General features: G+C 37.4%; 1 protein-coding gene and 1 non-coding gene across 6 annotated transcripts; one reads left to right on the top strand and one right to left on the bottom strand.

Moving 5' to 3' along the window:
• Positions 1 to 26,663: 26,663 nt before the first annotated feature.
• Positions 26,664 to 26,767, top strand: LOC130953531 (small nucleolar RNA R71). Its single transcript, XR_009075700.1, has one exon. It is a non-coding gene; the product is annotated as a small nucleolar RNA R71 (small nucleolar RNA).
• Positions 26,768 to 43,142: 16,375 nt separating this feature from the next.
• LOC130951262 (uncharacterized) lies at positions 43,143 to 45,476 on the bottom strand. Of its 5 annotated transcripts, none has more exons than XM_057879910.1 (4): positions 45,381 to 45,469; positions 45,158 to 45,250; positions 44,999 to 45,077; positions 43,143 to 44,487 (listed from the first exon to the last, which is right to left on the bottom strand). In XM_057879910.1, exons 1-4 carry the CDS (start codon positions 45,449 to 45,451, stop codon positions 44,251 to 44,253), a joined length of 480 nt encoding a protein of 159 aa, XP_057735893.1. In that variant the 5' UTR covers positions 45,452 to 45,469; the 3' UTR covers positions 43,143 to 44,250. The 5 variants fall into 5 exon arrangements, 2 of the variants coding, with proteins under 2 accessions (XP_057735893.1, XP_057735894.1); XM_057879911.1 differs by having other exon boundaries at positions 45,026 to 45,077; XR_009073899.1 differs by lacking the exon at positions 45,158 to 45,250 and having other exon boundaries at positions 45,381 to 45,476.
• Positions 45,477 to 72,089: the final 26,613 nt, after the last annotated feature.

Raw genomic sequence — 72,089 nt, 5'->3', positions numbered from 1 at the left:
TCTTTATCTTTATGCTTTATTCGTTTATCACTATACCCATTTGAGTCTGCCTGACTGAGATTTACAAGGTGACCATAGCTTGCTTCATACCACCAATCTCCGTGGGATCGACCCTTACTCGCGTAAGGTTTATTACTTGGACGACCCAGTGCACTTGCTGGTTAGTTGTGCGAAGTTGTGTTTATGCCATGGTATTGAGCACCAAGTTTTTGGGATTCTTTACCGGGGATTGTTTTGTGTAAAAGTATTGATCACAATTTCGTGCACCAATGCTGTTGGATTCTGATCTCTCTGCACTCGAAGTGGATTTTCTGGAGCTATAGAAGCCCAATTGGAGCACATTTAATTGCGTTGAAAAGTAGACATCTTGGGCTTTTTAGAAATGTATAATAGTTCATAATTTGCCTGAGATTTGATGGCCCAATTTGGCGTCCAAAGGCCCACCAGAGACACTTTTCTGGCGTAAAATGCTACAACTGGCACCAAAGCTGGAGTTAAACGCCCAAACTGGCACCAAAACTGGTATTTAAACTCCAAGAAGAGCCTATACACGTGAAAACTTCAATGCTCAGTCCAAACACACACCAAGTGGGTCCCGGAAGTGGATTTCTGCACTATCTACACTTAGTTATTCATTTTTTGTAAACCTAGTTTACTAGTTTGGTATAAATAGCACTTTTTACTATTGTATTCATATCTTTAGATAATTTTTTGAGACTATCTTTGGATCACTTTTGATCTCTTGATCACGTTTTGGGGGGCTGGGCATTCGGCCATGCCTGGACCTCCATCACTTATGTATTTTCAACGGTGGAGTTTTTACACCTTATAGATTAAGGTGTGGAACTCTGCTATTTCTCATGAATTAATGCAAAGTACTATTGTTTTTCTATTCAATTCACGCTTATTCTTGTTTTAAGATATCCACTCGTACTTCAACCTGATGGATGTGATGATCCGTGACACTCATCATCATCCTCCCTTATGAACGCGTGCCTGACAACCACCCTCGTTCTATCTGCGAGAGCTTGAGTGTGTATATCTTGGCCTCCTGGTTCACGACGCATGGTTGCCTCTCCTGACAACAGATCCTTCCATTCCGTGAGATCAGAGTCTTCGTGGTATAAGCTAGAATCAATTGGCAACATTCTTGAGATCCGGAAAGTCTAAACCTTGTCTGTGATATTCCGAGTAGGATCTGGGATGGTATGACTGTGACGAGCTTCAAACTCGTGACTGTTGGGCGCAGTGACAGTGTGCAAAAGGATTGATGGATCTTATTCTGACACGATCGAGAACCGACAGCTGATTAGCCTTGCGGGAAACCGTAGTGGATATGTTTTTACTGAGAGGACGGATGGTAGCCATTGACAACGGTGATCCACCAACATACAGCTTGCCATGGAAGGGAGTACGCATGATTGGATAAGGACAATAGGAAATCAGAGGCTCAGAGGGAACAAAGCATCTCCATACGCTTATCTGAAATTCCCACAAATGAATTGCATAAGTATCTCTATCCTATTTTATGTTTTATTTCTTTTTTTAATCATCAAAACCTCATAACCATTTGAGTCCGCCTAACTGAGATTTACAAGATAAACATAGCTTGCTTCAAGCCAACAATCTCCGTGAGATCGACCCTTACTCACGTAAGGTATTACTTGGACGACCTAGTGCACTTGCTTGTCAGCTGCGCGGAGTTGTGAGAAAAGTGTGTATCACAATTTCGTGTACCAAGTTTTTGGCGCCGTTGCTGGGGATTGTTCGAGTTTGGACAACTGACGGTTCATCTTGTTGCTCAGATTAGGTAATTTTCTTTTTTTTTTTATTTTGTTCTTCAGAATTTTTAAGAATGGATTCTAGAGTTTCAAATGATGCTTTTATCATCACAGGAGCTAGTTGATTCCTATCAATTTGGCTGTTGTATGTAATATCCTGCTGAAGCTTGGCTAGCCATGTCTAATATTTTTAGACTGAAGCTTTAGACTAACATTGCATTATTCCTGGAATTCGTATTAAAAATTTTGAATTTCTTTATTTTCTTTTTCAAAAATAGTTTTCGAAAATAAAATTTAATAAAATCATAAAAACCAAAAAAATTTGTGTGTTTCTTGTTTGAGTCTAGAGTCAAATTTTAAGTTTGGTGTCAATTGCATGTTTTTATTTTTCTAGCATTTTTCGAAAACTCATGCATATGTTCTTCTTGATCTTCAAGTTGTTCTTGATGATTGTCTTTGTTTGATCTTGTGATTTTCTTGTTTTGTGTATTTTCTTGTTTTTCATATGCATTTTTGAATTTTTAGAGCCGAAAGTTAAAAAATTTCTAAGTTTGGTGTCGTGCATGTGTTTCTTTTCTTAAAAATTTTTCAAAAATAAGTTCTTGATGTTCATCATGATCTTCAAAGTATTCTTGGTGTTCATCTTGACATTCAAAGTGTTCTTGCATGCATTTTTTTGTTTTGATATTAAATTTTTATGTTTTGAGTCATCTTTGTGTTTTTCTCTCTCCTCATTAAAAATTTAAAAATAAAAAATATCTTTCCCTTATTTCTCATAAATTTCAAAATTTTAGATTGACTTAGTCAAAGATTTTTAAAATTTAGTTGTTTCTTGTTAGTCAAGTCAAATTTCAATTTAAAAATTCTATCTTTTCAAACCTTTTTCAAAAATCAAATCTTTTTCATTTTTCTTCTTAATATTTTCGAAAATTTTAAAATTGATTTTCAAAATCTTTTTCTTATTTTCATCTCATATTTTCAAAAACTTTACTAACAATTAATGTTTTGAATCAAAAATTTCAAGTTTGTTACTTTCTTGTTAAGAAAGGTTCAATCTTTGAATTCTAAAATCATATCTTTTAGGTTCTTGTTAGTCAAGTCATCAATTTTAAAAATCAAATCTTTTTCAATCATATCTTTTCAATTGTAACACCCTACCATACAGAGTCTTATGCTTAAGTCATAAGACAGAGATGGCAAGGTATTACGACCTCTAAAATAAAAATTTAGTACGTATAGTAGTATGAATGATTGATTATAACTAGGAGCCTTTGTAGAAAAAGGGATAAACAAAAACCTCGCAACTCAAAAGCGCAACACTCCGATCGATAACGTAACGAACAAGGATAACCAACGCGAGATTATATATATACAAAGGAGTGTCAAACACAGGAATATCAAAACTCAAAATCCGGCTGCGAAGATAACCGGTCCGAGCATAGCAATATATACATATGATAAAATAAGGAAAACCCCAAAGGAAACCCAAAGGGACACAAATACATATAACCTATTCTCCAAAATCTCCCATAAGAGGAGTCATCACAGTTTGTATTATTTAATGGAGATGAAAGTAGCTAAGCAAAATATATAAACAAAAACTTAGTCCCGAGAACAAGGATATTCACAAATCTAGAAGTCTCCAGCATGCCTCAGCGGGAAACCTCACGTCCTGCATCTGAAAACCACAAAATCCGCATGGGTGAGAACCAGAGGTCCCCAGCATGGTAACAACTTCCACATATATAATACATAATAAATAGAGGAAAGCCGAAGGCAATCCTAGAACTCCCTCCAGATAATATCAAAGCTTATAAACAAGCTAAACCATATAGGGCATCTGACCAAAGATTCTTCAGTCTAACTAATACTTCCCTTTCCAATTCCTTCAAACCTCCCAACCACCAGCAGGAGTATATTATAGCAAACACAGTTATATCAGACAAAGAATATACAAATAGGAGCAGTTAAGACATTTAGACAATTAGCAAGTAATATGCAGTCAAATAGGCAATCTCAAACAATTCACATAGTATGCATATGATGAATGCCTGTCCCTAGTGGCCGATGATATCATCTTGTCGGTTATAGAGCCAACCCGACAAGTCCTGGTCGCTAACCATTGGACTGTCCCTCTGTCGCGCATCCCCAACTCGAGTTATACTCGTTATAAACTTGATCATAAACATGATCCATATCCATCACCCTCACTGGTGAATATTTCGGGGGCGAGCTCATCCGGGTCTTTCACAGTGCCCGGCCACACTTACGACATAGGGTCACCAGAGTATCAAGTCTCAACCTGGAGCACGTGGTGGCTAGCCACTGCTACTACCCAGGGAAACTCGTATCTCAGATAGTGGAAGTGCAAATCACAATTATCAATAATTCAGCATAAACATGCATGAATCCTCATCCATGGATCAACATCCATATCAGCCATCCGGCTCACGGTTCAGTCCAGAACCAGCCAATATTCATAGCATACACAGCTATTCCGGCTCACGGTTAAATTCATAACCAGCCAATATTCATAGCATACACAGCTATTCCGGCTCACGGTTAAATCCATAACCAGCCACTTCATTAACAATTACAGCCTTTCGGCCCATGGCATAACAAGCACTTCCACCACCATCCTCCGCATCTCACATAATCATCTTGATCCTCATTGATCATTCATTTTTCCCTTGCTTCACTCGCAAGTTACCTTATTCACTAGCCCCTTTTTAATAGCTAGGCATGTCATAATGATTTAAGACATAAATGGTGAGATCGGAGGCTTAGAAGTATGAGATTTGGCTTTTAAAACTCAAAAATCAACTTTGGGATGAAAACAGGGCCACGCGTACGCGCACTCCACGCGCACGCGTGGATGGCCTCAAAAACTCATCGACGCGCAAGCGTCATGCACGCTAACGCGTGGATTCCAAAATTTGCCAATCGACGCGCACGCGTCAACCTTGCGTACGCGTGGGTGTTCTCGTGCCCCAGGCACAACACTGGCACAGTCCTGGCATAACTCTCTGGAAAATGGCTGGGCATTGGGTGTAGCACAATCGGCGCGCCCGCGCACATCACGCGTACGCGTGGATGGCACTTTTTCGGAAGATCGGCGCGTACGCGCCAGGTGCGCCCACGCGCAAGGGGTCATTCTGCTAAAAATTTTCTAAGTTAAAAGCTGCAGAATTCACAGATTTAAACCCCAATCTTCCAACGGACATAACTTCCTCATTTTAAATCGTTTTTCACTCGTTCTTCGAACGTCATGGACATCCCGGATCCAATTTCATTTTTAAACAGATTTGGTACAAAACAGAGATTCGTAGTCCAAGTTATGTCCCGTCAAAGTATGCCCAAAAACCATATTTTCATACAAAACCACAATATGCCATTTTCAAAACAAACCATTTTCAACTCTTTTCAAAATCAATCAAAACATGCCAATTTCATCCCTTTTCTTTGAAATCCATCAAAATGTATCAAATTCAACATCAAGCCTCCTCAACTCACACATTGACATATTACCACAATTTACCAAAATCACTATCTCATCATTTTACCCCACTTCACCCAAGTGGCTCAAACTCAAACACATTGACACATCATATACTATTCCTCATGCCAATTCTCAACAACACCAATTCCAATAAATCATTATTGTACACAATTAACATCATACTCACCCACAACATGGTTCAACCCACAATTCAACCATAACCAATCATCAAGCATATATCACAACATGCATATTTCTCATACATCATACCACCAAGGCATCAATAATCATCATCACATATATGACCACATCATATATCTCAATCATTCAACAACATCAACAATTCAATGCCTATCTTAGGGCCTCTAGCCTAAGTATTTCCTACCACATTACATATTAGATACGGGAAACCGAAACCATACCTTAGCCGACTTTCCCAAGCTCCACCGGAGCACTTCCAAACCACTTATCCACAAGCTCTCAAGGCCTCAACACCTCCAAGAACAGATTTTTCACCACCAAATCCCTATTTCAAGCTTTTCAAAATCACCAATCAAGCTCCAAAATCCACACATATACAACCTAAGCCACAATCATCATACCCATACACAACATCTCAATACCCAAACATCATAGAACAACAAAATACACTAGGGTTGAGAATCTTACCACACCCAAGGTCCAAGGAGACAAGATTAACCTTCTCCTTCAAGAGAGTTGGGTCCTATAACATCAAAGAACCAAAAATCTCAACATTTTACCCATGAAACTCGAAAATAAGGGCTGGAATTTCGAACAGAAACACGTGGCTTACCTCAAGATTAATTGTATGAGTTTTGTAGAGCTCTCCGCGGTGAACGCGTGGCCGCAAACGGAGCGGCAATCGGAGCTCTAGATCAAAAGTTATGGTGGTTTGAAGATCAAGTGAGAGGAAGAAGTTTGAGAGAGTGTTCTTCTCCCCCCTTCCCTCTAATTCAGCGTGTTTGTGTGTGTAATGAGGAGAGAGAGTGCTGAAAACTAGGGTTTTGGTTAAGTTATGTTGGGCCAAGGGCCCACTTTGGGTCCGGTTGGCCCGGTTTGGCCCGTTCGGTCCAATCTTGGTCCGAATTCTATAAAATTGGTACCGAAATTCTCGTCTCGGTCTCCTCTATCACATTTAGCCATAAAAATCACATTTTAGGCTTTCTAGAATAAATTCTCATTTATGGGTTAATTAGCCATTAATTAACCGGGTTTTACATCAATCATATCTTTTTAAATTTTGATTTCAAAATCTTTTCTCTAACTTCTTATCTTTTCAAAATTATTTTCAAATCTTTTTCAACTAATTACTATTTCTTATATTTTTCAAAACCACCTAACCACTTCTCAACTTCCAATTTTCGAAAATTACTAACCACTTTTTCAAAAATCTTTTTAATTAACTAATTGTTTTAAATTCTAATTTTATTTTATTTCTTTTCATAAATTTTGAATTCTAACTTATAATTAAAATAAAAACAAAAATATTTTTCTTTTCTCTTAATTAATATTCGAATACTCTCTCTCTCTCTCTCTCTCATCTCTTTCTATGTATTTTATTTATTCACTAACACTTCTCTTCTACTCATCTAATAATTCGAACCCTCTCTGTGTGTGTTCGAATTTCTTCTTCTTCCTTCTTCATTCTATTCTTTTTTTCCTTTGACACATAAAGAAATCTCTATACTATGACATAGAGGATTCCTCTTCTTTTATGTTCTCTTCTTTTTCATATGAACAGGAATAGGGATAAAGACAGTCTTGTTGAAGTTGATCTTAAACCTGAAAGGACTCTGAAGAGGAAGCTAAGAGAAGCTAAAGCACAATACTCCGGAGAGGACCTTACAGAAAATTTCAAAAAAGAAGTAGATATGGCAGTCAAACCCAACAACAATGGTGGAGATGCAAAGAAGATGCTTGGTGACTTTATTGCACCAACTTCCGACTTCTATGGAAGAAGCATCTCAATTCCTGCAATTGGAGAAAACAACTTTGAGCTTAAACCTCAATTAGTTTCTCTAATGCAGGAGAATTGCAAGTTTCATGGAGAAATCATCCTAATTTCTCATGGAAGGATCAGCAGAAGCCTAATCAAGGCTTCAATAATAATAATAATGGTAGGAGAAATAGGTTTGGCAATAGCAAGCCTTTTCTATCATCTTCTCAGCAATAGATAGAGAATTCTAAGCAGAGCCTCTCTGACTTAGCAACCATAGTCTCTGATCTATCTAAGACCACTCTCAGTTTCATGACTGAAACAAGGTCCTCCATCAGAAAGTTGGAGGCACAAGTGGGTCAGCTGAGTGAAAGAGTTACTGAAACTCCTCCTAGTACTCTCCCAAGCAATACCGAAGAAAATCCAAAGAGAGAGTGCAAGGCCATAAATATAACCAACATGGCCATAAATATAACCAACATGGCCAAACCTATAGAGGAGGAAGAGGCAGTGATTTCCAGTGAGGAAGACCTCAATGGACGTCCACTGACCGCTAAGGAGTTCCCTAATGAGGAACCAAAAGAATCTGAGGCTCATACAGAGACCTTAAAGATTTCACTGAATCTACTGTTGCCATTCATGAGCTCTGATGAGTATTCTTCCTCTGAAGAGGATGAAGATATTGTTGAAGAGCAAGTTGCTCAATATCTAGGAGCAATCATGAAGCTGAATGCCAAGTTATTTGGTAATGAGACTTGGGAGGATGAACTTCCATTGCTCATCAATGAACTGAATGCTTAAGTTTAACTAAAATTACCTCAGAAGAAACCGGATCCTGGAAAGTTCTTAATACCTTATACCATAAGCACCATGACCTTTGAGAAGGCTCTGTGTGACCTGGGTCAGGTATAAACCTCATGCCACTCTCTGTAATGGAGAAACTAGGGATCTTTGAGGTACAAGCTGAAAGAATCTCACTAGAAATGGCAGACAAATAAATAAAACGGGCTTATGGAGTTGCAGAGGATGTCTTAGTGAAGGTTGAAGGCCTGTACATCCCTGCTGACTTCATAATCCTAGACACTGGGAAGGATAAGAATGAATACATCATCCTTGGAAGACCCTTCCTAGCCACAGCAAGGACTGTGATTGATGTGGACAGAGGAGAGTTAGTCCTTCAATTGAATGAGGACTACCTTGTGTTTAAGGCTCAATGATCTTCTTCTGTACCCATGGAGAGGAAGCATGAAAAGCTTATCTCAATACAGAGTCAAGCAAAGCCCCCACACTCAACTCTAAGTTTGGTGTTGGGAGGCCACAATCATGCTCTGAGTATCTGTGAAGCTCTGTAAGAGCTTCCTGTCAAGCTATTGACATTAAAGAAGCTTTTATTGGGAGGCAATCCAATTTTATTTATCTATGTTAATTTCTATTTTCTATAGGTTGATGATCATGTGAAGTCATAAAAAAAACTGCAAAATTAAAGCAGAATAAAAAATAGCATAAAAAATAGCACACCCTGGAGGACAGGCTTACTGGCATTTAAACGCCAGTAAGGATAGCAGAATGGGTGTTTAACGCCCAGTCTAGCAGCATTTTGGGCGTTAAATGCCAGAATTGGCAGCCAGACTGGCATTAAACGATAGAAAGGGCTGTCTGGTGTCTGGCTGGCGTTAAATGTCAGAAAGGGATACCAGCCTGGCATTTAACGCTAGGAAAGGTAGCAGAACTGGTGTTTAACGCCAGATTTGGCACACAGTGGGCGTTTAAACGTCAGGAAGGTGCAGGGATGAGAATTCCTTGACACCTCCGGATCTGTGGATCCCACAGGATCCCCACTTACCCCACCTCACTCTCCTTCTTCTTCACACCTTTCCATAATACTATTCCCCAACACCCACATACCTCACCATTCAAATTCAAACCATTTCCCTCCCAAACCCACCAATTCTCCACACGGTTACCCTTTCTCCCTTACCTTATGAATAATCCTCCTTACCACCTTCCATTTCACACATCTCTAACACTTCACCCCCTTGGCCGAATTCCTACACACCTCCATCTCCTCTATCTCTTCTTCTTCTCTTCCTTTCTTTCTTCTTTTGCTCGAGGACGAGCAAACTTTTTAAGTTTGGTGTGGGAAAAAGCGTTACTTTTTGTTTTTTCATAACCATTAATGGCACCTAAGGTCGGAGAAACCTCTAGGAAGAGGAAAAGGGAAGGCAGTTGCTTCCAACTCCGAGTCATGAGAGATGGAGAGATTCATCTTAAAGCCCATCACTAGAAAGAAGATGGAGAAAACAAGAGAGCCCACACATGGACCTCAACAAGAGCATGAGGAATTTCCTCATCAAGAAATTCCTGAGATGCCTCAAGGGATACATTTTCCTCCACACAACTATTGGGAGCAACTAAGGATAGGAGCACCAAAAGCATTAAGGATGGAGCACCAAAAGCACTCCATTATCCTCCATGAAATAAGAGAGGACCAAAGAGCCATGAGGGAGGAGCAACAAAGGCAAGAAAGAGACATTGAAGAGCTTAAGCACTCCATAGGATCTTCAAGAAGGAGAACTAGCCGCCATCACTAAGGTAGACCCGTTCTTTAATTTCCTTGTTATTTGTTTTTCTGTTTTTCGATTTTTATGCTTTATATTTGACTATGTTTTAGCTTCATTACATGATCATTAGTGTCTAGTGTCTATGTCTTAAAGCTATGAATAATTCCATGAATCCTTCACCTTTCTTAAATGAAAAATGTTCCTAATCACAAAAGAACAAGAAGTACATGAATTTCAAATTTTATCTTGAAATTAGTTTAATTATTTTGATGTGGTGGCAATACTTTTTGTTTTCTGAATGAATGCTTGAACAGTGCATATTTTTTATAGTGAAGTTTATGAATGTTAAAATTGTTGGCTCTTAAAAGAATGATGAACAAAGAGAAATGTTATTGATAATATGAAAAATTATGAGATTGATTCTTGAAGCAAGAAAAAGCAGTGAAAAAGAAAAAGCTTGCGAAAAAAATGCAAAAAAGAAAGGAAAAAAAAGAAAAAGAAAAAGCAAGCAGAAAAAGCCAATAGCTCTTAAAACCAAAAGGCAAGGGTAAAAAGGATCCAAGGCTTTGAGCATTAATGGATAGGAGGGCCCAAAAGAATAAAATCATGGCCTAAGTGGCTAAATCAAGCTGTCCCTAACCATGTGCTTGTGTCATGAAGGTCAAAGTGAAAAGCTTGGGACTGAGTGGTTAAAGTCGTGATCCAAAGCAAAAGAGTGTGCTTAAGAACTCTGGACACCTCTAACTAGAGACTCTAGCAAAGCTGAGTCACAATCTGAAAAGGTTCACCCAGTTATGTGTCTGTGGCATTTATGTATTGGTGGTAATACTGGAAAACAAGATGCTTAGGGTCAAAGCCAAGACTCATAAGTAGCTGTGTTCAAGAATCAACATACTGAACTAGAAGAATCAAATTCTGAGTTCCTATAGATGCCAATCATTCTGAATTTCAAAGGATAAAGTCAGATGCCAAAACTATTCAGAAGCAAAAAGCAACAAGTCCCGCTCATCTAATTAGAACTAAGCTTCATTTATATTTTGGGATTTATTGTATATTCTCTTCTTTTTATCCTATTTTGTTTTTAGTTGCTTGGGGACAAGCAACAATTTAAGTCTGGTGTTGTGATGAGCGAATAATTTATACGCTTTTTGGCATTGTTTTTACATAGTTTTTAATATGTTTTAGTTACTTTTTAGTATATTTTTATTAGTTTTTATGAAAAAATCACATTTCTGGACTTTACTATGAGTTTGTGTGTTTTTCTGTGATTTCAGGTATTTTCTGGCTAAAATTGAGGGACCTGAGCAAAAATCTGATTCAGAGGCTGAGAAAGGACTAAAGATGCTGTTGGATTCTGACCTCCCTACACTCGAAGTGGATTTTCTGGAGCTACAGATACCCAATTGGCGCGCTCTCAATTGCGTTGAAACATAGACATCTTGGCCTTTCCAAAAATTTATAATAGTTCATACTTTGCCCGAGATTTGATGGCCCAAACTGGCATCCAAACGCCCACCAAAGACCCCTTTTTTGGCGTAAAACGCTAGAACTGGCACCAAAGCTGGAGTTAAACGCCCAAACTGGCACCAAAACTGGCGTTTAAACTCCAAGAAGAGCCTATGCACATGAAAGCTTCAATGCTCAGCCCAAACACAAACCAAGTGGGGCCCGGAGGTGGATTTCTACACTATCTACACTTAGTTACTCATTTCTGTAAATCTAGTTTACTAGTTTAGTATAAATAGCACTTTTTACTATTGTATTCATATCTTTAGATCATTTTTTGAGAATATATTTGGATCACTTTTGATCTCTTGATCACGTTTTGGGGGCTGGCCATTTGGCCATGCCTGGACCTTCATCACTTATGTATTTTCAACAGTGGAGTTTCTACACCTCATAGATTAAGGTGTGGAACTCTGCTATTTCTCATGAATTAATGCAAAGTACTATTATTTTTCTATTCAATTCACGCTTATTCTTGTTCTAAGATATCCACTCGTACTTCAACCTGATGGATGTGATGATCCGTGACACTCATCATCATCCTCCCTTATAAACGCGTGCCTGACAACCACCCCCATTCTATCTGCGAGAGCTTGAGTGTGTATCTCTTGGCCTCCTGGTTCATGACGCATGGTTGCCTCTCCTGACAACAGAGCCTTCTATTCCGTGAGATCAGATTCTTTGTGGTATAAGCTAGAATCAATTGGCAGCATTCTTAAGATCTGGAAAGTCTAAACCTTGTCTGTGGTATTTCGAGTAGGATCTGGGATGGGATGACTGTGAGGAGCTTCAAACTCGTGACAGTTGGGCATAGTGACAGTGTGCAAAAGGATCAATGGATCTTATTCTGACACGATCGAGAACCAACATCTGATTAGCCATGTGGGAAACTGTAGCGGATATGTTTTCACTGAGAGGACGGATGGTAGCCATTGACAACGGTGATCTACCAACATACAGCTTGCCATGGAAGGGAGTACGCATGATTGGATAAGGACAATAGGAAAGTAGAGGCTCAGAGGGAACAAAGCATCTCTATAAGCTTATATGAAATTTCCACCAATGAATTGCATAAGTATCTCTATCCTATTTTATGTTTTATTTTTTTTAATTATCAAAACCTCATAACCATTTGAATTCGCCTGACTGAGATTTACAAGAGGACCATAGCTTTCTTCAAGCCGACAATCTCTATAGGATCGACCATTACTCACGTAAGGTATTACTTGGACGACCCAATGCACTTGCTGGTCAGCTGCGCAGAGTTGTGAGAAAAGTGTGTATCATAATTTTGTGTACCATAGCTGTTGTCAAAGAAGAAGCGTTTAAAGGGAGCTGAGACAGTAGTCCTGACTAAAGAATGTAGTGTTGTAATTCAGAATAACTTGCCAAGGAAGATGCCAGATCCATGGAGCTTTCAAATTCCATGCACCATTGGGAGCACAACCTTTGAGAAAGTCCTATGTGATCTGGGGACAAGCATAAATCTAATTCCCTTATCTGTGATGAAGAAGCTGCAAATCCAAGAGGAACAACCCACAAAGATAGCATTACAGATGGAAGACAAATCTATGAAGCCTGCATATGGATTAGTGGAGAATATCTTGGTCAAAGTGGGTAAGTTCTTCCTCCCAGTAGACTTTGTGATTCTTGACATGGGAGAGGATGAGAATGCATCTATAATTCTAGGAAGACCATTCCTAGCCACTGGAAGAGCTCTGATTGATGTAGAAGTGGACGAATTAGTGCTTAGAGTGTATGATGAGCAACTAGTCTTCCATGTTTTCAAAGATGTACATTCAGCAGGTGAAGAGGAGAGGTGCATGCAAACTGAGCTTATTGATCCAACCCTTCAAAAATCCCCTGATGATACACAGCAAAATCTGCAGCTCAACCCTCCCTTGGCAACATTCAATAAAATTCCTCCTGACATCAAATCTAAGTTTGGTGTTGGAAATGCATCATCTACCAAGGAGGAGGTTCCCAAAAAAATGAAAGTACCCAAAGAATGGAGAAACAAAAAGATCCCCACTGAAGGTTTCTCCCCAGGAATGAAGGTGGTGTTGACCAGGAATCCAGCATGGGTTTATACAGTAATCAGAATCCTCTCTCTGGATCATATTGAGCTACGTTATGGAGACACAGGAAAGAAGTTCAAAGTAAGGGGTGAAGCGCTGAGCCCCTATGATCCTCCTCCTTAGAGGAGCTAACCGTCAAGCTAGTGATAGTAAAAGAGCGCTTGTCAGGAGGCAACCCAATAATTTTGTATCCTTAGTTATTTTTCGTAGTAGTAGTTTTCTTACTTATTTGATTTTTATTGAGTTTTTACTATTTTTCTGATCGTGCAGCTATCTTAGAACAGAGATCGAATATTAAAAAAAAAAGAGCACACGACATCGCTGACGCGTACGCGTCATATGTATGTGCGTGAAAAATAAAAAGTGAACAGAAAGTTGCACGGGAGGGGAGCAGGAAGTGTGCTTGGCGCACAAATTGGCTCACGCGTACGCGTCCATGACGCGTGCGCATCATTTGCGATTTTGGCACTTCACGTGTACGCGTCAAGCACGCGCATGCGTGGATGAGTAAAAATGGCGTTAAAGGTGTTTAGCTAGAGAGTTATGCTGGTGTGGGGCTGGAACTATGTTGGACGCACAAACCCCACCACGTGGATGCTTCCTTGACGCCTTCGCATCGTTTTCCTATCCTGGTCGTCCACGCGTACGCGTCACTTGAATTTCGCGCGATCCACGCATATGAGTGCCTCACGCGGACGCGTCGCATGCGACGCCCAATTGAACCACCTCAGCGCCTGATTTCAAATAATCCACCTCCCAAATCCTAATTCTCTCTTGTTTTTTTATATTTTTATTCTTCTTTCATTATATAAATTGCTTTTATGTCTCTCTCTATCTGCAGTTTTTCTTTGCTTGAGGACAAGCAAACCTTTAAGTTTGGTGTTGACGCTTTGCTTATGGCTTTTCTGTCTAGCACCAAAGGGAGAAGAATGTTCTTCATGAAGGAATGAGATGACCACCAGCATAACTGAGGTGGTTGAGTTCCTTTCATTCTATTTCTCCTCCGTTCTTATTGTGTTATCTTCTATTTTCTGTTGCTTTGATTGCTTGCATGATCTTTAGTACTTTTAACAAAAAAAAATTGTCTCATGTATTACTCACTAAAGCTTGAATTCAAAAGAAAAAAGAAGTGATGTATTGCATGAGAAATTGAGTTATATTTAAGAGTAGTCTTATTTACTTAAATATGGTGGTATTTTTTGTGATTCTGAATGCATGACATGAATAGTGCATATTTGAATTTGAATCAAGGAATGTTGATGTACAAGGAACAGGAATTTAGAGAATTATTATGACTTCTCTGAAACAAAAAAATTTAATCCTTGAAGTAAAAGAAACAGCAAAAGAAAAAGAAACTATAAAAGCAAGGTCCAAGGCTCTGAGCATCAATGACTAGGGAGGTCAGACATGATTAAAAGCTCAAAGAGTTGTTTCCCTAGTCATATGCTTATGGTTTGATTGTGTCAAGTAATCCTTGAGATAGAACACTTAGAGTCGAGACCAAGTGCGTTTAATAGAGTATGCCAAAGGCTTTGAGCACTACTGTCTGAGAGTAATTAAAAGAAAAAAATCAGAACTCAAAGAGAGTTCCCCAGTTAAGTGCTTGTGGTGTTTCTGGGTCAAGTAACCCTTGAGACAAAACATTTAAAGTCACGGCTAGGCTCAAGGTGAAAAGAACCAAAGAAAAATTAATTAAAGTAAATTTTGCTGTGTTCAAGGATTAAATTGAAATATAAAGATCAGAGAATTCATAATATTATCCGGATTCTAATTCCAAATGACAATGACATCTTTCTAATTCAAAGGAGAGTGAGATGCCAAACCTATTCAGGATTGCAGTTATAAACCCCACTATAAGAAGAGACATGAGCTTAATCGAACTCTCATTCTCATGCAAATTCACATCCTAAGCCTATATTAGTTGGTTGCTTGAAGACAAACAACAGTTCAAGTTTGGTGTTGTGATGCGTGAGCATCTTTCTTATCTTTTCCTAGTGAATTTGCACTTAAATTGTTGAGTTTAATCAAGAATTAATTATCTTTTCGCCACTATGGATGCTACTTTGAGTCTTGTGCATTTCTATTTATTTTAGGTAGCATTCAGCTGGATTTGATGGAGTTTTTGCAGCACAAGAATCAAAGGAGAAAACCAGCGAGGAGCGACGCGTACGCGTATCTGATGCGTCCGCGTGATTTGGAGCTTTCCATGGCAACGCGTGCACGTGGATGACGCATACGCGTGATTTGAAGATTTGCACAGCAACGCGTGCGCGTACTTGACGCGTACGCGTGACACGCGGAAAAGACTATCAACGCGTGCGCGTGACATGCGCCACGTGCAGAAAACGCTGGGGGCGATTTTTGGGCTGCTTTTGACCCAATTTTCAGTCTGAAAAGCACAGATCATAGGCTGCAGAGTGAAGGAATCAAGTGGTCCCCATCCATCAATTGAAGACTTGATGATTGTTATAATTAATTTTTATTTAAATTCAAATTTAATTTTTAAATTAGGAAAAGATATTACTTAATTTTAGAAAATAGATTTTTCTAAATTAATTAGAATTAGTTATAAAAAGGGATTCCATTAGTTAACTTTGGAGGCCATCATATTGGAACTCAGTACATTTTACCTGAATCCTTATTTTCTCTCTAAACCATGAGCAACTAAACCTCCACTGTTAAGGTTAGGAGCTTTGTCTATTTGTATGGATTGATTTTATTGCTTTTTCTATTTTAATTCATGTATGGATTTATAATTTAAGAATTGTTTTCGCTCTTCATCTTATGAATTTGGGTGGAACGGAAGTATGACCCTCTTTCTATTTGAGTTCTTGTATAATTTGGAAAAGCTCTTTACTTGAACAACAGCTTGAAAACATATTCTCCTAAATTTTAGTTATCTGGATTTAACAGGATACATGACATATAATCCTTTTATTTTTGGGTAATTAGAGTTTTTGTGGCATATAAACTGAAATTTGATCATCACCCTCTAATTGGAATTAATTGACCAAGGAATTGGCTGTTGATGAATTTTAGAGGAGACTAGAAAGGTCTAAGGAATTAGGGTCTAGTCACATATAGTTTGCCATAAATTAAATCCTACATGATTAAAATAGTTAGTAAGAAAAGTTAATCCGGAAAAATAGATAACTCTGAAACCTTAACTGTTTTCTCCATATTTTATTTCCAAACCATTTATTACTATTTTAGTTTCTACACGATTGTTCAATGCTTTTTGAACATCCAACACTCTTTTCTGTTTACCTGACTAAGCTCATCAATCAACCATTGTTGCTTGATCCATCAATCCTCATGGGATCGACCTTCACTCACCTGAGGTATTACTTGGTACGACCCGGTGCACTTGCCGGTTAGTCTGTGGTTGTTAAATCACCGCACCATTATCCACAAAGTGTAAAAATGATCATATTCCAACATCTTAAAGTTATCTAGAGCTTGACTACAAAGCCCCTTCTCCTCCCTAAAAGCTCTCTGATTTTCTCTATTTCTCATTTCCACAACTTAACATTTAAGCAGAAAAAGTAACACCCAACAGAATGAAAAACAGACAGGCTCTACAATAAATGAACATTTCAAGCATGTTAAAACTTTTATGTACATCATCCCAAAAAATGGACTTGCTGTCTCTAAATAAAAAATTGTTCTTTTCCAGAAAAAAAAATCTGTTTTCTTGGTCATATGATTTTCCAAGGAACAATAACTCCAATTGAAAGATCAATTTTATTTACAGAAAAGTTTGTAGATTATATCCTTGATAAACCTCAGCTCCAGAGGTTCCTAGGATGTCTCAATTATGTCTCGAATTTCATCCTAAATCTTAACAATCTCATTAAGCCTCTCCATGATAGGCTTAAGAAAAATCCTCCACCATGGACAGACAAACATTCTGATATTATCAGATTTCTTAAAACCAAAGTCCGCAATCTTCCTTGCCTTTACCTACCTGTCCCTCAAGCATTCAAGATAGAGGAAATAGATGCATCAGATTTAGGATATGGGGGTATCGTAAAACAAAAATTCCATGATAAAGAATGTATCATTGCATTTACATCCAAACATTGGAATAGTACTCAACAAAACTATTCCACAATCAAAAAAGAAAATTTAGCCATTGTTTTATGCATCACAAAATTTCAATCTGACTTACTCAACCAAAAATTTTTAGTCCGAGTAGATTACAAATCTGTTGAGTTAAGAAATTAACTAAATTAATTAGTGATGACAAACATTATTTTTGGCAAAATAAATAATTAGTGTTGATAAATTAATTAATGAGTATATGTTGCTAATTATTTATTATTATGTTGCAGGCCTTAATTAAGTTGCAGCAGCCCAACATCAAACAAAAGATATGAGCTAATGGGCTGAATAGTAAGTAAAAAATAAAGACAAGCCCAAGTCATTTATCTCAAGCAAAATTCATCAAAGAAGCAAAGCAAGGCACCAACGGGCTGTAGTAAAGAAGAACCCGATCCAAGCCCGAAATTGATTTTCAATTTCCCACCATTTTGCATTACCAGAAGCAACGTTCCTCTCCTCTCTAATCAAGTCACATCAAGGATTCAGAAAAGTAAGAAAGAGAAAGAGAAAAAGCTTCCTCCCTATGCTAGTAACCAAAGAAGCAAGAGAGAGAAAATTTAAGCTTGAAGCACAGAAAGCTAAAACAGAAAATCCAAACCAAATCAAGCTTTGGTTAAAGGTAATCCATCTCATCTTGCTTGCATCAAATCTTCTTCTCTTCTTTCCAACTCTCTGCTCTATCTGAAAATGGCATTCAAGGGAAAGTTATTCTCTGCCTTATTCTGCTTCACATCTACGGTTACAAGTGATACTTGGGGACCAAGTAGTTTTTCAATGGCTAAGATCAAGTTGACCATGAGAAGATTTCTATGGTTACTGCTTTGTGGCTTTCGGTTAAGATGAGGAAGTCAGAGGGAAAGTTTCTACTCTGAGGATTAAAGAAGAAAAGTGAACATGTGGGTTGGTGAAGCTCAAGGCTCAAGGTGTTGACCTTGGAAGAAGAACCAAGCAACATGCAAGGAGATAAAAAGAAGCTTGCTGTTCATTCAGAGGCAAGGAGAGAAAACCAGAGTTTGTGAGTTGTGTTCTGTAAAGTTCATCTACTTGGATAATGCTCTCTTTCAAAGAAGCATTCGGCCAACACTGAAGAACTGTATCTGAGGTTTGCAAATCTGGTTTTGCACATAGCAAAGAGGCTGCTGATGAAGTCAATCTCCTTCATGTTTTACTGATTGTAATGTACTTTTCCAAGTTTATCTTTCTGTAATTTCTTGTGAGAAAAGGCATTGTGAGAAAGCTCAAGTAAAAGCCATGAGTGAAAAAGGCTGAGTGATACACTTGAGAGAAAAGCCTAGAGTTATTTTTCTGATTTCTTTAGGTTGGCTAAGTGTCTTGTATCTTGTACCTGGTTGGTATCCCTTTCTTAGTTGGGTTAGCACTAAGAGTGAATAGTTAGGAGTTAGCATAGCCAATGTCAAGTTAAGATAGAACTTGAGTGTGAAATTGGTGTATGTAATACTGTTAACTATAGTGAAATTCTTCCATTATTGTGGAGAAGACTGGATGTAGGTTGCATAGCACATTGTGGATCCTTCTCATGAGTTAATTGCTGAAAATGAAAGATTAAATAATAAGATTAAAAGGCTGAATGGTGACTTAGCAAAATTTTCTCAAGGTTCCAAAAACTTGGACAAATTACTTGCAAGTCAAAGACCATTGTTTGAAAAATCTGGTTTAGGCTACATAGCCAAGGAAGATGCAGTTTCTAATACTTCTTCTATAAAATTTGTGGCTTCTTCATCAAATACCAAATCCATACCGAGCAAATCAGGTATCGGATATGTTTCAACTTGTGAAGAAAAATTTGATGAAGCAAACACAAGTGAAACTGAGCCTTCACCAAGAACTTGTCCGAGTCCAAACCGGCCAGGTTTGGGTTACATTTCAAAAAATGAGGATGCTTTCAAGAAACCAATATTTTACAACAAAACCTCATTTTTGAAAGGTAAAAATATTCAAAAAAGGCTGGTGAAAACATTTTTGCAAAGAGGAATAATTATAACAAAAATCAATTTGTCAAAAGAAATGCATCTCCTCCAAAAACCAGAAAATTCCAACCATTTAATCATTTCAAGCAATATAACTCACCTCAATTTCAGCAGCACACATTAGAAAATCATTGTGTTAATTGCAAGAAATTTGGTCACTCATATGCACAATGCTTCATTGAAAAAAGAGTTGTTGGAAACAAAGTTTACAATATTGTTTGTGATTTCAATGCACTTGGGCAACCAAGATGGATTAACTTCAAAGGATCCAAATTAATTTGGATACCTAAGGCTACTTGAAACTCATCATGCAGATTTGCCTAGCATCCAAGAACAAAAAGGACATGTGGTACATGGATAGTGGATGTTCAAGGCACATGACTAGAAGGTCAACCTACTTCATCAAACTAAATAAGTATGATGGAGGTTTTGTGACCTTTGGAGATGATGGTTGGTGGACGAAATTGTGATCACATGTTCTTTATACTTTGGTGAGTTTACTCTTAGGGCACTGTTTATTTTCACAACTCCGTTCAACTAACCAGCAAGTGTACTGGGTCGTCCAAGTAATAAACCTTACGTGAGTAAGGGTCGAATCCACAGAGATTGTTGGTATGAAGCAAGCTATGGTCACCTTGTAAATCTCAGTTAGGGAGATTAAAGGGTAATTGTGATTATTGGAATAAATTATAAAATAAAAAGAAAATACATAATAAAAGGGATAGAATACTTATGTAGATTCATTGGTAGGAATTTCAGATAAGCGGATGGAGATGCTGTAGAGCTCAAGGACGCCTGCTTTCCTACTGCTTCTACTCAATACTTCTTACTCCTTTCCATGGCAAGCTTTGTATAGGGGTTCACCATCAGCTGTGGCTACTTTCATCCTCTCGGGAAAATATCCTATGCGGCTGTCACTCGCACAGCTAATCATCTGGAGGCATCACCCATGGTTGATGGCTACATCCCATCCTCGCAGTGAAAAGTAATGCTCACGCACTCTGTCACAGTACGGCTAATCACCGGTTGGTTCCCGCTCCTACTGGAATAGAATCCCTTGATTCTTTTGTGTCTGTCACTAACGCCTAGCAGGTTACAAGTTTGAAGCACGTCACAGTCATTCATTACCGGAATCCTACTCGGAATACCACAGACAAGGTTAGACTTTCCGGATTCCCAGGATCCTACTCGGAATACCACAGACAAGGTGAGACTTTCCGGATCCTCATAAATGCCGCCATCTATCTAGCTTATACCACGAAGATTCTGTTGGGGAATCTAAGAGATACACATTCAAGCTCGGTTGCATGTAGAACGGAAGTGGTTGTCAATCACGCGCGTTCATCAGTGAGAATGATAATGAGGGTTATTTACTCATCACCTTCATCATGTTCTTGGGTACGAATGAATATCTTGGAATAAGAATAGAAGAGATTTGAATAAAAGAAAATAGAACTTCATTAATACTTGAGGTACAGCAGAGCTCCACACCCTTAATCTATGGTGTGCAGAAACTCCACCGTTGAAAATACATAAGTAAAAGAGGTTCAGGCATGGCCGAATGGCCAGCCCCCTAAAACGTGATCAATAGCCTCTTAGGATGAGGAATAAAGCAAAACTGAGACCAAAGATGTCTAATACAATAGATAAATGTCCTATATATACTAGACTAGCTACTAGGGTTTAGTAAGTAATTGATGCATAAATCCACTTCCGGGGCCCACTTGGTGTGTGTTTGGGCTGAGCTTGATTAATCCACGAGCTGAGGCTTCTCTTGGAGTTAAACTTTGAGTTATGATGTGTTTTGGGCGTTCAACTCTGGATCATGACGTTTTTTTGGCGTTTAACTCCAGACAGCAGCATGTACTTGGCGTTCAACGCCAAGTTACGTCGTTATTCTTCGAATAAAGTATGGACTATTATATATTGCTGGAAAGCCCTGGATGTCTACTTTCCAACGCCGTTGAGAGCGCGCCATTTGGAGTTCTGTAGCTCCAAACAATCCATTTCGAGTGCAGGGAGGTCAGAATCCAACAGCATCAGCAGTCTTTTTGTCAGCCTTTTTCAGAGTTTTGCTCAAATCCCTCAATTTCAGTCAGAATTTACCTGAAATCACAGAAAAACACACAAACTCATAGTAAAGTCCAGAAATGTGAATTTAACATAAAAACTAAGGAAAACATCCCTAAAAGTAGCTTGAACTTATTAAAAACTACCTAAAAACAATGCCAAAAAGCGTATAAATTATCCGCTCATCACAACACCAAACTTAAATTGTTGCTTGTCCCCAAGCAACTGAAAATCAAATAGGATAAAAAGAAGAGAATATACTATAAAGTCCAAAATATCACTGAATATTAATTTAATTACATGAGCGGGACTTGTAGCTTTTTGCTTCTGAACAGTTTTGGCATCTCACTTTTTCCCTTGAAGTTCAGAGTGATTGGCATCTCTAGGAACTTAGAATTTTGGATAGTGTTATTGACTTTCCTAGTTAAGCATGTTGATTCTTGAACACAGCTACTTATGAGTCTTGGCCGTGGCCCTAAGCACTTTGTTTTCCAGTATTACCACCGGATACATAAATGCCACAGACACATGACTGGGTGAACCTTTTCAGATTGTGACTTAGCTTTGCTAAAGTCCCCAGTTAGTGGTGTCCAGAGCTCTTAAGCACACTCTTTTGCCTTGGATCACGACTTTAACCACTTAGTCTCAAGCTTTTCACTTGGACCTTCATGACACAAGCACATGGTTAGGGACAGCTTGATTTAGCCGCTTAGGCCTGGATTTTATTTCCTTGGGCCCTCCTATCCATTGATGCTCAAAGCCTTGGATCCTTTTTACCCTTGCCTTTTGGTTTTAAGGGCTATTGGCTTTTTCTATTGCTCCTTCTTTTTCTATATACTCTTTTTAGCCATTTTTTTTTCACTGCTTTTTCTTGCTTCAAGAATCAATTTCATGAATTTTTCAGATCATCAATAACATTTCTCTTTGTTCATCATTCTTTCAAGAACCAACAATTTTAACACTCATAAACAACAATATCAAAAGACATATGCACTGTTCAATCATTCATTCAGAAAACAAAGAGCATTGTCACCACATCAATATAATTAAACTAAATTCAATAATAATTTTGAAAATTATGTACTTCTTGTTCTTTTGAATTAAAACATTTTTCTTTTAAGAGAGGTGAAGGATTAATGGAATTTATTCATTGCTTTAAGGCATGGTTACATACTAATGATCATGAAACAAAGACACAAAACATAGATAAACACAATAATTAAAAACCGAAAACAGAAAGAAATAAAGAACAAGGAATGAATCCACCTTTAGTGGCGTCTTCTTCTTGAAGGACCAATGATGTTTTTCAACTCTTCTATGTCCCTTCCTTGCCTTTGTTGCTCCTCCCTCATTACTCTTTGATCTTCTCTTATTTCTTGGAGAATGATGGAGTGCTCATGATGTTCCACCCTTAATTGTTCAACATTATGGCTCAAATCTTCCAAGGAGGTGTTGAGTTGCTCCCAATAGTTGTTGGGAGGAAAGTGCATTCCTTGAGGCATTTGTTGATGATGAACTTCCTCATGTTCTTCTTGAGGGCCGTGAGGAACTTCTCTTGTTTGCTCCATCCTTTTCTTGGTGATGGGCTTGTCTTCTTCAATGGAGACATCTCCATCTATGATAACTCCAGCTGAGTAACATAGATGACATATAAGGTGGGGGAAAGCTAGCCGTGCCATAGGTGAAGGCTTGTCAGCTATTTTGTAGAGTTCATTGGAGATGACTTCATGAACTTCCACTTCCTCTCCAATCATGATGCTATGAATCATGATGGCCCGATCCACAGTAACTTCAGATCGGTTGCTTGTAGGGATGATGGATCTTTGAATGAACTCCAACCATCCTCTAGCTACAGGCTTGAGGTCCAGTCTTCTTAGTTGGACTGGCTTGCCTTTGGAGTCTATTCTCCATTGGGCTCCTTCCACACATATGTCCATAAGGATTTGGTCCAACCTTTGATTAAAGTTGACCCTCCTTGTGTAAGGGCGTTCATCACCTTGCATCATGGGTAAATGAAACGCCAACCTCACATTTTCCGGACTGAAATCCAAGTATTTCCCCCTAACCATTGTGAGATAATTCTTTGGGCTTGGGTTCATACCTTGGTCATGGTTCCTAGTGATCCATGCATTGGCATAGAACTCTTGAACCATCAATATTCCGACTTGTTGCATGGGGTTGGTTATGACTTCCCACCCTCTTCTTTGGATCTCATGTCGGATTTCCGGATACTCATTCTTTTTGAGCTTGAAAGGGACCTCAGGGATCACTTTCTTCTTTGCCACAACATCATAGAAGTGGTCTTGATGGCTCTTGGAGATGAATCTTTCCATCTCCCATAACTCGGAGGTGGAAGCTTTTGCTTTTCCTTTCCCTTTTCTTGAGGAAACTCCGGCCTTAGGTGCCATTGGTAATGGAAAAACAAAAAAAGCTTATGCTTTTACCACACCAAACTTTAAATTTTGCTCGTCCTCGAGCAAGAAAGAAAAGAAAAGTAGAAGAGGAAGAAGAGAATATGGTAGAGAGGGGGAGAAGTAGGTTCGGCTATGTGGGAGAAGAAGGGGTTATTGTTGTGTGAAAATGAATAAGAATGGAAGTGTATTTATAGGGAGAGGGAGGGTGGGAGTTCGGCCATTTTGGGTGGGAATGGGTGGGAAATTGAATTTGAATTTTATGAGGGTAGGTGGGGTTTATGGGGAAGAGGAGGTTGATGTGAATGGTGAATGGGGTAATTGGGAAGAGGAGTTGAGGTGATTGGTGAAGGGTGTTGGGAAGTGTGACATTGAGAATGAGATTTAGGATTAGGAGAGTGTGATTAGGATTAAAAGGAAGGTGGGAATATGGTAGGTGGGGATCCTGTGGGGTCCACAGATCCTGAGGTGGGGATCCTGTGGGGTCCACAGATCCTGAGGTGAAAGAAACACCATTCCTTCACCATATAGGCATGTAAAATGCCTTCATGCATCATTCTGGCGTTCAAACGCCCATTGATGCACGTTCTGGGCGTTCAACGCCCATGTAATGCATGTTTCTGGCGTTGAACGCCAGTTTCATGCTTGTTTCTGGCGTTCAGCGCCAGATTGTCCTCTTCGTGCACCATCCTGGCGTTTAACGCCAGGTTGTTGCTTGTTTTGGGCGTTCAACGCCAGAATGGTGCTCTGTTCTGGCGTTGAACGCCAGACAGATGCATCTTACTGGCGTTGAACGCCAGTCTGCGCTACCTCCAGGGTGAAAAAATTTTTTCTTCTGTTTTTGACTCTGTTTTTACTTTTTTTGATTTTTTTCGTGACTCCTCATGATCATGTACCTAATAAAACACAAAAATAACAAAGAAACAAAATAAAATAAAATTAGATAAATAAAATTGGGTTGCCTCCCAACAAGCGCTTCTTTAATGTCAATAGCTTGACAGTGGCTCTCATGGAGCCACAAAGTGATCAGGTCAATGTTGTGGAGTCCCAACACCAAACTTAGAGTTTGGATATGGGGTTTGAACACCAAACTTAGAGTTTGGTTGTGGCCTCACAACACCAAACTTAGAGTTTGACTGTGTGGGTTCTTCTTGACTCTGAACTGAGAGAAGCTCTTCATGCTTACTCTCTTTTCTCACAGAGGGATGGCCATGTGCCTGAAACACAAGGTAGTCCCATTCAATTGAAGGACTAACTCACCTCTGTTGACATCTATCACAGCTCCTGCTGTGGCTAGGAAAGGTCTTCCTAGGATGATGCATTCATCATCTTCCTTCCTAGTGTCTAGGATTATGAAGTCAGTAGGGATGTAAAGGCCTTCAACCTTTACTAGCACGTCCTCCACTATTCCATAAGCTTGTCTTATGGACTTATCTGCCAATTGTAATGAGAACAAGGCAGGTTGTACCTCAATGATCCCCAGCTTCTCCATTACAGAGAGTGGCATAAGATTTATCCCTGACCCAAGATCACATAGAGCCTTTTCAAAGCTCATGGTGCCAATGGTGCAAGGTATTAAGAACTTGCCAGGATCTTGTTTCTTTTGAGGTAGAGTTCTCTGAATCCAAGTATCTAGTTCACTAATGAGCAAGGGAGGTTCACTTTCCCAAGTCTCATTACCAAACAGCTTGGCATTCAGTTTCATGATAGCTCCTAAGTATTGAGCAACTTGCTCTCCAGTCACATCTTCATTCTCTTCAGAGGATGAATATTCTTCAGAGCTCATGAATGGCAGAAGGAGATTTAAAGGGATCTCTATGGTCTCTAGATGAGCCTTAGATTCCTCTGGATCCTTAATAGGAAACTCCTTCTTGCTTGAGGGACATCCCAAGAGGTCTTCCTTACTAGGATTTTCGTCCCCCTCCTCCCTTGTGTATTCGGCCTCTTTGATCACATCAATGGCCTTGCACTCTCCTTTTGGATTCTCTTCTGTATTGCTTGGGAGAATACTGGGAGGAATTTCAATAACTTTCTTACTCAGCTGGCCCACTTGTGTCTCCAGATTTCTTATAGAGGATCTTGTTTCATTCATGAAACTAAAAGTGGCCTTTGACAGATCAGAGACTATATTGACTAAATTAGAATTGTTTTGTTCAGAATTCTCTGTCTGTTGCTGAGAAGATGATGGATATGGCTTGCTATTATTCAGCCTGTTGCGTCCACCATTGTTAAAGCCTTGTTGAGGCTTTTGCTGATCCTTCCAGGAGAAATTTGGATGATTTCTCCATGATGAGTTATAGGTGTTTCCATAAGGTTCACCTAAGTAATTAACCTCTGCCATGGCAGGGTTCTCAGGATCATAAGCTTCTTCAGAAGCTGCCTCTCTAGTACTGTTGGATGCATGTTGCAATCCATTCAGATTTTGAGAGATCATGTTGACCTGTTGAGTCAACACTTTGTTCTGAGCCAGTATGGCATTCAGAGCATCAATTTCAAGAACTCCTTTCTTCTGAGGTATCCCATTATTCACGGAATTCCTCTCAGAGGTATACATGAACTGGTTGTTTGCAACCATGTCAATGAGTTCTTGGGCCTCTCCAGGCGTTTTCTTCAGGTGAATAGATCCACCTGCAGAATGGTCCAATGACATTTTCGAAAATTCAGAGAGACCACAATAGAATATATCTAATATGGTCCATTCTGAAAACATGTCAGATGGACATCTTTTGGTCAGCTGCTTGTATCTTTCCCAAGCTTCATAGATGGATTCACCATCTTTTTGTTTGAAGGTTTGAACATCCACTCTCAGCTTGCGCAGCTTTTGAGGAGGAAAGAATTTATCCAAGAATGCAGTGACAAGCTTATCCCATGAGTCCATGCTATCCTTGGGTTGTGAATCCAACCATACTCTAGCTCTGTCTCTTACAGCAAAAGGGAAAAGCATGAGTCTATAGACTTCAGGATCAACCCCGTTCGTCTTTACAGTCTCACAGATCTGCAAGAATTCAGTTAAAAACTGATAAGGATCTTCAAATGGAAGTCCATAAAACTTGCAGTTTTGTTGCATTAATGCAACTAGTTGAGGCTTAAGCTCAAAGTTGTTGGCTCCAATGGCAGGAATGGAGATGCTTCTTCCATCAAACTTGGACGTTGGTTTTGTGAAGTCACCAAGCATTCTCCTTGCATTATTATTATTTTCGGCTGCCATCTCCTTCTCTTGTTCTAATGTTTCTGAAAGGTTACCTTTAGAATAATTTAATTTAGCTTCTCTTAATTTTCTCTTCAGAGTCCTTTCAGGTTCTGGATCAATTTCAACAAGAGTGCCTTTATCCTTGTTCCTGCTCATATGAAAGAGAAGAAAACAAGAAAAGAGAGAGGAATCCTCTATGTCACAGTATAGAGATTCCTTTATGTTAGTAGAAAAAGAAAGGGGTAGAAGAATGAAGAGGGAGATTCGGATTTTTGGATGAAGAGAGGTGAAGAGAAGTGTTAGTAATTAAATAATTAAATAGAAGAAGAAAAGAGAAGAGAAATTTTGAAAATAATTTTAAAAAGGGGTTAGTGATTTTCGAAAATTAGAGATAAGTTTGTAATTAAAATTAAAACATGAAACAATTAGTTAATTAAAAATAATTTTTGAAAAAGAGATGAGATATTTTCGAAAATTAGAGAGGGAAAAGTAGTTAGTTGGTTTTGAAAAAGATAAGAAACAAACAAGAAGTTAGTTAGTTGATTGAAAAAGATTTGAAATTAAATTTGAAAAAATATGAAGATAGTAAGTTAGATAAGATATTTTGAAATCAAATTTTGAAAAAGATAAAATTTTTGAAAAAGATCAAATAAAAGATAAAAAGATTTAATTCAAAAATTTTGAAATTACTTACTTCACTAACAAGAAACTACAAGATAAGATTCTAGAACTTAAAGATTGAACCTTTCTTAACAAGAAAGTAACAAACTTCAAATTTTTGAATCAATCACATTAATTATTAGTGAATTTTCGAAAATTACATATAAAGATAAGAAAAAGATTTTGAAAATAATTTGAAAAAGATTTTTGAAATTTTTGAAAAATAAGAAAAAAAAATGAAAAAGATATGATTTTTGAAAGAGATTTTGAAAAGATAAGATTTTTAAAATTTGAAATTTTGACTTGACTTGTAAGAAACAACTAATTTTGAAAATTTTTGACCAAGTCAATCCCAAAATTTCGAAATTTTGGAGGAAAATAAGGAAAAGATATTTTTTTGATTTTTGAATTTTTAATTATGAGAGAGAAAAACAACAAAAATACTCAATGCATGAAATTTTTAGATCAAAACAATGAATGCATGCAAGAATGCTATGAATGTCAAGATGAACACCAAGAACACTTTGAAGATCATGATGAACATCAAGAACATAATTTTGAAAAATTTTTAATGCAAAGAAAACATGCAAGACACCAAACTTAGAAATCTTTAATGCATGGAAAATATGAATGCAAAAATGCACATGAAAAACAAGAAACAACACAAAACAAGAAATCATCAAGATCAAACAAGAGGACTTATCAAGAACAACTTGAAGATCATGAAGAACACTATGAATGCATGGGATTTTCGAAAAATGCAAGAAAATTTTTAAAAGCATGCAATTGACACCAAACTTAAAAATTGACTCAAGACTCAAACAAGAAACACAAAATATTTTTTATTTTTATTGTTTTCTAATTTTTTTTTTTGGATTTTTATTAATTTTTTTCGAAAATAAAGTGAAGAAAAACGAAAATTAAAAGAAAAATTTTGAAAAAGATTTTTGAAAAGAAAATTACCTAATCTGAGCAACAAGATGAACCGTCAGTTGTCCATACTCGAACAATCCCCGGCAACGGCGCCAAAAACTTGGTGGACGAAATTGTGATCACATGTTCTTTATACTTTGGTGAGTTTACTCTTAGGGCACTGTTTATTTTCACAACTCCGTTCAACTAACCAGCAAGTGTACTGGGTCGTCCAAGTAATAAACCTTACGTGAGTAAGGGTCGAATCCACAGAGATTGTTGGTATGAAGCAAGCTATGGTCACCTTGTAAATCTCAGTTAGGGAGATTAAAGGGTAATTGTGATTATTGGAATAAATTATAAAATAAAAAGAAAATACATAATAAAAGGGATAGAATACTTATGTAGATTCATTGGTAGGAATTTCAGATAAGCGGATGGAGATGCTGTAGAGCTCAAGGACGCCTGCTTTCCTACTGCTTCTACTCAATACTTCTTACTCCTTTCCATGGCAAGCTTTGTATAGGGGTTCACCATCAGCTGTGGCTACTTTCATCCTCTCGGGAAAATATCCTATGCGGCTGTCACTCGCACAGCTAATCATCTGGAGGCATCACCCATGGTTGATGGCTACATCCCATCCTCGCAGTGAAAACTAATGCTCACGCACTCTGTCACAGTACGGCTAATCACCGGTTGGTTCCCGCTCCTACTGGAATAGAATCCCTTGATTCTTTTGCGTCTGTCACTAACGCCCAGCAGGTTACAAGTTTGAAGCACGTCACAGTCATTCATTACCGGAATCCTACTCGGAATACCACAGACAAGGTTAGACTTTCCGGATTCCCAGGATCCTACTCGGAATACCACAGACAAGGTGAGACTTTCCGGATCCTCATAAATGCCGCCATCTATCTAGCTTATACCACGAAGATTCTGTTGGGGAATCTAAGAGATACACATTCAAGCTCGGTTGCATGTAGAACGGAAGTGGTTGTCAATCACGCGCGTTCATCAGTGAGAATGATAATGAGGGTTATTTACTCATCACCTTCATCATGTTCTTGGGTACGAATGAATATCTTGGAATAAGAATAGAAGAGATTTGAATAAAAGAAAATAGAACTTCATTAATACTTGAGGTACAGCAGAGCTCCACACCCTTAATCTATGGTGTGCAGAAACTCCACCGTTGAAAATACATAAGTAAAAGAGGTTCAGGCATGGCCGAATGGCCAGCCCCCTAAAACGTGATCAATAGCCTCTTAGGATGAGGAATAAAGCAAAACTGAGACCAAAGATGTCTAATACAATAGATAAATGTCCTATATATACTAGACTAGCTACTAGGGTTTACATGAGTAAGTAATTGATGCATAAATCCACTTCCGGGGCCCACTTGGTGTGTGTTTGGGCTGAGCTTGATTAATCCACGAGCTGAGGCTTCTCTTGGAGTTGAACTTTGAGTTATGATGTGTTTTGGGCGTTCAACTCCGGATCATGACGTTTTTCTGGCGTTTAACTCCAGATAGCAACATGTACTTGGCGTTCAACGCCAAGTTACGTCGTCATTCTTCGAATAAAGTATGGATTATTATATATTGCTGGAAAGCCCTGGATGTCTACTTTCCAACGCCGTTGAGAGCGCGCCATTTGGAGTTCTGTAGCTCCAAAAAATCCATTTCGAGTGCAGGGAGGTCAAAATCCAACAGCATCAGCAGTCCTTTTGTCAGCCTTTTTCAGAGTTTTGCTCAAATCCCTCAATTTCAGTCAGAATTTACCTGAAATCACAGAAAAACACACAAACTCATAGTAAAGTCCAGAAATGTGAATTTAACATAAAAACTAAGGAAAACATCCCTAAAAGTAGCTTGAACTTATTAAAAACTACCTAAAAACAATGCCAAAAAGCGTATAAATTATCCGCTCATCAATGGTAAAGGTAAAATCATTGCTGTTGGAAAAGTAGGTAATGAGAAATCTACTTTCATTGATGATGTACTTTTGGTATGTGGTTTAAAGCATAATCTTTTAAGTATAAGTCAGCTGTGTGATTTAGGATATTTAGTTGTTTTCAAAAGGCTTGAATGCTGTGTTGTTAATGAAAAGACAAATGAAGTGATGTTTGTTGCCAAGCGTTTCAATAATATGTATGGACTTACTCTTGATGAACTAAAGGATCAAAATGTAGCTTGTCTTCACTCTAAAGAATCTGAAAAGTGGTTATGGCACAAGAGATTGGGCCATGCAAGTATGTTTCAAATAAACAAACTTGTAAAGAAAGAATTAGTAAGAGGTCTGCCTTTGATAAAGTTTGACAAAGACATCACTTGTGATGCTTGCCAAATGGAAAAACAAACAAAAATTTCTTTTAAACCAACGGAAGACATCTCTACTAAAAGACCACTTGAGTTGCTACACATTGATTTATTTGGTCCAACAAGAACTCAAAGCCTAGGTGGTAAACATTATGGTTTAGTAATTGTGGATGACTATACTAGGTTTGGTTGGGTTTTATTTCTTGCACACAAAAATGAAGCCTTTTCGGCCTTTGAACTTTTTTGCAAGAAAATTCAAAATGAAAAGGATTCGAAAATCTCTTCTATAAGAAGTGATCATGGAACTGAATTTGAAAATAATTTGTTTGAATCCTTCTATGAGGAATTTGGAATATCTCACAACTTCTCTTGTCCAAGAACACCACAACAAAATGGTGTTGTGGAAAGAAGAAATAGAAGCATACAAGAGATGACAAGAGCTATGCTTTGTGAGAGTAATGTTCCAAAATTTCTTTGGGCTGAAGCGGTTAACACAGCTTGCCATATTTTAAATAGACCAATCATAAGGAAATTTTTGAAGAAAACCCCTTATGAACTTTGGAAAGGCTACCCACCAAACTTAGATTACTTGCACATCTTTGGATGCAAATGTTTTGTTTTAAATAACAAAGAAAACTTGGAAAAATTTGATCCAAAGGCTTATGAGTGTTTGTTTGTAGGATATTCCACAACTAGTAAGGCATATAGGGTTTATCATCAAGATGCTAGAATTATTGAAGAGTCCATACATATTACATTTTGTGATACTAACTTGGTACAAAGCATTTTGGAAGATTGTGATGTAGGAAATCAAGCTCAAAAGGAGGATGAAACCGCTCAAAATCATGGAAAAGAAAATTCTGAACAAACTGAACCAGAAACTGCAAATGCTGAAAATTCAAGAGACAACTCCATTTTGTCCCATGAATCTGAAGGAAATCCTGCGGCCAGCAGCGCCCAGAATCCCTTGGTGACTAAATCTGCCTCCAAGTCCACCAGACCTCGTGAGTGGAGATTCTTAAAGAATTATCTTGAGGAATTTGTCATTGGGGACGTCTCTCATGGAGTGCAAACAAGGTCTTCCACTAGAAAGGCCAATGAAAGATCCAACATAGCCCTTCTATCACAAATAGAGCCTCAAAACGTCAAGGAAGTACTTAGTGACCCTTCTTGGGTTAAAGCTATGGAGGATGAGCTTCTTGAGTTTGAAAAGAACCAAGTATGGACTTTGGTTCCAAGGCCAAGTAGAAAGAAAGTGACCGGCACCAAGTGGATATTTCGGAACAAGTTGGGAGAAGATGGTAGCATTGCAAGAAACAAGGCAAGGCTAGTGGCTCAAGGATATGACCAAGAAGAAGGAATAGACTTTGACGAATCCTTCGCCCTTGTTGCCCAAATGGAAGCCATAAGACTTCTCTTAGCTTATGCTGCATTTTGTGGTTTTAAATTATATCAAATGGATGTGAAATGTGTATTTTTGAATGGTGTGATAGATAGAGAAGTGTATGTGGAGCAGCCTTCTGGTTTTGAAAATAAAGAACATTCTAATCATATTTTCAAATTGTCTAAAGCTCTCTATGGTTTAAGACAAGCTCCTAGAGCTTGGTATGAGAGACTTAGCTCTTTTCTTTTGAAAAATGGTTTTCAAAGAGGCACCACTGACACAACTCTATTCATCAAGAACTCTAATGATTCTTTTATTCTAGTCCAAATATATGTTGATGACATTATTTTTGGATCAGCAAATGAATCCCTTTGTTCTGAATTTGGAAAACTCATGACAAGTGAATTTGACATGAGTATGATGGGTGAACTTAATTTCTTCCTTGGGCTGCAAATTAAACAAATTGAAAAATGTATTTTCATTCATCAAGAAAAGTATGCCAAGGAATTAGTTAAGAAATTTGGTATAGAAAATGCCAAACCCATGAGAACACCCATGCATCCTAGTTCTAAATTAGATAAGGGAGAAATTGAGAAAGATGTTGATGAGACTAGGTATATAGGAATGATTGGTTCACTTATGTACTTAACTTCCTCTAGACCCGATATTGTGCAAAGTGTTGGATTGTGTTCTAGGCTCCAATCCAAACCTAAAGAGTCACATCTTTCTGTAGTTAAAAGGATCATTAGATACGTTCATGGCACATCTAATTTTGGTCTTTGGTATCCTAAGATTGATGATTTTTCTGCAGTTGGTTATTGTGATGCAAATTTTGCTGGTGATAGAGTTGATAGAAGGAGCACTTCTGGTTTATGTTGCTTCCTTGGAAAGTCCTTAAATGTTTGGTCAAGTAAGAAGCAACCAACAGTGGTCTTATCCACTGCAGAGGCTGAGTATATAGCTGCTTCTTCTTGTTGTTCTCAGCTTTTATGGTTAAAAACACAGCTTGCTGATTACAAATTAAAGGCTGAAAATATTCCCTTGATGTGTGATAATATGAGTGTCATTAATATTTCTAAAAATCCAGTTTTGCACTCAAGGACGAAGCATATTGAAGTGAAATTTCACTCAATAAGAGAACATGTCCAAAAAGGGGATATTAGTATTCAATTTGTTAAATCTAAGGAGCAATTAGCAGATATTTTTACAAAACCATTAGCTGAGGATAGATTCTGTATGCTTAGGACTTGTCTAGGAATTTTGAGTTATGATTCTTTATTTGAAAATTGCTGATGTATTTACTGGAGATTTTTGTCTCATAAACAGGTATGAGACAATTCTGGGCAGGTGATGAACGTCTCCATCAAGCCAGCGTGTTCTGGGTTTGTTTCAAATGAAAGACAATCTGGGCCAACCTCAAAATCAGATCTAGAGTGGTCCATTGTGTTTCCTTAAATCCAACTATCTCTGGGCCCATATGTGAATGTTACATTTTTTTTTGGTGATGGGCTGTGTGTTTATTTTTTTAATAATTTTTCATTTAATGTTTATAATCCAAAAAGATTTTCAGTTTATTTTTTTTTGGTTTTTCAAAATTTAAAATTCATTTCCTATTGTTATATTCAAATCAAATCAAATCTTAAATTTATGAGGTCAGGTCTTTTCATGTCATTTCAAAAAGTGATGCAGTTGCATGGTTTTGGAAAACCACTTTTGGGTACGGTTACCAACACTCCCTCTCTTCCCTCCATAACTTCTCCTCAACCCTTCGGTTTCTTCCCTCTCACTCCACTGTCTCTCTTCCATCAAAAGCCTAAATCTAACCAAAAATGGGGAAGAAAGTTATTGCCAAAAGAGCACCGCGTGAGAAAATCCATAAACTTCCAGGATATCCTAAAACATCAACTCGTTCTCAAGACACCACTTTTACTCCATCACCTTCTCCTCCTACCTCTCCTCCTCGCACTTCTCCCATGGCACGGACCAAGACTACACTGAGGTAACCTGCTCCTACCAAGCCGACACCACCACCAAAGGCCACAACTTCCAAGCCAGGCTCCTTAAAACCTGGTTCTGCGAAGCTTAGCTCCTCCAAAGGCAAATGTCCGGCGCCTGATGAACCTGTTCCCGAACCAACACAACCCAAATCCAGGTCGGTTCCTGTGCGTTCTCAACGAGGTAATCCTCATCTCCCTCTCAAGTTTGTTAGAGAACCCGACATTGACCCTTTTGCTCACAAATCACACTTCATGACATCTCACTCAGACTATAACCCCCATCGTTTCAAATCTGCCATGAACCATGACTTTTATGAGGGAGTTATTCAGTACCGTAATCTATGTCCTTCTTTTCTTGCTGATTTACCTGATTTGAAAAAGAAAGGTTTTCCTTTTGTTGAAAATCTGGAATTTTTAGACTGGAATCACCTTTTCAAAATCAAAAAACCTGTTTATCCTCAGTTAGTCAAAGAATTTTATGAAAACATGACTTACCATGAAGGAAGTGTGCATTCTTATGTTAAGGGCAGAGACATTATCTTGAATAATGAAACCATCAGTGCTTCCTTGAAGTACACTGATGTTGGGCCGTGTGCTTATACATCTGTGAAGTGGGATGAAGGTGTTGGTATCTCTTACCATGATGCTCTGACTCACACTTGTAAACATGTTTCTTTAATTGATGGCATCACACCCACTCACAAAGCCCTAGGATATGAACATGCTCAGTTGCATCGTATTATCAACCACATCTTAATTCCTCAAAGTGGTTCATATCAAAGGATTTCTTACATGAACACACTTATTTTGTATGCCCTAATCACTAAAACAAAAATCTCTTTTGCCTTTTTGATGGCTAGATACATGTTTGATTCTGTTAGAAGTGTGAAAGATAAAGCACTACCTTATGGCATGTTTTTAACTTGCATATTTGAAAATTTTGGTGTTGACCTGTCAAATGAGGATTATGAAAACAAACATTCATACCTAAAAGGGGGTGGTTCAGTGAAACAGCAAAAAGGGCCAACTAGATCTGAGAAAGTGGTTCTAGATGATGATGATGAAGAGTACATCCCAGATGACTCTCCTCCTCCTTCCACTGAGGGTACTTCCATTTCTACTGGGAAGAAATCCGCTTTGTTGAATGTGGTCAAGGATGTCGCTCAAGAGTTTGTATCACAATCAAATCACATGATTGCCATAAGCAAGGAACAAAGGAAGCTAGCAAGCAAGCATGAGAACTTCCTGAAGAAATCAAGGGATAGGGTGGCTGTGCTGATGACCTTCATCGATAATCTTCAACATGATGAAGACATTGCCACTGATGTTGAGGAGGAAGATGCTTCGGAGGGAAATGGTTCTGATGCCTAGGATTTGTCTCATAAAAATTGCTGCTGCTGCTCTCTTTTTGTCTCATAAATTCTGTTTCTTTAGCTACTTTTGAACTGTTTTATTTTGGATGACTGTAATGACTCTAGATATTGCTGCACCTTTGGTAGTTTAGTCAGTACTTTGCACTATAGACTAACTCTTTTCTGCAGGATGCAAGACTTTGTTTTTGTTGATCTTGCTTATTATCCACCCTTGATGACAAAAGGGGGAGTAATAGCAATAGGATAATAGATTCAAGTACTTCTTTTGGGATTTTTGTTGCATTAATACTTGATTTCACATGTTGAATCAGTTTGCTGAAGGTATTAGCTTGATGTTGGGCTGATTATGTGATGTTGCTTAACTGATATCCCTTAGCCAAGATAAATATATTTTAGCTCTTTATTGTGCTCTCTTTAAAATCAAAGAAAATTAGGAACAAAGAGGAAAGCACAAATTTAGGGGGAGCTAATCTTGAAAAGGAAAGGGGGAGCAACATAAGAGCAAATGACAAAAATCAAAGGGAGTTTCTAAACCTTACTCAAATATATTTCCTTTTGATTATTGCTTAAATTATGTTTGTCATCAAGGGGGAGATTGTTGAGTTAAGAAATTAACTAAATTAATTAGTGATGACAAACATTATTTTTGGCAAAATAAATAATTAGTGTTGATAAATTAATTAATGAGTATATGTTGCTAATTATTTATTATTATGTTGCAGGCCTTAATTAAGTTGCAGCAGCCCAACATCAAACAAAAGATATCAGCTAATGGGCTGAATAGTAAGTAAAAAATAAAGACAAGCCCAAGTCATTCATCTCAAGCAAAATTCATCAAAGAAGCAAAGCAAGGCACCAAGGGGCTGTAGTAAAGAAGATCCCGATCCAAGCCCGAAATTGATTTTCAATTTCCCACCATCTTGCATTACTAGAAGCAACGTTCCTCTCCTCTCTAATCAAGTCACATCAAGGATTCAGAAAAGTAAGAAAGAGAAAGAGAAAAAGCTTCCTCCCTAAGCTAGTAACCAAAGAAGCAAGAGAGAGAAAATTTAAGCTTGAAGCACAGAAAGCTAAAACAGAAAATCCAAACCAAATCAAGCTTTGGTTAAAGGTAATCCATCTCATCTTGCTTGCATCAAATCTTCTTCTCTTCTTTCCAACTCTCTGCTCTATCCGAAAATGGCATTCAAGGGAAAGTTGTTCTCTGCCCTATTTTGCTTCACATCTACGGACACAAGTGATACTTGGGGACCAAGTAGTTTTTCAATGGCTAAGATCAAGTTGACCATGAGAAGATTTCTATGGTTACTGCTTTGTGGCTTTCGGTCAAGATGAGGAAGTCAGAGGAAAAGTTTCTACTCTGAGGATTAGAGAAGAAAAGTGAACATGTGGGTTGGTGAAGCTCAAGGCTCAAGGTGTTGACCTTGGAAGAAGAACCAAGCAACATGCAAGGAGATAAAAAGAAGCTTGCTGTTCATTCAGAGGCAAGGAGAGAAAACCAGAGTTTGTGAGTTGTGTTCTGTAAAGTTCATCTACTTGGATAATGCTCTCTTTCAAAGAAGCATTCGGCCAACACTGAAGAACTGTATCTGAGGTTTGCAAATCTGGTTTTGCACATAGCAAAGAGGCTGCTGATGAAGTCAATCTCCTTCATGTTTTACTGATTGTAATGTACTTTTCCAAGTTTATCTTTCTGTAATTTCTTGTGAGAAAAGGCATTGTGAGAAAGCTCAAGTAAAAGCCATGAGTGAAAAAGGCTGAGTGATACACTTGAGAGAAAAGCCTAGAGTTATTTTTCTGATTTCTTTAGGTTGGCTAAGTGTCTTGTATCTTGTACCTGGTTGGTATCCCTTTCTTAGTTGGGTTAGCACTAAGAGTGAATAGTTAGGAGTTAGCATAGCCAATGTCAACTTAGGATAGAACTTGAGTGTGAAATTGGTGTATGTAATATTGTTAACTATAGTGAAATTCTTCCATAATTGTGGAGGAGACTGGATGTAGGTTGCATAGCACAAGGCAACCGAACCAGGATACATGCTAGTGTTCGCTTTTCTCTTCTCTGCTGAGTTCTGTTTTCTGATATTCATGAGGAAAAAATAAATTGTCTCATAAATTTCCGCTGCTGAGTTCAAACAGAATCAGAGTTGTAATTTTGTTTAAAAGGGTCATAACAGCAACTTAAAAAGGAAGGCATAGATTCAACCCCCCTTCTCTAAGCCTACCACAACCTTCAAAATCGGCTAAAAAAGTGTTACAAAATGATGTCAAAAATCTTGAATCAAAACAAATTTTTGCCAAAAAAATATAGTTAAGTCATCTACTCAACCCCCAAGTAGTCAAACAGCCAAACAAATAAAGCCAGATTATGCCTTGCCAATCCAGACCTTGTTGGCCTTACAAGATGCAGGCCTATCAAAACTCCATAAAAAATCCTGGGCATATATATGTGACAGCTCAGATAAAGATGAAATAGACCTTACCAAACTTATCTCACAAATGGCAGCTTAAAAAACCGTTTGCAATGACCCAAAAGGAAAAACAATTGCCCAAGCAAAACTACCTCAGTCAATACAAACCCAGCCCTTAAACACCCAACCAAAACAATACTCCACATACATTTCGAAAAATAAGTTCTCATCTGTCCTCTTAATGGAACCTGAATTTTGGAAAAAATCACCTTTTAAAGTTATCTCTAAAGTCTTTCCACCAGGATTCCATTTTAGACCAGCAGCCTTAAACAAAACTAGACAGTTTTATGAGTTCATACTAGTGGATTCAGACTCAGTCTCAATAAAACACTACAAAGACCCCAAAGATACCGCCAACATATCTCATTCGACCATTCAAATCCTAAAAGTACTTACCCTTACCCAATTTGATAGAAATCCAAACAACACTAAGAAATTTTCTCAACTTTTTGACCCAATAAGATATTCTTATTGAGATTATGTGGATGCCTGGACAAGAGAATTTTGGTTACAAAACAATTAGAATAGGCATTCTTAGCTTATTTATTTCAAGAAAAATACTACTTATCTTTTCCCAAACTGGTTTTCCCAATGGTGGGATTACTTTAGACCTCTACCAGAAATATTGCCCCCACCTGCCGATGAGGGGTTCAAAATTTTCACCAAAAAATTTGACCAACAGAAAACAAGCGTTCCTATAGATCTTCAATTTTTCTCTGTATTTTTCCTGGCCGGGATATTCTCATGGCAGTACAGGTATGGCAAACAAGAACACCCAAAGGCACCACCTATGCTTCAAAGAAATGCCTATGTCAAATGGTGGTCTCAGTTCGATGCAACCATGGCTCACCCGGACAAAGTTCGAAAATGGTTCAATGAACACCCTAAGTTTACCAAACCATTTGACCATGAAGAATTAATATTCCTCAACCAAAAAGCCCAAATTGCAGCAGCCCTTGCAGGAGCCCAATCAAAAGAAACCTTAGCAAAACATCTTCAACAAGTCATGTAGATGATCGAAGAAGATAAAAAACACAAAGAAGATCCTACTTCATCAGTAGAGTCATCAAGTGATTACAATCAAAATGAAGACGATTGCTTTGGAATAAACCTAGGAGAAGATTAGATTCTAATCTCAAAACCCGTGAGAACAAAAATTGTATCAACTTGTATTGTAGAAATAGTACCGGTTAACATAACCTGTACTGTAGAAACAGTAGAACTTTCAATTATAAAAGGAGGCCTCATTCTCATTGTGAGGCACCCTTCAATTTTACAAACATAGAGAGAAGTTAGTGAGAGAAGCTCTGAGAGAATCAAGTTCTTGTTTCTTAGAACACTCAGTTTGGTTTAAAAGAGAATCAAGTTCTTCATCATCAGACTCTTCTTGTTGCATTATCTACGAAAGAATGATTTGATGATCGTCTTGATTTCTTTTGATTTCCTGGATTTCTCTCTTAAGGTTGTTAACCTCTGTTTGGAGATCCTGGATGGTTATGCGATGAATAACTTGTTTTTCTAATTTTTTGAAAATAAGTTTGACGTCATATTTATTGTTAAGGACCAAATTTTTGGGTTTTTTCTCCTTTTGCAAAGATCTTTTCAATTTCAAAAGAAAGTCTTTCTTTTGTTCTGGATTGTCAATAGCCTCAATAGCATCAAATAAGAGATCTTGATCTTTGGATAAAATATTAATTTGCTTGACATCTGAATCTGAGGATGATTCAATGTCATCTACTTGGATGTTATTGATATCATCCGAAGATTCTGGGTCAGAATCATCATCAGAATTTTCTATCAAAAGATTATTAATCTGTTCTTCAATAAGAGGATCAAAGTTTAGATTATTAATCATTTCTTTTAACCGACAGTATTTGCTAATATGTCCTAGTTTCTTACATGTATAGCAAATAATGGGGTTTTTTTGTGGGTGGTTTTGGAAATTCTTTTAGAAACCTTTTTCATTTTTAGGTTTTTGAAAACCTTTTTTGGATCTTCTGAAATTCTTTTCAGGAATAGGTTTAAAAACTTTTCGATTGGATGGTCTTTTAGATTTCCTTGGATGACAAGCAGAAAGACCAAATTGTTCACAGAAAGTTCCCAGATCGATATGATTTTGGGTTTTCTCATGAGCAAGTTGCCTTTGGATTTTATCATCTTGACAAATCTTCAGAGCAACCTTTTGGATAAAAGAAATGAGTTGACCATAACTTAACTTGTCATAGGGTATTATCCTGTTTGGGGTTAAGTTACAAATTTTGTCCCTTACTTTATCTCCTAGGGATTTGAGGAGTCCAGCAAGGAATTTTTCTTTCCAGAAAGGTTGTTGATTGTCTTCTCTGGTATAGACCCTAGTAAGAAAGGTATCCTTATACCATCGAAAGTCAGACAAAGTTTTGCACCTGAGATTGGAAAGCAGTTCAGCAGATTGATCTTTCCAAAGAGATGGATCGCTTATGAAGTGGCTTGCTATGGTAAAGATTAAGGTGTTGACAACATCAGAGATAGGTTCCCCGTCGTCTTCAATGATGGGTTCGTTCTGATCATTGACTTTTATGGTAGAAAAGATTGAGTGTTTTTGGCTATCAGAAAGGTAGTTATCCCACAATCCTTTGAGTTGACCACTGAACCCAGAAACAATAATATTGGCTATTGCTTCTTCAGAAGTTTCATGGGCAGCTTGGTAGGCTGTGCCTACCATTGTCATATGCTGAAGCATACTCATGATATTATATTCGGTTTTGCCATCTATGTTCCATTCATAGACATTATTGGTATTGAAGCTGACAAAACCTAGTTCTCTTTCTTCGAGAGCTAGATCCGGTGTTGATACTCGATTATAACCATATGCAGAGGGTTTGGTTAAACCCTTCCACTTGGTTAGAGTGTTGGTCATAATAGGGCTGACTTTGAGGGATGACTTGCCTGAATCATCACTTTGCTCAGAGGAAGATTCATTGAAATCATGACCAAGGGCATTAATGGCTTTGGATGAGCGAGTTTGAATGCAAGAGGTAGATTCACCAGAGTTTGTAGGAGTTTCAGGGACAGTAGTAAGACGATTTAGAAATTGATCGATCTTTTGCATGACTTCTAAATCACTAGATTGTTGTTTTAAAATATAGGTTTTAAGACTTTGTTTTGCTTTGCTACTCATTTTAAAAGGTTTGAAAAGGGGTTTTTCAATAGTTTTGGAAATAGAAGTTTCATGGATATTTTTTGAAGACAAAAGAGTTCCTGAAGATGAAAGGTTGTCACCCATACATTGTAAAAACCTATTGGTGTAATTTGCCTGTTCAATAAGATTTTTGATATCTTTTGGGGCGACTGCTTCATCTACATTTTTGGTTTTGAAAGGAGAGGCCATAACTGGGTTATGTCCTTCCGTATTTGAAAAAATAAAAGGTCCTTTTGGACGAAATTCAGATCTGACCAAATTCCCATAACCAATTTCAATTTCATTTCTAAGTTTAAAACATTCTCAAGAGACTCAGAAATCAATTCATTGCGCCAAATCAAAATCAAATATTTTAAATTCACTAAATACTTTTCAAAACATAACTCTTTAACTAAAAGTAATCAAACGAACTTATTTGTTTAACCAATTTTTCCAAAACTAACTTTAACTTCACTTTAAATTAAAAAAAAAACTCTTTCCAAAAAGATTCAAAGCATTCTTACTTTCCAATCAAAATCTCAATTGAAACATAATCACTTATTTTGGAACACTTACTTTAAAATTCATCAAAAACACCCTAAAAATACAATCATTTCCATAATTAATAAAAATCAAATAAAAATAATTCTTTAACCCAAGTTTTCCAAATAAGACTTCAAACAAAGTATCTAATTTTTATGAAAATTTCGATAGCACCTCCTCTAAAACCCAGATTTTACCACCTTTTAAGGTTTCCATCCAAACTACAATTCTCAAACTCTTTGCAACAATTTTAAAATCAAATCATTACTCAATATAAATATATAAGTCAGATTTCCAACACAAAACCCCTTTCTCAATATAAATATTATATGAAAATCTAATTTCCAACATAAAACCACTTTTCAGTATAAACATTCAAATAAGCTTTCCAAAACAATTTTCATCAACAACTGGATACCAATTCAAGTAATCAAAAATTAAATCAAATAAATAATCACATCCATTCAATATAAATCAGTTTAATCCATAAGACTCACATAAAGACACTAACACTTCTGAGCTTCAAAGAATAGTGAGATGCCAAAACTATTCAAAAGTAAATGGTTACTAGTCCCGCTCATCAATTGGAACTGAGCTTCATTGAAAACTCTGAGATTTATTGCATCCTTCTCTTCTTTCTGATCCTAATTTGTTTTTGGTTGCTTGGGGACAAGTAACAGTTTAAGTTTGGTATTCTAATGAGCGGATATTTTATACGCTTTTTAGCATCATTTTCATACTGCTTTAGTTATGTTTTGTTTAAGTTTCATTATATTTTCATAGGTTTTAGTGAAAAATTCACATTTTTGGATTCTGCTTTGAGTTGTTGTGTTTTATGATGATTTCAGGTAATTTCTGGCTAAAATTGAGGAGCTTTGGCAAAGTCTAATTCAGAGACAAGGAAATCGTAGTAGATGCTATCAGATTCTGACCTCCATGCATTCAAACGAGCATTTTTCGAGCTACAGAGGTCCAAATGACGTGCTCTCAATGGCGTTGCAAAGATAACTTTTAGAGCTTTTCAGCATTATATAACGATCTATACTTTTTCTTAAAGGAACCTGCCCATATTGGGCGTTGAACGCAAAGGAGTTACCCCCTTGCTGGCATTCAACTCCCCAAGGAGAGAAGTCAGCGTTGAACGCCCAAGAACCACACCTTTTAGGGCGTTCAGCGCCCACCAAAGCATAAGGCAGTGCCAATCAACCCTCAATGGGCGTTCAATGCCCATTTCTCAAGTTAGACGCCAAGCTCAACCCAAGTACTCAACCAAAGTGGGCCCAAGGATGGATTTTTGCACCCCTAGTCTAGTCAATCATATTTTTTGTACTTCTTAGCTATTAGGTTAGTCTATATATAATGAAAATCACCACTGTTAGGGATCTTTGTCCATTCGTACATTTTGCCATTATTTTCTGTAAAGCATGAGCTACTAAACCTCCTAAGTTAGGGTTAGGAGCTCTGCTGATTCTCATGGATTAATAATATTACTGTTTCTATTTCAATACACGTTTGATTCTATTCTCTTGTACATTTTTAGTCTCCATCTCATGAATTAAGGATGAACCGTGACAATCATCCTTATTCTACATGGGTTCCGTGTGAGTCCTGACCTGGATAGCATTGAACCACAGCTAGAGAGTGCACTGCAGATTCCAAGAGCGTGCATGGGTGCCTTTGGATATGTGAAAGTCTCGTTGACCGTGGGTTACTAAGGTCTCTGTGGCGTTAAGGCTAGAGTCTGAGAAGCAGCGTTCCCTGATCTGGAAGATTTGACCTTGTCTATGGCATTTTGAGTAGGATCGCGAAGGGGAGTGGATTGCTTAGTGCTTCACCTTCGGCTATAGTGGGAAGCCATGAGTTAACTTGATGAGGATGCTACATAAGTTGCTCAAATATGGTGGACTGCTATGGTTTAGAAGAGACTAACTTGATGAGGATGCTATATGAGTTAGTCAATTACAGCTACCATTGAATGAATCATTCGTTATTGAAGTAGACAGTAAGAAAAGTTAATTCGGCAAGAATATGCATCTCCAAAGCCTTAACTGAATATCTGTCATTGCTTTTACACTAATCTGGTATTTCATTCTTTACTATTTTGTTTATACCTTCAAACAAATAACCATCTTTTCTAATCGTCTTACTAAGATTTACAAGATAGGCATTGCTTGCTCAATCCGACAATCTCCATGGAATTCGACCCTCACTCACCTGAGGTATTACTTGGACGACTCGGTGCACTTGCCAGTTCAGTTGTGCGGAGTTCAATTTCGCGCACCAGTGACGCTTCTCAACGGCAGTAAAGGGTAGCGGTGGTGGTGGCTCTTTCTCTCCCTCTTCTTGATGACGATGGCGACGCATGGCGGCAGCTCGATCGCGAGCTCCAACGCGGCGACAGTGATGGTGGGACATCCCTCCCTTCCTCTCTTTCTTTTTCTTCTCCCTTTCTTCCCTCAGCTCTCTTGTTGTCCCCCTTCTCTTTTCTTTCTTCATTTTGTTGGGTGAGGGTATTGGGGGTGAGTAGCGACTGTTGTGGTGGTAAATTAGAGTTAGTTTTTGGAAATTTTGGTATTAAGATAGTGTAGTAATTTTAATAAAATAAAATGAGAGAGTAACAATTTAAAATCAATTTAAATACAAAATAATTATCTTAAATACCATTTTTTATCAACTTGTAAATTTATTTTCAAATAATTACTAATTCAATAAAAATTAGAGATAATTAAAATAATTTTTCTTTATTTATAAATTAAGGTTAAAAAGCTTAATATTCAAATTAAAGCATATAAAATTCTCATTACTTTTCAATTACTAAAGCTTTAAATTATAAATAAGAAATTGCCTAATTTATGTATAAAAAATCTCTGAAATATAATATTAAATAAATATAATAAATCATAAATAAATTATTATCTAGTTTCCCAAAAAAAATCTGGAATTTTGCAGGATTTGCCATGAGAAGGACAATTCTCATATCGTCACAGAAGATGGTGGGAGTTTATCAAATTAATCTTCAACTTATGTAAGAAATTCTTCACCCAAATTATTTCTGCTTCACAAGTTACCAAGCTACGAAACTCTGCCTCTATGGATGACTTGAAAATGGTTGTTTTCTTCCTACAAGACCATGAGATCAAGTTAGTGTCCAACTAAACACAATATCCAAAAATTGACCTGCAATCTTCTAAATCTACAACCCATCAGAATCTGAGAAGCCATAAAGTCTGCTATCTGTGCACTTATGCCCGATCAAACTAGGATCTTTAGTGCCTTGGAGATTCCTCAATATTCTAGTGAGCCAACAAGGAATTATGCATAAATTGACTCAACTTTCAAACTGTAAATCTTAAATTTGGATGAGTAATAGTCATAGACTAAAGAGTACTAACTACTCATGTAAACAATTTTGGATCATCAAACCTTTTAGAGCCAATAAATAGAAGTTGCAAAGAGAATATCATTGGAGTGGACATGGGACTGGCTTCATTCATCCCTAATTTTGAAAGCAAATTTGGTATGTATTTTTTTAGAAAGATATAATTGTCCTGACTCTATTATATGAACTTCAGTTCCAAGAAAATAAGACAAATTGCCAAGATTTTTTAATGTGAATACCGTATTCAATTTCTATATCATAACATTAATTTGGATCATTACTAGTCAAAATAATATCATCTACACAACATAAAATATATAAAACATAAGTTGGTCTATTTTTAACAAAGAGTGAAGTATCTAACTTAGTACTACTAGGATAAAAAAATGCAAGATTCCACTTAATTTTAAAAACTATTACCTAGGAGCTTGTTTTAGTCCACAAACAGATTTATTCAGTTTTCAAACATGATGAGTTTTAGCATCTCTAGAAAAGCCAATTATTTGATACATGTAAATAGTTTCATGTAAGTCTCCATTTAAAAAAGTACTGTTAAAATCTAGCTGTCTAATAACTCAATCATGAGATAAAGCTATATTAAGGATAATTCTAATAGTTGTTGGTCATATAACAGGAGAGAAAACTTGTTCAAAGAAAAATCTTCAGATTGGTGAAAGCCTTGTACTACTAATCTAGCTTTATATTTTTAAATTTGTACATCAGGGAGTCTTGATGGTGTAAATTAATTTGCAGCCAATTATCTTAGCATTTGAAAATTTAGCGACAAGACTCCATGTCTTATTTTTGTTTAAAGCATTAAATTCTTCAAGTATGGCCTCCTTGTAGTGAGAAATGGCCAATACAGCAATAGAATTTTTGGGTGGTTGCACTTCTTGTGGAGGAATAGTTGTAAGGCTTTTGGATTAAGATGTCCAATTTTGGACTTTGTTTGCATATGATAGATTATTAATTTTAGGAGGGAATTTAGTATCAATATAGAGGTTCTAGTAGAGGTTGATCAAAAGTGGATTGATCAATAGGGGGTAAGCAAATTTCAATGCCAGAAATTGGCACTAAATTATTAGAAGATTTATCTTCTGGGACAAAACTAGGGTGAGTAGTAGTAATAGAATCATGATCAACAAACAGTGAATAATGAGTGTTAGTGACTTAGTGTTATTAGATTGCAAATGCATGTTATCTTGTTAAGGTAAAGTAGCAGATATAGGTTGCAAGGAAGAACTTATACCATCCAAGAGTAGTATTTTGAGTCTCTTTTGTGTTAAATAAATTAGAGTGCACAAACAATTCTTTGTAAGGATAAGAATTTTTATCAAACATAGCATGCCTAGTTATATATATTCTACTATAGGCGGACAAGAATTTAAAACTTTTGGAATTGTTAGAATATCTAATAAAAATACATTTATGAGATTTAAGATCAAGTTTAGATTTATTATAAGGTCTAAGAAATGGATAGTAAGTGCTAGCAAAAATTCTAAAATTATGATAATCAGGTTTGATGTTGAATAACAACTCATATGGTGATTTGTTATTTAAATTAGGAGTTGGTATGCGATTAATGAGATGTGCCGCAGTTAAGACTACCACATCTCAAAAGGTTAAAGGCATTGCAATAGTAGATAACGCAGGTAAGCTCATCTCTAGGAGATGCATAGTTGTTAAAACTGGACTAGAATGGCTGATTCGACTAAAAAATTGATGAACCAGATCCTAAATCGATCCAGTCAAAGGCTAGGACCATTTCAGGTAAAGAACTGGCACAAATCAATCAAACCCAGTAAAAACTAGACCGAGCGAACTGCTCGGGTCGCAGATGTAGGTGAACCTATAGTGCTCTAGTGTTTTGCAAGTCCACCGTGATCTAATACTTGTGTACCACATATTCCTTCATTACTCCACGAGGCTCTAGTATTCTGTAAGTCCACCATAATCAATGCTTATGTACTGCGTGTTCCTTCAGTGCTCCACTACTCTGCAAGTCTACTGTGCTCCAATGCTCTACAGTGTTCTAGTATTCTACAAGTCCACTATGATCCAACGCTTTTGTAATGCATGTTCTTTTAGTGCCCCACCATTCTGAAAGTTCACCGTGCTGCAATGCTTATGATTTTGGAACTTTTTTTCAAAATGAATTGAATAAGATTCAAACCCTTTTCTTTTGGAATACAACATGCATGAACAACCATCAAGTTGTTGTGCTTCTTATTATCATATATGCAATCATAATACATATAGAAATATTTCATCAAATAGTTTACTTCTATTTAATTTATTTTAATTTTAATTATAAACATGCAAATTAAAATAGTTGATTTAATATCAAAATGAAATTAAAGTATTTATTATGAAAAATTCTAAAATTTTATATAATTATTTAATAATAATTAATAACCGAATTATAACTTGTTGATTATAATTTGTTGAGAATTGATTGTTCTTAAAATATTAGTAAAGATATATATTTTAAAATTTAAATTTAAGCTTTTTATTATTTTTTATTCTTTATTTATATGGAACCGAGTTAATCGGTTCGACCAGTGACCACCAATTAAACTAGTAAACTAGTAGCCTAATTGGTTCGATTATCGGTTCAATTTTGACAACTATGATGACATGCCTAGGTTTTCTCTCTACAATGTCATTTTGTTCAGGAGTATATGGACAAATATAACTCTATAAAATACCTTCTTGTGCAAGAAAATCAATGAATTATTTGGATATGTATTCTTTTCTATTATCATATTGGAATTCTTTGATTTTGTGGCTTATCAAATTCTCCATGTATAACTTGAAATGTTTAAAAGTTGTGAAAATTTGTGACTTAGTTTGTAACAAAAATAAAAAAGTGTATCTAGAATAGATATCAAGAAAGTTTACATAATATCTAAAAGTATTTATGAGAAATAGAAAGGGATGAACCCCAAGCATCAGAAAGAACCAATTGCAAAAGAGCAGTGTATGTAGTGTTAGAATTAAGAAATAATAGTTTGTGTATCTTAGCCCTCATACATTTATCACATAAATTTGATTCAGATCAGTTTTATTATTCTGAATTGAAATGTTACATTGAGACAAGAGGGTGAGTGCAATTTTTATTGATGTATGGCCAAATTTTTTGTCTCGCATCTCTAAAAAATTTAAAGATGTAAAATACAAGTTTTGAGAAAAATAAAGATAAAATTAGAGTTGCTACATTATAACACTTGTAAATGCTCTATGTCTATAATTCTATAGTAACACTTTATTGGTAAATTCACATTTAACAAGATAAATATGTACATAAAATTAAAAATATATTTGACTGTATTTAGCAAATTTTGCTACAATAATAAAGTTATTTGTTATTTCAAGATCATGAATTAAATCACATAAAGAAAAATATCTATGTGAATCATGTGAATATAACAAAAAACTTTCAATTCTTAAAATTTTTAAATTTGTACCATTCTCTATGTAAACTTAATTAGGTCTTGAATACTTTAAAGTTGATAAGAATGTTGAGGAGTCTGGAGTTACATTATAAGAAGTTCAAATATCTAGATATCAACCTGGATCAGCCACTGAGGATGGTACAGCCATAAATGCTTAGGATTATGAAAAATTGGTATTAGTGATAGTGGTGTTGGTGGTGATACTGGTGTTTTATGAATATGTAAAAGAAAACCCAAAATTGTTGACTTGAGATAATGGTACATTTTGATAATTTTGGGATGGAGATAAAATATTTTGATTGATGCGATTGAAGCAGTGCCATACAATATGGCCAAAACGCCCACAAAATTGGTATTAGAGTTGATTAGATGTGAAGAAAGATTTAGCTCCACAATTAAATCTTCCACCATAATCTCTTATAGTAAATCATCTCCTACGATTATGCATTGAAGAAAAGAAACTTTGTGTTAAATTGACTTGCATAATGAAAGAATCAGATTTTCAAAACTTATCAAGCATATTATAAAAAATATGAATTTGAGTTTTCACTTCACAAAGACTGGATAATTCACGTTTAGAGTTAACAGTGTAGATAAGAGTTTGATATTCTTCAATCAAACTTTCCAAAAGAGCATCTACATGTTCTTCAAGTATAAGAGGTGATCCTAAAATTGCTAAGGATTTTGCAATGTTTTTTACTTTGGCAATATAATTAGAGGTTATTAATCCATGTTTTTTGATAATCTTGATCTGTGCATTGAGTTGCTTTATACGATATTTGTTGGATTCAACAAAGTATTCTGAATTTTATGCCACATTTCATAGTCGAAAGAAATTTCAACAAGTTTATTTTTGAAGTCTGCATCCATAGAAGCCAAAAATCATTATTTCAAATTGTAATCATTTTGTAATCATTGCATGTATTAAGTTGATTCTTAACGATGTAGTTGATCTTTTAAATCTTGACCTCTAATGGCTGCAATGGCATGTTGTTGTCATATTTTGTGATTTTTCTCATCAAATTTATACTGATAAGATTGAAGGGACACAAATTGAAAATTTATGATGGAAAAGAAAAGTTGTTGGGAGTGACAGCTGCATTCTGATTTCTACCACAATTTTCAAAATTTGAGTTTGCTGAATTTTCAAGATTTGAATTTTTAGAATCATCATCCATGATTTGAAGAACCAAAATCTCGTGATACTATATAGAAAATCTATATCTATAGCTTAATGATGAAGAAATACAATGAATAATGTGAATAACTGAAAGAAAATAGAATCAATACTTGAGAGTTGTACACATAACCTAGCTCTACAAGTAATTAATATTGAGATCTCATTCTAACTAATCAACTATAAAGAATAACAAAAAGATAATACAATTGATTCACTCTAACTGCATAACCTATTTATAGAAAGTATGCACACAATAAGTACAAGCATAAGCTACCTGATTCTGTTAATACTTCTTGATTCAAACTTTTTCTTCTATCTCACTCTTTAATTACATAATTACCTTAATATCTTTCACCAGTTTTAAATTTATACTCACATCTTTATTGTCGAAAAATATTTAACTTAACGAAATATGTCGAGGCATATTTTCCAGTGGTGTGAGATATATGAAAAACATTTTTGTTATGTTTCCTATAAAAAGATCTAATTACATATTTAAAACTGGTGTAACAACTCAATTAAAAATTTTTAAAATGTAGAGATTTAATTATAAATTTGAGAAATTATAGGGACTAATAGAGTAATTTAACGTATTATATTCTCATGAAAAACTAATAAAATATTAGAATTTTCTTAGACATGTATAACTATATCATGGTAATTGACAAAGTATTTTTTGTACTTTGATTTCGAATGCCTAATATCTTAGGACACATGCTAGTTAAATGGATATTAGGTAATACTTGAATTGTCAAATTAATTATTAGTCAATAAAAAATTGTCAAATTTAGATGAATTTAGACTCTATGATTATAATGATTGAATTAAAGCATTGGTCAACAAGATTAAATGAAATATTCTTGTATTCTTTGCTAGTATTAAGACCACATGCATACAAAAAATAAACACCAATATAATCAGTAACTATATAATATATGTTGAAATATGAAATACAAATTGAAAATGTGTAAATCAACACATATAATTATATACAAATATATGATGACTAATTTTTTATATACACATAATATATTTGAATAACAATATGATAATTGAGAATTGTAAATGTCAATTAAGAATAATGGACTATTCTACAATAGGTTTTAAATCTAAATTTTAAATTTGGATAAAATTTTAATTAAATTTATTTTTAAATTAGATATAATTTGACTCAATAAAAAATTATATAAAAAAATTTGAAAAATTGAAAATGACATCATATTATATATCAATATAGGTATAAGAGATAAAGCAGTTACATAGCATCCCTTGTACACTTACTCATACTAATTAAGTAAACAATAATACTTTCATTCACTCATATACAATCTTCTCTAGCTCTCTTAATTCTCTCAATTTCTCTAAGAGCAACCTTGTATTCTGGTACCTTACACTTTTGTCAACCCTCCATCCAATAATAATGTAATTGGATGTAAATGGGTATTTACTATCAAAAAATATTCTAATAGTTTAATTTTAAAATATAAAGCCAGACTTGTTGTCAAAAATTTTCATCAAATTAAAGGTATAAATTTTGATAATATCTTTAGCCTTGTAATAAAATCAGCCACAATTCGAGTTATGCTCAAAATTGACCTTTTAAAACAATAAAAATTTTTTAATATAATTTTAATAATGCATTTTTAAATGGTGTCTTTAATGAAACTATGTATATGTAGCAGCCACCTTGTTTATTAAAGGAGATTTAAATCAGGTTTGTAGAATCAACAAGTCTATCTAAAAATTAAAAGAAGCTCTATGTTTTTAGTTTATGACTCTTTCTACTACTTTCTCTAAATTTGGTTTTACAACAACCAAGTCAAATTTCTCTTTTTTTACATGCTTTACAACTTCTTCAATTATTTACATTCTTGTTTATGTTAATGACATCTTAGTAACATATTTTAATCGCTTTTGCATCAACTATACTCAATTTTTTCTTTGAAAGAGTTAGGTAGATTTAATTTCTTTATTGGAATCATCGCAACTAAATTAGATTCTGACTCATACATTCTTACTCAATTTAAATATATTAAGATTTATTAAAGAAGGTCGGCATGAATTTTTTTAATCCTATGTCCCTACCTATGATCATTATTGCTAAGCTCTTTATCAATGATGGTGAATTTTTTGATGAACCAACTCTATACAGGTCAGTGGTAGATGCAATACAATATGTCACCCTCATTAAATCAGAAATTGCATTTGCTGTGAACAAAGTGTCACAGTTCATGCATCAACCTCGATTACCTCATTGGCAAGGAGTTAAAAGAATTCTTCGATATCTTGATAGTATTTTTGATCATATAATTGTGTTTAAACCTTGTATAAACTTGAAAATCTTTGCCTTTGAAAACTCTAATTTGGATAGCAATATTGATGACAGGTTCTCTACATTTGGTTCGTGTGTCTTCTTGGGCTCTAACATTGTTGTCTAGTCAAGTAAAAAGCAACGGTCTATTAGCAAATTAAGCGCTGAAGCATAATTTAGGAGTGAAGGTTTATGAATGGTCTAGAGAAGGGGAGTTGAATCTATGGCTTTCTTTTTGAATCTTTTTTGCTTTTTGCTTCTGACTGGAATTGTTAGTTGTTGATGCATTTGTTAAGATGAAATTCAGGAGACAACTTTATTTTGTCTCTTCATGAAGCGTTCAAAAATAGAGCAACTAGTTACTTTTGGATAGCTATGACTTTTCAGAAATAAGCAATACAGAAGACATTTTATTTTGTCTCTTAACAAAGTGAAATAGAAGAAGAGTAGAAAAGAGAAAATTACACAGCCATGTATCCTGGATCAGCCACCATGTGCAATGTGACCTACATCTAGTATCTCTCACAACTATCGAGAAATTTTCACTATCTTTCACAAAGATTACAAATACCAATTTTTCTAGAATTCAACCCAATCCTATTTGGGACAAACCCAACTTCTACCCAAGCTAGATTTGACTAGGTTTCACTCCCTAGATTTTTAACCACTAAGTGCTCACCCAACTTAGTATGGGAATCCCCTCAAGATCATGTGTACAAAACGAAAAAAACATACAAAAGAGCTTTGACATAATTTTCTAACTTTTTCTTATATCTCTCTTTACCTTTTCTCTTAATGACTTTTACTGATTCCTCACTTAATGTCTTTTTTCATTGTAAAAAAATAAAGAAAAGATGAACACTGAAGAACAAAAAATTTAATGCAAAACTCTGAAAGAGAAAAATAAAATAGATTGTAAGCTACGAGAACCTAAACTGTGTGCTCACTCTTTGAATCAATCTCTGATTGTTTACTCCTTTAATAGAAGAGTAAAGCTTCCAAAGTTTGGAACTTGGCTTGAACAGTTAACTTTCTTCTTCCCCAAATATCATAGCAACAGTAGCACAAAAGATAGCAGCAGTGATTATAGCTAACATGCAAACAAACCTTGCTGCTTCTCTTTCATCCTTTTTTAATCTTCTTCAAGGATCTGAACCATTCATCAATGCTTTAACTCTAAGTTTTATTCTTGACCCTTGATACGTAACAGAGCTTCAAAGCCTCCGCTTTCTTCAAATTTCCAGTTTGGTGCTTGTGGGAGGAGAACATTCTCAACAAGTTACCAATGAAACACCAAGATAAAAAATATTTTCTAATTTACCTCTTGATTTGATCTTAACTTTTGAACCCTAGATTTTGACTTGCTTGAATTTGGTAATTCACTTTTTCTTCTTTAATTTAAACTCTAGTTAGACTTTCTTTTTCTTTCTTTCTTTTATGACTTCTTCATAAATGTAAGAGAAAAGAGAAGAGAGAGAATGAGTTCAGTTGCTTTGTTTTTGGTTTAGAGAAGAGTGGAGTTTCTTTCCTTTGATAGCAACTATTTACATGGGTCATGAATGAGTGAATGCTTATAGGCCACTTTGGTTTCTTTTATCATGGGCCTCGACTTTTTTAGGTTAATGTTATTTTGTTATTGGGTCTGTTTTGATTTCAATAATCTCCTGCATAATAAACAAACAAATCAAACACATAATTAGATTTTTAACCCAACATAATAATGTTTGGATATCATCCAATAAGTATTATAAATTCTTTAAATTTAACAAGGAGTATTGCATCTGTGACTAACATTATATGGTTACAAAATCTTTTAACTTAACTAAGGATACCATGTACACGGACTTCTACAATCTATTGTAATAACATTAGTGTTGTCTTCCTTGCAGCTAATTTTATCCTTCACAATAAAATCAAACACTTTGATTTGGATCTTCATCTAGTAAGAGAACAGTTACAGCAAAAAAAACTACATGTAGTTTATATTCCTGTTTGTGATCAACTTGCTAATATTCTAACAAAATCACTGTAGTTGTTATTTTTTATCGTTTCAGAGACAAATTTAATGTCTCTTTTAAAAAGACCGTAAATTTAAAGAGAAATATATGAGAAAAGGTAGTTAAATAACTAACAAAAATAACTGAAGTTATTCCTAACATTTGTCTCCAACGTTTGGGGTAAGTCCTAAAGTTATTCCTAATATTTCAATTATTCTATTTAAGTCCCTAACATTTCAAAATTGGCTCAATATTGTCCTGCTGTTAAGGATCCGTTAATAGAATTGACGGCGGGACAAAATTGAGACGATTTTGAATAAGTGTAATTTACTTAGATGTGACTAAAAAATAATTGAATACTATGTACAGTAAAAAATTGATATTATTGAAGGATAAAACTAAAATTTATTTCTATGTATTATTTTTGTCCTCAACGTTTTAATCCTATTTAAGTCCCTAATGTTTCAAAATTGTCTCAATTTTGTCCCGTCGTCAATTTTGTTAACCGATTCCTAACAGCAGGACAACATTGAGTCAATTTTGAAACGTTAGAGATTTAAATTGAATGATTAAAACGTTAAAGACAACTTTGGGACTTACCACAAATGTTGGGGATAAAAATGATACTTTACCATAACACTTTTTGTATACTTGCTCATACTGATTTAGTAATCAATAATATTTACATTCACTCACATACAATCTTTTATAGTTCTCTTAATTCTTTCCATCTCTCTAAGATCATCTTTATATTTTGATACTTTACAATATATATGTGTGTGAGAGAGAGAGATTTAAGTAGACGAAATTGCAAAAAAAAACAAATAAATAAATAATAAAATAAAATTTCAAATTAGAGTTGCATCATCAATCAAAAAGTTAACCTTAAAAATTGGTTTTAGTTTTGATATGTATAATGGAGAAAAAGGATTTACCAATAACTAAAGTTTTATCATGAATTACTTTATATTATAGAGTAAAGGATAAATAGGTTCCTGACCTTTTTTCCACAAACATTTTTGTCTTTAACCATCGAAAAATACTTTTAAGTCCCTGACGTCTTTAAAAATTGGACGGATCAGTCCCTCCATCCAAATGCCTCCGTCAGACCCAACGGAAAAGTCTGACATGGCTCCCATAATGCTTATCACTCGTACGCGTGGGTCACACGTACGTGTCGCCTAGCAGACTTCCCTCTCACGCGTAACACACGCGTACGCGTTGCCATGAATTCAGCAAATTCTCATTTCTTTATGAATTCTCTACTTTGCATGCTTTTTTTCCATTATTTCTTTCAAGCCGTTCTTGCCTTTAAAATTTTAAATCACTCAAGCAAACATATCAAGGCATCGAATGAGAGAAAAGTAAATTCAATTTAACCCTAACCCCATTACAACCCTTGAAAAGACCTCTTGATATATCCATGCATTGAATATATGTTGATTGGTAGAAGAAGAGCAAGCCTTAGAAAGCAAGATTAGTAGAGAATTGAGAGAATTGACTCTCAAACACTAGAGAGATTAGAGTGCAAACACTTCCGGTGAGGGTTCGATGTTCAATCCCTTGTTCCTTCCTTTCACAAGCTTTCTTCTTGCAAATATATTTATACCTCATTTTGAGATTTGAATTAGTGGAATTCATAAATCATCATACTATATTAGCCCTACTTGTTCATATATGTTCTTGGAGATTGATTCATTTTTAACCAAATAGGTAGACGCATTTTGCATATTAGTTGATGAACCACAAGAGTTTAGCATGAGAACATGCTAATGTTTAAGTGTGGGAAAGTTGATGAACCACAATTTTATGATTTATATTGTATTGAATTTGGTGGATTTTATCAACTTTTTTCACATTTATTCACTAAAATAGCATGGTTTTGTGAATTTCTCCTAAGTGTGCTTAATGATTGAAAACATGCTTTCTAGGCTATTAAATTGCTAAATTTAATTTACTTTTCTCCCATTTGATGTCGTGATATGTTTGTTTGAGTGATTTAAAGGTAAGAATGGCTTGAAAGAAATGGAAAAAAAGCATACAAAGTGGAGAATTCACGAAGAAATGAGGATTTGCTGAATTCATGGCGACGCATACGCGTGTGTGAGAGGGAAGTCTACCAGGTGACGCATACGCGTGATCCATGCGTATGCGTGACAAGCCTTACGGGAGCCACGTCAGACTTTTTTGTTGGGTCTGACGGAGGCATTTAGATAGAGGGACTGATCCGTCCAACTTTTAAAGACGTCAGAGACTTAAAAATATTTTTCAATGGTCAGAGACAAAAATGTTCGTGGAAAAAATGGTTAGTGACCTATTTATCATTTACTCTATATTATATATGGGAAAAGCTCTACATTCATGTAAAAATTACATGGATGGTATCAATGTAACTTTCACTCCACGCCCCACACCCCTGTTTGTTTTACACGCGCCACTTATAATATATATAACGAATCCTTATTTTGCTTTTTCAATGTTTCTCAACGCAAACCTTCTCATACAACGTAAACCTCTTTCGCGTTCTTCTTCTTCTTCTTCTTCTTCTTCTTCTTCTTCTTCTTCTTCTTCTTCTTCTTCTTCTTCTTCTTCTTCTTCTTCTTCTTCTTCCTGTTCTCCTTTTTATTCTTCAACCTAATTAAATTTGTTGTTCTCCTCTTTCGCATTTTTCTTCTATGCATTATGGATCTGGATTGATTCAACGCAATTAGCTTAGTCGTTCATCTTCTTCTTCGATCTGCACTTTTGAGTTGAAACAATGAATGAATCAACTTCAAATCAATTCAATGACTGCGATTTGGATTATTCTTCTGAAACGCATCAATTTGATAAGGTTTGGATTATTGAATTCTGAATCGAATTTAATGGAATGAAATTGCTAATTTTATTTGAAGTGAATTGAATCGACTGAGGTGACTACATCTGAATTAAATTCAAATCAATTGATAATATGTAACTGCGAGTAATTGTGAGTGTCATTAACTATGAGTAACTCTGAGTAAATTTGAGAAAGTTTTTGGTTCGGTAAGTACTAAAGAGTTTGTTCATCACTTTCATATTTTCAGTTCGGTACGTAGAAAGCAGTGTAACAAAAATTAGACCAATATGTTTTGTTTTCTTCCCTAAGCACTATATAATTATTTCACCATAATTAAGATTTTGGTTCACTGTATAATTTGTCCTGAAGGTGGGAATGATTTTCAAGACCCTAAAAGAAGCTAAAAAGTTCTACAAACATTATTCCAAACTTGCTAGTTTTTCCACCAAAATAAGGAACACGACTCGGGATGGAGACAAGATTAAGAATCAACTAATTGTATGCTCTAGAGAGAGGAGGTGGAAATCAAAGATATCTCCAACTTTGAAGATAAACCCTTCAGCTGGGTTAAATTGTCCGGCCAAAATTTACGTACACATAATGAAGGATGTTGGTCTTTGGACATTTTCCAAAGTTGTTTTGAATCACTCACATCCTTGTTGTCCAGACCAGGCTGAGATGCTCAAACAACACAGGGAGCTTAGCATGTTCGTGCGTCGCACCATTGAAACCCACGAGGAAGCTGGAATCAGACCGAGCAAAACCTACCAATCATTTGTGGCAGCAGCTGACAGCTACCGTGAAGTAGGTTTTATAGAAAAATATGTAAGGAATCACATCACAAGGGAAGTACGGAATATTTTAGAAAAAGACAATGCCAAAGAATTTGGGAAGTACCTAGTAAGAATGAAAGAAAAGAACCAAAATTTCTTCTTTGAGCTCAACCTTGAAGGCGATCACTGCATTAAACATGCATTCTAGGCTAATGCAAGAAGTAGAGCTGCATTCGATTATTTCAGAGATGTGGTTTCATTTGATACAACATATGACACAAATAGGTATTCGTTTCCCTCAAAGATACTTTTGATGTTCAGTGGCTGTACATATTTCGGTTCACCATAGTGTGCTTGTTATTTATGCAGGTACAATTTAATTTTAGGTTCTTTTGTTGGTGTGAATCACCACGGGAAATCGACACTTCTTGGATGTGCGTTGCTGAAAAATGAGGACATTCAATCTTTCAAATGGCTATTTGAGTGTTGGCTACGTTGCATGGGAGGAAAGGCACCAAAAGGTATTCTTACCAATCAATGTGCATCGATTCAAAGGGCAATTGAGCTATGCATGCCAACAACAATTCGCCGCTAGTGTATTTGGCACATCATGAAGAAGATCCCAAGCAAACTAAATGGCTACAAGGGACACATTGATATTGAACAAGAGATGAGCCATGTTGTTTGGAACTCGTACACGAAAGACGATTTTGACAGAAACTGAAACGATTTCCTCACAAAGTATGCTCTCGGAGGCAACAAGTGGCTTTCAGGTAATTGAGATTTCAATTTGAATAATTTTTACCCAAAAGCATGCACGGTTTTCGATTCACCACAACTTATAAATTCGGTTCGATTTACAGAGCTGTACGAGGATCGGCATATATGGATTCCGATTTACTTGGATCACTACTTTTGGGCTGGGATGAGAAGTACACAAAGAAGTGAGAGCATGCATTCGTTTTTCAATAAGTTTATCACACAGAATAGCTCCTTGAGACAATTTGTGAAGCAATACGACAATTTCCTCGCAAGCAAAGAACAAGCAGAGAGAGAATTCGATGCTGCAGATTTTCACATTGTGATATCGTGTACAACAAAATCAGCAATAGAGGCACAGTTTCAGTGTGTATATACCCATGAGAATTTCAGGGAAGTTCAAGCTCAATTTAGAGGTAAAGTGAATTGTATCACAAGATCAATGCATTCCACCCTAGGTCTCACATCATATGAAGTCATAGAGCAGGTTTCCAACTCCACATTCAATAAGTTTGTCATTACCTATGACGCAGTATCACGAGATGTAAAATGCCATTGCTTGCTGTTTGAGTCTAGGGGCATATTGTGCCGCCATTTCCTAAGCATTCTACGCTTTGAGTGAGTGGATAACGTAGCACCTAAATACATATTAGAACGCTGGAGCAAGAACATAAAGAGGAGGCATACACACATCAAGAGCAACCAACATGAACCTGTGCTGGAGCCAAGAAGTAATAGATTTGACGAATTGGTGTTTTGGTCATACAATATATGTAAATTTACATCTGAGTCTGAAGAGTTGACTGGAATTTTGCACCGAGCATTTGACAAGGTCATAGCAGAAATGGAAGAATATCAAGAGAGAATGAAAGAAAAAAGTTTGTTAACCCACGAAGAAGCAACATTAAGCAATGTGAATGATCTTCAAAGCCCACCACGTATCAAAACAAGAGGTCGGCCCAAGAACAGACTTGGATCAAACCTGAAAAAAAAAATATCTCAAATGCCATGAAGAAAAAGAAAAAGACAGCTCCAAGCGAGGTAAAATTGACTTGCTTTTGCTTAGTCAAAATTTAATTGTTCAATTTCCTAATATACAATTAATTATGTCTTTTGTAGTTGAACCTTTTAGACTCTGGATCATTGATTCAGTTAAGCTCCACTCTTTACAATACACCAAAAATGAATTATCCAAGATAGGATTTTACAAGTTTTAGTTTTTATTAATGTAAATTTTTGTTCACCCATGAGCAAATTTCAGTTCACCATGGTTATAGCAGGTTTAATTTCTGAATGTTGATAGTCTTTAATGAATAGTCACTTTTTTTTGTGAAATTCTATATTGATATATGTAGTTTTTCGATTCGTCTAGTATATTAATTTCTAAGTTGAATAATAAGAATTTGTTTTTTGGTTCATGGTTCAGAGTTCAGAGTTCTGATAGTAGCATTCTTTTAAAATTAGATCTATGTTATGCTGCGATATGCACTTTTTTGGTTCACCAGTTGCATTAATTTTGGTTCATTGTGTTTTTTGGGTTCAGGGTTTAGGTTTTAGGGTTTTTAGGGATTTAGGGTTTATGGGTTCAGGGTTCAGTGTTCAGAATTCTGGTTTTAGTATTTTGGTTTAGGGATCAGTGTTTATGGATTCAGTGTGTTTCTACCTTTTGATTTGCCCATTGTAGTAATTTTGGTTCACTGTGTTCTTTTGGAGTTCATAATGTATTGGTAATCACCTTGATCTATTTCACTGTGAACCTGCAACAAAACAGCAGCCAGGCAGTTCGAACAGGTATATAACAAGACAAGTAGTAATTCATCTTGAATCAGTATACATTGTCATTAGATCCATACATTAGATTTAACATTTACATTAACGTTGACATATATTCATTCAAAAGAAGTAGTGTCTGCTTTTTTAAACCAGTTGAACAAAATATTGTTAATTAGAACCATTCAAACTGCACTGGTTTTGAGATTCACTTGATGTTTCTGAATCCGTTGGAACAATTTTTTCTTTTTTCATGAGCCTCTTTTGTCTTGTTCTTTCTGCCAGCGTTATTGTTCCGAGGGTTACCTGAAACTGTAGGTCGATCTCGGACGAGATCTTCTGTGTTGGTCAGAGCCGACGTGTCCGGCAGGTGTGTAGCAGCCGGAGCTGGTGTGTCCGACTTGTGGAACTGAGAATGCTGCTGATCCCTTGTCACCGGAGGGTGGGGGGTACCTGCAAGGGACTCCGATGCTTAAGTTAGCAAGGGTATTAAACAGGTATTGAGTAGAATCAGAGTGTGAGTTATACCTGGGTGCTCCAGTGTATTTATAATGGTGAGATGTGGCCTTCTTGTGGATAAGATAAGTTAGTTATCTTATCTTATCTTTAAGTGAGGTCATCTTTATCTTTGAGGGAACCGCCCTTCTCTCTGTAGGCTTGGGCCGCCTTAGGATTTGGGACGTGTTCCTCTTATTTGGGCCCTTTGTTTGGGCCTTCCTGTGACTTGTCCGAGCTCTTTGTGAAGAGGTCGGGTTGTCCTGACCTGAAGAGGTCGGTTGCTTTGTCTGTAGAACATCCCGGGTCGGACAGCTCGACCCAGGGTATGAACAGTGCCCCTGCTTGAGCTCGGTTTTTCTGTTGAGGTCGAATTTTTTGACTTCGATCCTTTCATGATGAAGCCGAACTCAAGCATTTTGTCGATTTCTTCTTTTTTGTAGAATCCTTTGAATGTAGAACGTTTTCTTCTAAAGGTGCGCATTTTTATATCAGCGCTTTACTTTGGGAATGTGAAAGGGTTTAGTACCTTCATTAATTGGTATTAATTGCCCCGTTTTCTCCTGGCTTTTATTTTGAATCTCTCAATCAAAAAACGGTTTCTCTTCTTTCACTTCTTCTCCGTAACTCCTCCCTTTACTTTCTCATTTTCTGTTTCTTGCCCAGAGTTTTGTAGTTTCTTTTTTGTGACGTCTGTTCTGCTACTGCGTTTTTCGGAAGAGGGTTGATTCCACATTTTCTTCTTCTGTCTTTGCATTCTTCCACTTCGAGGGGGTAGCTTTGTTGCTTCTGCTCTTCAGCTTTCTTCGAGGTTTTCTTCTATTCTCCAGGTTAGTCCCATTTCGTGTTTCCTCATTTATTTCTGATTTTGCGATGGGGTTTTCCTTTTTTTTTGGAGAAAGTTTGGATCTTTCTGTTTTTATTGTGCTTGACTCTGTTGCATGCTATGGTTTTTTCTCTTTTTCGGTGCGAATCTTTTTGTTTTGCCTGAATCTTTTTCTTTTGCAGTTTGCCGCTGTTTCTATTTGTGCTTTGGATGATGATCTTTGTTTTGATTTTGAAAAGCTTGTGCCTTTGCTGTTTTTTCCTTTGGTCTTTTTGGTGTTCTGATGGATTGTAGCGGTAGTGTTGGTAAACTGTAGGAGTAATGCTTTTTCTGATAAAACTGTTAGAAGGGTGGATTTCCTGTGTTTTTTTTTTTTGCTTCCTTTGCTTTCTTTTCTGGACTTTATTCTGATGAGTGCCGAGATGTAGATTGTAGAAATAATTTTGAGGACCCTTCTTGTTTACTGCCCCCAAGGGATGCTCCAAGACTTCTTCTCTTGAGTCTCGGGGTTTTTTTCCCTTTTTTGGTCAATCCGTTCGTTTGAGATGTTTTGACCCGTGTCCGAGATGTTTTTAAGTAATCTACTCTTCTTTTCTTTTTTGTAGGATTTAGTTGGTCTCATGTCTTCCCGAAATAACGTTGTAGAGATGCCTTCCCAGGTTCCTGCGGGTATGGCCGATTGGGTGGACTCCATGGTTCTCCTGTGTGTCTCGCTGGCTGATTCTGAGTTTTGTGCTCAACTTAGGCAGTTTCATAGTGTCTGTAGCAATTCTGGTGATGAGAAGAACTATGAACTTGTCCCTCCTTCTTCTGACGAGAGAGTCTGTTTTTCAACTCGGGTTGTTGATGGCTGCCCTTTCTTTTATGTTTATGACTTTTTCTTTGGTCCGCTGGGTATTACTCTTCCTTTTACTCAATTTGAAACCGACCTGTTATGGTCTTGTAATATTGCCCCCTCTCAACTTCACCCTAATTCCTGGGGTTTTATAAAGATTTTTCAATTGTTGTGCAATGGTTTTGGTATCCCTGCTTCCCAATCTCTCTTTTTCTATCTGTTTGTTTTGACTAAGCCCAGAGTGGTAAAAAAGAAGGCAGCTTGGGTCTCCTTCCGCTCTACCCAAGGAAAGAAGGTCTTTTCCATGTTTGACGAGTCATTCCGTGATTTTAAAAATTACTTTTTCAAGGTCCGAGCTGTTGAAGGAGCTCGGCCCTTTTTTCTGGACGAAAATGATGAGCCTGCCTTTCCACTGGAATGGCAAAAGGATGTGAGGGTCTCCAGGTACTCTTGGGACATGTTGGATGAGGCTGAGCGGGCCTTTGTGACTGTTTTGGAAGAGCGCTGGGGTCAGCCTCCCCATCTTGATACAAAGAGATTTCTAACCAACCCTTCTCTTCTTCAAACTGAACTGGGTATCTTTGCTATCTGTTTATGTTTATTTGTAGCTGTATTTCCGACTTGTTCATTTTGTAGCTTGACTTCTGTTTTATTTTGCAGAAGTAATAAAAAATAACGAATCCATGAAGGCTTTTAAGAGGGCGCAGAAGGCGACTGCTGCCAGGAACATTGCCGCCAAGGCGGATGGGGAGGGGTCCTCCCAAGTGCGCGAGAAGCCACCAGTGCCGAGCTCCCCCATAGTGAAAAAAGCGATTCTGACACCTCGGGTCCGCTTGGTGGATCCTCATCCTGCTTCTGCCGTTCCATCTGCTGCCCCTCCAAGTAAAAAACAAAAGACGGTTGAGCCCTTCGACCTTAATGCCCCTGACTTCAATGCCATCGAGTTCATAGATCAACAAATTGGGCCCTATGGTACCCTTTCGATGGACGATGTGTCCATCCTCCATCATTTGGAATTTATGGCCCGGAATCACGTTCAGATGGCGTTTATGGCGGCCGCTATACACCGGACTGCTCAAAGTCTCCCTCTTCATGCCACCAAGGCATTTATGGAGGAGGCAAAGCAAGAGTTTGACCGGATGAAGGGGCTGAAGGAGGAGCTCGAATTAAAGGTGACCAAGTTAGAGAAGGATCTAGAGAATGAGAAGGCGAGTTCCCTTTCATTGGTGGCTTCTCTGAAGTTGGCTGAGGACACAACTCTGATGCATAAAGATAGTGATGTTACAACTTATCGGGAGGTGATGCGTCTGAGGGAGGAGTCGGACAGTGCTCGGGAGGATTATTCTGAGCTCCAAGGTCATCTCGTCGGCAGCGTGACTGCTGCTTATGAGAACTTGAAGGAGCAAGTTCGGGTCATTGCTCCCGAGGCCGATCTCACCCTTTTCAGTTTAGATAATGTTGTCAGAGATGGCAAGATTGTCCCTGATGACGAGGGTGATGATGACGCTGATCCTCCTCCTGTGTCCTCTGCCAAAGTGTCGACTACCTCTGCTCCTCCGGTTGCACCTGATTCGGATTGCCAAGTTCTGAACCGGGAGGATGGAACTGTAGATGCCGTGCCTTTTCAGACTCGTCCTCCTTCTCCTTGTCCTGATGATGCTCCTGTTGTTTGCTGATCTTTTTCTGGATTCTCATGTTAGTTGGCTCGGCTTGTGGGCTCTTTAAAACTTTTTATTTATTTGCTGACGTTTTCTGGTTGTTTTGTCTTGGCAACCTTTTGAAAAACAAAAGTAGCTTGTTATCCTTTTTTGATGGTCTCCGAGGCTTTAAAAATTTGTAGATCATATCAAGATATTTTCTTCTATTTTCTGAGAATGCTGGTCCTTGTAATTTGACCTTTTTGGATTGCCTCGTACTTTGTAGCTTGGATCCTCTGTATTTGTGTGGATCCGACTTATTTTTTCGTTTTTGTAGGTATTTTTGATGTTTCCCCAACTGATTTCTTTGTGTTGATTCCCTTTATTTCTGTAATCCTCTTTCCTGGACCTTCGTTAGGTCTCTTTCAGGGATTACTTTTGTTCGTAGGAGTTCAACTTCATTTAGGTCGGTCTCTTCTGAGTTATATCTTTTTAGTAGCAGGAGTCCGACTTCGTTATGTCGGTCTCCTTTAAGTTATAGCGTAATCCTCTTTCTTGGATCTTTATCAGATCTCTTTCAGGGATTACTTGTGTAACTTTTCAGTAGCAGGAGTCCGACTTCGTTATGTCGGCCTTCTTTAAGTGTAATCCTCTTTCTTGGATCTTTATCAGATCTCTTTCAGGGATTACTTGTGTAACATTTCAGTAGCAGGAGTCCAACTTCGTTATGTCGGTCTTCTTTAAGTGTAATCCTCTTTCTTGGATCCTTATCAGATCTCTTTCAGGGATTATTTGTGTAACTTTTCAGTAGCAGGAGTCCGACTTCGTTATGTCGGTCTCCTTTAAGTTATTTTTCGTAGTCCTCTTTCTTGGATCTTTGTCAGATCTCTTTCAGGGACTACTTGTATAACTTTTTAGTTTTGGGCTGACTTTGTTATGTCAGGCCCTTCTAAGTTAAAGTAATCCTCTTTAATAGGGTTGGCCAGACCTCTTTCCAGGGTTTACTTATAACTTGGGTTGACTTGGTCCGACTTCTGAACGTTGGCCAGTCTTTAAGTTATTATATTAGCTATCCGTAAGACCTCGTCAGGTTCTTTTTTTTTTGGATTGCTTTCGATAACTTCTTACATTATTTTGTGTTCATCTTTGCCGATTTGTAGAAAATGGTTGGCGTCTTTAGATCGTCTTTTGGGTGAATCGCGTTTTCACCTTTATCGGACGATTGTCTTTATCGTGGTCGCGCAGTGAATTTGTTTTTCACTTTCTGCCGACCTGTTGCTTTATAATCGGACGATGTATACTTCAGATTAATGCGTCTTGGAATCTTTGTAGAATATCTAAATAAACTTTATTCAAAGAAAAATGCAAATATATACATGTGGGAATTTTCTTCTTCCTTTGTCTCGACATGGTGCCTCATTAAAAAACCTTTTCAGGAAAAAGAGCGCATCCATTTAGTGAGATCCTTTAACTTCTCTAGCTGTAGTACTTTCTTAGGTTGCAGGCGTGCCATGATCGAGGAAGCTCTCGTTCGTCAACCTCGGACAGTCTGTAGTAGCCCTTCCCCAGTACCTCAATGACTCGGTAAGGTCCTTTCCAGTTAGCTGCCAGCTTTCCTTCTCCGGGTCGAGTTGTTCCAATGTCATTTTTAATTAAGATGAGATCATTCTCTGGAAAACTTCTCGGCACTACCTTTTGATTATATCTGGAACCCATTCGTTGTTTTAGAGCTTCTTCCTTGATCCGAGCTCTTTCTTGGATTTCAGGTAACAAGTCGAGCTCTTCTCTCTGAAGTTGGGAGTTTGCTTGTTCATTATAGTGGACTACTCGGGGAGATCCTTCTTTGATTTCTATTGGAATCATTGCCTCTACTCCGTATGCTAGTCGGAATGGTGATTCATTTGTAGTAGAGTGGGGTGTTGTTCGATATGCCCATAGGACTTGTGGAAGTTCCTCGGCCCATGCTCCCTTTGCTCCTTGTAGCCTCCGCTTTAATCCGGCCAATATGACTTTGTTAGCCGCTTCGGCTTGTCCATTGGCTTGGGGATGTTCGACGGAGGTGAACTGGTGTTTTATGTTCAAGTCGGCCACCAGTTTTCTTAAGCCTGCCTCTGTAAATTGGGTACCGTTGTCCGTGGTGATGGAGTATGGTACCCCGAACCTCGTAATAATGTTCCTATATAGGAATTTTCGACTTCTTTGGGCGGTGGCGTTGGCCAGGGGTTCTGCCTCGATCCATTTTGTGAAATAGTATACTCCTACTATGAGGAATTTTACTTGTCCCGATCCCTGTGGGAAGGGTCCGAGTAGGTCGAGTCCCCATTTCGCAAATGGCCAGGGTGAGGTTACGCTGATGAGCTTTTCTGGTGGGGCAATGTGAAAGTTGGCATGCCTCTGGCATGGTGGACATGTCCGTACAAATTCCAATAGAATCCCGCCCGGAGTACCTTTTCGGTGAGAGCTTGCGCTCTGAGATGATTTCCACAAATGCCACTGTGTACTCCCTCCAAGACTTCCTTTGTATTGGAAGTTGGTACGCATTTTAGTAAAGGTGTTGATATCCCTCTTTTGTACAGCGTGTTGTTTATGATAGTGTAGTACTGTGCCTCTCTTTTCAGCTTCTTTGCCTCCTTTTCATCTATAAGGAGTTCTTCTGTTTTGAGGTAGTTTATTATGGGGGTCATCCATCCTTGATCCTGACCTATTATGGCTAGGATTCTTTCTTCTTCCGCTATTGACGGGTTATGTAATATCTCCTGGATGAGGCTTCTGTTATTACCCCCTGGTTTGGTGCTGGCTAATTTTGAAAGGGCGTCAGCTCGGGCATTTTGCTCATGAGGTATGTGGTGGATCTTATATTCCCCGAGTTGTCCGAGATGTTCTTTGGTTTTATCCAAATACTTTTTCATGGTTGGATCTTTGGCTTGGTAGTTTCCTGTTATTTGTAAGGTGATGACTTGTGAGTCACTGTAGATGTTGAGCTTCTGAGCTCCAACCTCCCTAGCCAGCTTCAGACCAGCTAATAGTGCTTCGTATTCTGCCTGGTTGTTTGAGGCCGGGAATCCAAATTTAAGGGAGAGCTCCAGTTGAGTTCCTTGGTTGTTCTCAATTATCACACCCGCACCGCTTCCTGTTTTATTCGAGGATCCGTCCACGTATATGTTCCATTCTACAGGGATTTACGGGACGTCTGTCAATTCTGCGATGAAGTCGGCCAGGTGTTGCGATTTGATTGCTGTACGCGCCTCGTATTGGAGGTCGAATTCGGATAACTCGATTGCCCATTGTAGGATTCTTCCTGCTAGATCTATTTTCTGTAATATTCCTTTTATGGGTTGGTTGGTTCGAACTTTAATGGTATGCGCTTGAAAATATGGGAGAAGCCGCCGGGATGTGAGGATCAGAGCGTAGGCAAACTTTTCTATTTTCTGGTAGTTCAGCTCGGATCCCTGTAGTGCTTTGCTAATGAAGTAGACGGGTTTTTGCCCATGTTCATCCTCTCTGACTAGTGCTGAGGCTATTGCCCGGCTCCCTACTGCGAGATATAATATGAGCGGTTCTCCTTCTCGTGGCCGAGATAGGATAGGTGGCCGTCCTAAGAACTCCTTGAAGTCTAGGAAGGCTTGCTCACATTTTGTCGTCCATTCGAACTGTTTTCCTTTTCTTAAGGTAGCATAGAAGGGAAGAGATCTTATCGTAGCTCCTGCCAAGAATCGAGATAGAGCGGCTAACCTCCCGTTGAGTTGCTGTACTTCTTTGATACAGGTTGGGCTCTTCATGTTGAGTATGGCTCGACATTTGTCTGGGTTTGCTTCAATCCCCCTTTGTGTGAGCATGAAGCCCAAGAATTTGCCGGCTTCTACTGCGAAGGTGCATTTTGCGGGATTAAGCCACACGTTGTGTTCCCTGATAGTAGAAAACACTCGAGTCAGGTCGGATAACAATGTATCTTCGCTTTGTGTTTTTATCAACATATCGTCTACATAAACTTCCATGATTTTTCCGATGTGATCTGAGAAAACTTTATTCATTAGCCTTTGATAAGTAGCTCCTGCGTTCTTGAGACCAAAAGGCATCACGATGTAATAGTAGTTTGCTTTCGGTGTTAGGAACGAGGTTTTTTCTTGATCTGATGGATACATGGGAATTTGGTTGTACCCTGAATATGCGTCCATGAATGAGAGATACTTATATCCTGATGAAGCGTCCACTAGAGCGTCGATGCCTGGGAGTGGGTAGGGGTCTTTTGGGCAGGCTTTGTTGAGATCGGTGTAGTCGGTGCACATTCGCCACTTCCCATTTGACTTTTTCACTAAGACGACGTTTGCTAGCCATAGTGGATATTTGACTTCCCTTATGAACCCGGCCTCAAGTAGCGCCTGTACTTGTTCTTCTACAGCCTGAGCTCGTTCTGGTCTAAGTTTTCTTCGTCTTTGTTGTACCGGCCGGGATCCCGGATAGACTGCCAATTTGTGGCTCATTAATTCGGGATCAATCCCTGGCATGTCGGCAGCTTTCCATGCGAAGAGATCAACATTATCTCGTAGGAACCGTATTAGCGTTTCCTTTACGTCTCCTTTCAAGATTGTGCCAATATTAGTTGTTTTATCCGGGGTGTCTCCGATCTGGATTCTTTCTACTTCTCCTTCGGGTTGTGGTCGAAATTCTTCTCGCCTCTGAACTCCACCGAGCTCGATTGTGTGGAACTCTCCTCCTTCACCTCGGAGGTTTAGGCTTTCGTTGTAACAGCGACGTGCCATTTTTTGATCTGCCTTTATCGCAGCTATTCCTTCCGCAGTTGGGAATCTCATATATAGATGTGGGGTTGAAACTATTGCGCCGAGTTGATTTAACGTTGTCCGACCTATTAAGGCATTGTAAGCTGAGCTTACGTTGACCACGATGTAATCTATCTTGAGTGTTCAGGACTGGTTCCCCTTTCTAAAGGTTGTATGCAGCGATACATATCCCAATGGTTGAACTGGGGCATCTCCTAGTCCGGACAGGCTGTTCGGGTATGCTCTTAGCTCTTTTTCATCTAGACCGAGTTTGTCGAAGGCAGTTTTGAATAAGATGTCTGCAGAGCTTCCCTGGTCAATTAATGTACGGTGAAGGTTGGCGTTTGCCAGTATGATCGTAATGACCATGGGGTCGTCGTGTCCCGAGATGATTCTGGATGCGTCTTCCTTGGTAAACGTGATTGCTGGGATGTCTGGGACTTCCTTTTTTCCTTCGACGTGGTATATTTCTTTGAGATGTCACTTTCGGGATGATTTGGAGATTCCTCCTCCGGCAAATCCGCCGTGTATTACATGAACGTGTCTTTCCGGTGTGCGAGGTGATCGTTCAGATCGTCCAACATCCTCATCCCTTCTTCTTTTTCTTGGTTTGTCATCCCGATTGGCCAAAAATCGATCTAGCTTTCCTTCTCTTACTAGTTTTTCTATGACGTTTTTCAAGTCAAAGCATTCGTTGGTGGAATGCCCTCGAAGTCGGTGATACTCACAATATTCATTCTGATTTCCTCCTCCTCTTTTGCCTTTAAGTGGCCGAGCTGGAGGGATTTTCTCTGTATGGCAAACTTCTTTGTAAACATCTACCAAGGATACCCTAAGAGGAGTATAGTTATGATATTTTGTTTATTTTCTCTCCAGAGCGATCTTCCTTTTTCTTAGATTCTTTATCTCGGTAGTTAGAGCCGAACCTTGAGGTTTTGACAAGTCGAGAGTTTTCCTCCATGTTGATGTATTTTTGTGCCCGTTCTTGTACTTCGTCTAAGGATGTAGGATATCTCTTTGATATAGATTGGCTAAATGGTCCTTCTCGTAGGCCATTTATAAGGCCCATAATGGCAGCCTCTGTTGGTAGACTTTGTATGTCCATGCATGTTTTGTTGAATCTTTCCATGTAGTTGCGAAGGCTCTCCCGATCTCCTTGCTTGATCCCTAGGAGGCTAGGTGCATGTTTGGCTTTGTCCTTTTGTATGGAGAATTAGGCCAGGAACTTCTTGGCCAGATCGTCGAAACTCGAGATGGATTTTGGAGGTAGGTTGTCGAACCATTTGATGGCTGTCTTGGTTAGAGTTGTTGGAAAGGCTTTGCAGCGAACTGCATCTGAGGCATCAGTGAGGTACATTCTACTTCTGAAGTTGCTGAGATGATGGTTGGGCTTCTTTCTCGAGTTGCTCCAATCGATTTTGAAGTGCTTCTATTACTCCTGGATTTGATGAATTTTTGTCTCCGTTGGTTTCTGGAGTATCTTTGAGTATCGTGTCCGCGTTTTTATGCGGCGTTCTGTCTTCCAAACCTGAATCGTGGTCGTTGTTATGGTCATCCGCCATGTTAATGGAATGACTTCCAGGTTCCCCGGCAACGGCGCCAATGTTCCGAGGGTTACCTAAAACTGTAGGTCGATCTCGGACGAGATCTTCTGTGTTGGTCGGAGCCGACGTGTCCGGCAGGTGTGTAGCAGCCGGAGCTGGTGTGTCTGACTTGTGGAACTGAGAATGCTGCTGATCCCTTGTCACTGGAGGGTGGGGGTACCTGCAAGGGACTCCGATGCTTAAGTTAGCAAGGGTATTAAACAGGTATTGAGTAGAATCAGAGTGTGAGTGATGAGCGGATAATTTGTACGCTTTTTGGCATTATTTTTAGTATGTTTTTAGTAGTTTTAGTTGAGTTCTTAGTATATTTTTATTAGTTTTTAGTTAAAATTCACTTTTCTGGACTTTACTATGAGTTTGTGTGTTTTTCTGTGATTTCAGGTATTTTCTGGCTGAAATTGAGGGACCTGAGCAAAAATCTGATTCAGAGACTGAAAAGGACTGCAGATGCTGTTGGATTCTGACCTCCCTGCACTCGAAGTAAATTTTCTGGAGCTACAGAAACCCAATTGGCGCGCTCTCAACGGCGTTGGAAAGTAGACATCCTGGGCTTTCCAGCAATATATGATAGTCCATACTTTGCCCAAGATTTGATGGCCCAAACCGGCGTTCAAAGTCACCCTCAGAAATCCCAGCGTTAAACGCCGGAACTGGCACCAAAATGGGAGTTAAACGCCCAAACTGGCATAAAAGCTGGCGTTTAACTCCAAGAAGAGTCTCTACACGAAAAATGCTTCATTGCTCAGCCCAAGCACACACCAAGTGGGCCCGGAAGTGGATTTTTTCATTTACTCATCTTTGTACACCTTAGGCTACTAGTTTCCTATAAGTAGGACCTTTTACTATTGTATTTTCAAATCTTTCAATCGTAGAGATCTTTTGATCATGTTTTTATGATTGAACCCTCTTTGGGAGGCTGGCCATTCGGCCATGCCTAGACCTTGTTCTTATGTATTTTCAACGGTGGAGTTTCTACACACCATAGATTAAGGTGTGGAGCTCTGCTGTACCTCGAGTATTAATGCAATTACTATTGCTCTTCTATTCAATTCCGCTTGTTCTTTGTCCAAGATATCACTTGTTCTTCAACTTGACGAATGTGATGATCCGTGACACTCATCATCATTCTCACTTATGAACAAAGTGACTGACAACCACTTCTGTTCTACAAGCAACAAGGCTCTAGTGTTTATCTCTTGGATTCTTTAACCGGAATCTTCGTGGTATAGGCGAGAACTGATGGCGGCATTCAAGAGAATCCGGAAGGTCTAACCTTGTCTGTGGTATTCTGAGTAGGATTCAATGATTGAATGACTGTGACGTGCTTCAAACTCCTAGCAGGCGGGGCGTTAGTGACAGACGCAAAAGAATCAATGGATTCTATTCCGGCCTGAACGAGAACCGACAGCTGATTAGCCATATGCTGTGACAGAGCATAGGAACGTTTCACTGAGGGGATGGGAGGTAGCCACTGACAACGGTGAAACCCTTGCATAAGCTTGCCATGGAAAGGAG

Source organism: Arachis stenosperma, chromosome 9 (assembly GCF_014773155.1).
Source record: "Arachis stenosperma cultivar V10309 chromosome 9, arast.V10309.gnm1.PFL2, whole genome shotgun sequence".
Classification (NCBI taxonomy): domain Eukaryota; kingdom Viridiplantae; phylum Streptophyta; class Magnoliopsida; order Fabales; family Fabaceae; genus Arachis; species Arachis stenosperma.
This window is presented reverse-complemented; position numbering and strand designations above follow the sequence as displayed.

Bases quoted from the DNA above. Each gene is read 5' to 3' on its own strand.
- LOC130951262 (XM_057879910.1), bottom strand. From the start codon at position 45,451: ATGAATGAAGCCAGTCCCATGTCCACTCCAATGATATTCTCTTTGCAA. The intron at 45,251-45,380 runs GTTTGATGATCC...TTGGCTCACTAG, and splicing joins CTATTTATTGGCTCTAAAAG to AATATTGAGGAATCTCCAAG. The intron at 44,488-44,998 runs GTGAAGAATTTC...CCACCACAACAG, and splicing joins GTGAAGCAGAAATAATTTGG to TCGCTACTCACCCCCAATAC.